Source organism: Chelonia mydas, chromosome 11 (genome assembly GCF_015237465.2).
Source record: "Chelonia mydas isolate rCheMyd1 chromosome 11, rCheMyd1.pri.v2, whole genome shotgun sequence".
Taxonomy (NCBI): Eukaryota; Metazoa; Chordata; order Testudines; family Cheloniidae; genus Chelonia; species Chelonia mydas.
The window spans coordinates 29,606,535-29,678,623 of NC_051251.2; positions in this window are offsets into that span (position 1 = coordinate 29,606,535).

Consider the following 72,089-nt stretch of genomic DNA (forward strand, 5'->3'; position numbering starts at 1 on the left):
GAAGTAAATATAAAATCACTGCCGATCAAATTTGCACATGATACTGAGGATAGGGCAGTCGCAGAGTGATCTGGATCACGTGGGAACCTGGGCCCATTGTTGAAACAAAATGTGTTTCAATACAGCCAAATGCAAAGTTATACATCAGTGATGAAGGAATGCAGGCAATATCCACAGAATGGGTGATAGGTCCTGGAAGACAGAGACTCTGGAAAGGATATAGGGGTCATAAGTGGACAAGCAACTCAATGCTGAGGTACCAGTGCAAAAAGGGCTAGTGTAATCCTTGGATATGTAAACAGAAGAGTAGTGAGCAGGAGCAGGGAATAGTGTTGACATGTTGTACTCCATATGTTTATGGAAATATGCTTATGAGTGTGAATATAATGTAACTGGAATATGCTTTATGCAAAAGGTCTCTTGTAAGGTATTATTACAAAGCTTATAATCTACTGAGTCTGTTCATCCTATTTGTATGAATGTATCATTCATGTATATGAAGCAAGAAATATGAAATATTACTCTGAAGTCCCATTGTAATTATGCAAAGTGTGGGCCACTAATAGTGGTTTAGAATCTTCATGGCTCCCATTGACTAGGACAATTGGTTGTAAATGGCTCTGTTTATTTGCAAGCCTTACTGCGTGAAGAATGGAGGCGTGGGGTCTCACAGCACATGTGACCATGTCACCTGGTACTGGAATCCATCTTAAACCTGGTGCTTTTCCATTTAGAAGGAGGGGTGGAAACCCAGAGAGACAAAAGATTCCTGCCTTGTGCCAAAGATATAAAAGGGGATGGAACAGAACAAAGGACGGCCAGTCATGAGAAATCCCCTAGTTACCACCTGAGCTGGAACTAACAAGAACTGTACCAGGGGAAAGGATTGGGCCCAGACTAGGAAGAAGTCTAGTCTGTGAAAGAAGCTTATTGGAACATCTCTAAAGATGACATTTACTTGTATTCAGTTTCTTAATGTATTAGGCTTAGACTTGCATGTTTTGTTTTATTTTGCTTGGTAACTTGCTTTGTTCTGTTTGTTATTACTTGAAACCACTTAAATCCTACTTTTTATACTTAATAAAATCACTTTTGTTTATTAATTAACCCAGAGTAAGTGATTAATACCTGAGGGAGCAAACAGCTGTGCATTTCTCTCTATCAGTGTTATAGAAGGCAAAAAACTTATGCGTTTACCCTGTATAAACTTTATACAGTAAAATGGATTTATTTGGGGTTTGGATCCCATTTGGAACTGAGTGTCTGGGTGCTGGAGACTGGAGTACTTGCTGAGCTGTTTTCAGTTAAGTTTGCAACTTTGGGGGCGTGGTTCAAACCCTGGGTCTGTGTTGCAGTAGGCTAGCATGTCTGGCTCAACAAGGCAAGGTTCTGGAGTCCCAGGGTGACAAAGAAAACACGCTCATAGGTAGTTTCAGCACATCAGGTGACAGTCCCAAGGGGGTCCCTGTGACTGAACCAGTCACAAGCGTGTACAGTTCTGGTGTTCACGTTTTAAAAAGGAGGTTCAAAAATTGGAGAAGGTGGAGAAAAGAGCCACAAAAATTATTTGAAGGCAGGAATAAATACTTTGCAGTGAGACACTTAGCACCATCTGTTCAGCTTATCAAAAAAAGAAAAAAAAGAAAGAAGATTGATTACACTTGTATAAGTACCTCACAGGGAAAAAAATGCCAGGTACTAAAGATTCTTTAATATAGCAGAGAAGGGCATACCAAGAACCACTGGCTGGAAGCTGAAACCAGACCAACACAAATCAGAAATGAGGCACAATTTTTTAACAGCGTTGGTAATTAACTGCTAAAACAGCTACCCAGTGAAGTGGTAGATTATCCATCACTTGATGTCTTCAAATCAACACTGGATTCCTTTCCGGAAGATATACTTCAGCCAAACACAAGATATGCTATAGTTAAGCACAAGTTATTGAGCTCAATGCAGGGCTGACTGGGTGAAATTTAACAGTCTGTGATACATAGGAGGTCAGACTAGATGACCTAATGGTCTCTTCTGGTCTTAAACTCTATGAATCAATGAATATAATTGCTGCTTTCTAGTGATTATCTTCCATTTAAGTAGAATTAAAACAAAAAACAGAAATACCAAACTAGTACTACCCAAGTGAATTGAATAGATGGGATGAACGGACTTATTCTTTTAGTCATGGTTTACCAATAACTGCACAGTCAATGAAAACAATTAAATAGCCAAAGCAAATTAAGTGATAATGAAATGCAGAATCAAATAGGATAGCATGTGGGACCAGATTTTTTAAAGGTCTTCAGGCACCTGAAAATCCAGTATGATTTTCAAAAGTGCCTAGGGGCCTAACACCTTGTCAGCAGTTTTGAAAATCTCAGTAGGCATCTTCAGGTAGCTAATTGTCTTTGAAATAGTGGTTCCTTGCTGTTAATTGTTCCATGCACAACAAGTGTACTAAAATAAAAATGGGCATTCACTGTTAGTGACCTGAATATATTCTGTCATATTTTAAACTATAAAAGATAGATTTTTTTAAAGAAAGGAAAAAAATAAGCACTGGTAACATAAAAATATTGGGCTACATTAAAATAATGTATTTCTTTACAGGAGAAAACTATAGACACACACAATTAGTATAATATACATGAGGACAGTTCTTATCACATAAAGTATTTATTTTTCCTGACAGTTTTGTCTTTTATTTTTAATATAAATAATAATCTCCCTGACTTTCCTCTCAAAACTCAAAAGGTGCAGTCCAAGAAGCCACAAAAAACGTTATCTTTATACATAAATCTGTGAAAGCAATAGTGGGATGTAATGTCAAATACAGCTTATGAGAGAGTTTTTATGACTTTGAGTAAAAGTCTCCAAACACTTTTTTTTAAAACTGCTTTGCTGCTGCTGCTAAGTGTCCAAATCCGTCCAGCAGGATGTATCTCCAGTGCTGCCAGACTTACTAGTTACCCCATTAATTTCAGGAGAACGATTAATCAAATAGTCATCACTACAGTGTAAGCAAAAGGTTTCTGGTGTTCCCTGAAACTCAGGAAATGGAAACACAGATCTTAAAGACTGCCCACCAGCAATCCTAATTTTAGAGGCTCTATTCAGATTGCACTCTGGATCACCAGTGAAGACGACCCTTCATAGGCCACCTCCCCCAAGGTCAGCTATCTCTGGCAATGAGGTCCTAGGACCTTGAATGCAGCAAAGATGATCCATTGCTGTCCAACTGACTTAGCAATGAAAACTCTGGAGCAGTAACCAAGTTTTGGTACACTGGGAGTTTCCGTTAACAAGAGGCATCAGTTATCCCAGTGGCTGATACTGCTCCCACTGAAATCAATGGCAAAACTCTTGCAATACCTTTGGTCTCCCACAGGAGTCCAACCCTGCAGTCTTTACTCAGGCACAACTACCATTGGCTTTAATGGGAATTTTATCTGATTTAGGTCTGCAGAATTGGACTCATTAGGAAAATTACACAAATGATTGAGAAATATTTCAACAGCTTTCTCAGATCCTAATAATAGCAGCACAGATCTCCCCCTCCCACAATAACACCTGCATGAGAAGATTTGGGGGGAAGCAAATCTCTGGAAAAGATGCCACCACATCTGTTAGGAGAAGAAGCAGGAAGCAGTGGGGGCAAAAGACACATCTGGCTTCAAGACTAAGCTTGATAAGTTTATGGAAGGGATGATATGATGGGATAGCCTAATTTTGGCAATTAATTGATCTTCAACTATTAGTGGTAGATATGCCCAGTGGCCTGTGATGGGATTTTAGATGGGGTGGGATCTGAGTTACTACAGAGAATTCTTTCCTGGTTGTCTGGCTGGTGAGTCTTGCCCACATGCTCAGGGTTTAGCTGACTGCCATATTTGGGGTCAGGAAGGAATTTTCCTCCAGGGCAGATTGGCAGAGGCCCTGGGAGTTTTTCGCCTTCCTCTGCAGAGTGGGGCAAGGGTCACTTGCTGGAGGATTCTCTGCACCTTGAAGTCTTTAAACCACAATTTGAGGACTTCAATAGGTCAGACATAGGTCAGGGATTTGTTACAGGACTGGGTGGGTGAGATTCTGTGGCCTGCATTGTGCAGGAGGTCAGACTAGATTATCATAATAGTACCTTCTGACCTTAAAGTCTATGATTCTATGTCCGAGAGGCGGATTTGAGTACGGGCTTCTTTATTGAGAGACTTGCTCCCCTCGACACAATTGTCGAGTAAGCACTGAATTAGTTACAGCACACTCCTTTTGTCTAAGTTAGTATGTACACATCTACATCCGTTACAACACCCCAAAAATCCTTAAGTAATAAAAACACCCATTCTGTTAGTAAACCCACTCCTATCTATTGTGCACAGCATTACGCATCTTACACAGGCATTTTTACCTTGAAAATACATTTCTTTGCAACAATCTGTTGCCACAAATCTCCCTGAATCAGTGATTCTCAGGAGAGGGAGGAAGGGGCATGACCCTTGTGTAGCTAGGAAAGAAGGGAGGGGGAGATAAAAAAAACCCTTTGTGTAAAAGAAGTGGGGGTTTTTTAGACAACTACATTTCTTATGCAGCTGCCTTATCAATTCTCAACAAGCAACAGGGAAGGGAAAAATATGGCAACTTATTTATTAAACAAAGAAATACTGCCTGGTAGTGACTTTCTTCCCTAATGCCATGTCAGCATACCAGCAGCTTCCTGGGTCTTTACTTAACCCTAACATATCCCAACAACATCCTTCTGTCAGTATGTCAGGGTTCCTCAACTGCACAGGAGCTTCTGCAGGAATGACGATGCAACCTGGGGCTGTATTGTTTGTTCTCTGTAACATCCACGGGGCTACAGGAGACATAAAATGCACTCTCTGTGACTTTAGGAGCCCCTTAATGCCCACTGTCAGAGGGCCCTCTATACTTGTAACTCATAACACACTAATGTCATAAAAGTCATCCAAAAGGTATCTTATAAGGTATCATATGTAAACTGGTGATGTGCTGGTCAGGAATATCATTGACTGATGTATGTACAAGTTATGTTTAAAGAATTGTATGTGTGTTCTGGAAATACATTCTTAAAATGTGTTTTGGAGGCAATGAACAAATCAAGTCTGCCCTAGACATAGCCCTGGTCTACACTAGGGGAGCGGGATCGATCTAAGTTACGCAACTTCAGCTACGTGAATAACATAGTTGAAGTCGACGTACTTAGATTGACTTACCGTGGTGTCTTCACTGTGGTGAGTCACCTGCTGCCACTCCCCCATCAACTCCATCTGTGCCTCTCGCAGCCCTGGAGTACATGAGTCGACAGGAGAGCGCTCAGGGGTCGATTTATCATGTCTAGACTAGATGTGATAAATCGATCCCAGCTGGATCGATCGCTACCCGCCAATTTGGCGGGTAGTGAAGACATACCCAAAGGAATGTGGATTTACCTGTCTAGTCAGCTTCATTTTAGGCAGAGAACAAAGAAAGTACATTTACATATAAGGTAAACAAAGCAATCAAGCTAAGGAGTGGCAAAGGAAATCATTTAGTGAGTGCAGTGCAGAATCTTCCTGGCTCTTGGGACAAAGATAATGAACCTTGGAAAATATAAGGGGGAGCAAAAAGACCTTCAAGTTATCCATCACTTAGGGAACAAAGGAGATAACACCCTCTGATTCTGTGAAAGTTGGATCCTCTGGCATGGATGACTGGAGATGCTGGTAATGATGTAAGTGAGAAAAGTATATAGGCAAACATTGTAACTAGCTAAAATTATGTTTTAATCACTAGGAAGTATGTTTTGTTTTGCTGTCTCTTGCTTAGTATCACTTAAATCTTGGTTCTTATTAATAAAACTTATTCTTAGTTTACTATAAATCATCTTAGTGCTGTTATATTGAAGTACAGAGTAAGTTCTTAGCTAACCTAACAGGATAATGTGTACACTGTCTCCTTGAAGGCAGGAAACTTAATAATTTCTGTGAGCGTCCAGTGAGAGGGACTGGAAGCTACAGAAAGATATGTCTGGGGAACTTGGGTTCACTGACTTACCTGCAATGCAGGTCTTGAGGAGTTTGCTGGCGAAGTGGACAGGCTGACGTGGCAGCGAGCTGACACGCAGTCTAAGCACCAGCAAAGCTTGCTCTTGCTAAGGAAGAGGAGTAACACAGTGGCTTACGGTTCTGGGCTTCCCTGAGGAGTGTCACACCATCTCTGCCCCAACCAGCCCCCCTCACCAACCATACCACTAGAGAGGACTATAAAGTGTCCAGAGAAAAGGGGTAATAGAGCTGTAGAAGTGCTTGAGCTGCCCTTCCACATGAAAGGGATAGATCCATACCCTGAGAACCATTTCTGCATGCTGGTTTTTGGGTGCAAAGTTCCCCCCACAAGCCCAGTCTTGCAAACTCTTACTCATACAAGTGATCCATATTCAAGTGAATTATACCACTGATTTAATACATTTTATGTGTATAGTTTTCTTGTAGAACTTTACATTAATTTATGCAATGGGCATGCCATATTCTGCATACCTTGTGCTTGAGAGGAATCCCACTGATTTCCATGGGATTACCTGTGTTAGATACAGATAGTAAGATCTGATCCTATATAGGCTACAGAGACATATAGAGATATTTCCATTTCTCATCAACAGTTTGAAAACAGTAAACAAACAAATAAAATATGAATTTCAAGCCAGTGATCCCTCGTCTCTTTTTCTTTAAATTCAATTTGGTGTGACTTATATGCCTCAGTTTTGACAGCAGTTTTCAGTTCCAAGCTTTATTAAATCATATGGTAGATATTATTTACTTCTGTCTCCATCAGTTCACATCTGGGAGGATTCACTGAGATTAAAATCAGGCACTGTCACAATCTTGTTTTTCTTATGAGCCTTGGCCCCAGGGTGATGAAAAGGTCCTGGCTGCGGGGGAGAACGGATTCACCGCTTGCCTGCTGAGCATTCTCCTCCTCTTCCTCATCCACAAAATCCTCCTCTGTGTTGCGTGAGGCTCCCCCCTTGCAGGTGTCCACGGACAGTGGTGGGGTAGTGGTAGGGTCCCCCCCTAGAATATACCATGTAGCTGATCACAGAAGTGGCATGTATGGGATTCTGACCCAGAAAGACGTTTGCCTCCTTTGTCTTTTTGTAGGCTTGCCTGAGCTCCTTGACTTTCACGCAGCACTGCTGTGTGTCCCTGTTGTAGCCTCTGTCCATCATGCCCTGTGCGATTTTGGTGTATATATTAGCATTTCTTCTTTTTGATCGGAGTTCAGCCTGCACAGATTCTTCTCCCCATACAGCAATCAGATCTAGTGTCTCCCGTTCACTCCATGCTGGAGCTCATTTGCGATTCAGGGGGGACTGTATGGTCACCTGTGCTGATCAGCTCGCCACGCCGATCAAACAGGAAATGAAATTCAAAAGTTCCCAGGGCTTTTACTGTGTACCTGGCTAGTGCATCGGAGTTGAAAGTGCTGTCCAGAGCAGTCACAATGGAGCACTCTGGGATAGCTCCTGGAGGCCAATAACGTCGATTTGTGTCCGCACTACTCCAAATTCGACCCAGCAAGGTCGATTTTAGTGCTACTTCCATCGCCGGGGAGGAGTACAGAAGTAGATTTTAAGAGCCCTTTAGGTCGATGGAACGAGGTTGCTTGAGTAGACTCATGCATTATAAAATCGACCTAATGCGGCTAAATTTGACCTAACCCTGTAGTGTAGATCAGGGCTAAGTAAAGCAATTGCCCGACACTCTCTTGACACAGTTGAGGAGCAGTTTGCAAGAATTACATGGTCCACCTCTGATCTAAAGGACAAAGCACTTAAAAAAAAACAACAACAAGAATTCATTTTAGTAATACCTGGGGCTTCTTTATATGTGAGAAGCAGCAGCCACTCAAATAATTTGATTATTCTTTGTTTTACTTTGGCTAGACAGTCTTTGAGGAGATTAAAGGTATATCTACACTGCAGTTGGGAATGTGCCTCGCAGCCTGTAAATAGATTTGTGCTCGCTGTGGTGGGGCTACCATGCTAAAAATAGCATATGGATGTTGCAGCATGGGCAGCAGCTTGAGCTAGCTACCTGAACTCAGACACTGGCAGTCAAGAGGGCTTGGACTCAGATAGCTAGCCTGAGCCACAGCCACAATATCCACATTGCAAATAGCTTGAGTCTGTCTTCCCAGGAAACATACCTTAGATGTCTCAGTGTTTGGGAATGGATTGTTAGAGACTTTCACCTCACAAGCCCCACAATGCAAGCTTTCTATGTGCACAACACTCACAGAAGTTGAAGGGAGTTACACACATGAAGGTCTGCAGGATATGGTCTTAGGTCACCAACCAATTTCTGTGCAAATCCTGCTCAGAAATATGTATTAGGCTGAGAGAAACCAAGCTCCTCTGGTAGGGAAAGGACTCACTCCCTCGAATTGCCTGACAGACAATTGAAGTGGGGATGAACTTTATGTACCATCTTTTCATGTCTTCTGTTAATGTACAAGAGGAACACTTCACTCAGCTGCAGACCATGCTGGGGAGTGGAATGGCACAATAGGGGTAGGGGAGGGGCTTCTAGCATTGGCTGTTTAATGAGGGGTCTATCTCCTACTTGTCCAGGTTGTTTGTTTTGTTGTCTGATTTTATGGGGAGGCCTTGGTCCGATTGGCTCCATTTCACTGTCTGAATCTCCTTTGTGCCTAAGGCCCCTTAAACTTCTTCCCTAACTGACTTTTTGTCAACCAAAATGAGAACTTGACATTTCATAGAAACATCAAGAGACCCACTGGACTTGAGGGGCAGATGCTCAGCTACACAGATTTATATGAGTTGAGGATTTGGCTGGAGAAAACAGAAGTAGTTCCAGAATACAGATGACTCCAAGAAACAAGATTTTCATGTTAGAGTAAGGAGTGGACTCAGCTTTCACAGAGCCCAAAAAGCCCATGGAGGTTTTGTGGGTCTGCAGAAACAAAACTAATTTTGCCTAGATTGGGCATGAAGAGTGACACACGATTCTGTGCAGAAACACCCGCACATGGTATTATGCAGTACTTAAGTCCCTCTTAAATCCTGTAATGAGTGATTCAGTGGCGCTTAAGTGATGTCCAGAGCAGGCCCTATTTTTTAGAAGGATATTTCATGCTCAACATCCTCAGCAAGGATTTTCTTACAGGTCTGTTGGTGACTGTGTGCAAAGAATATCAATGTGTGGTGAAGATTATGTTGTAATCTTTATTTTAATTATGTTGTAATCAAAATCTTACAATGATATGTTATCATTGGAATGGCAGTCGCGATGTTATTATGAGCTGGGTAAAACTGTGTTACAGGATGAGTTAAAACCCCATTGAGATTGATAGGTGTGAAGTTGTCCTTCAAATAGCATAACTGTAAGAATAAGCCCCACCTAAGACAAAAGGTGTGTGTAAAATCATGCAGGAGCTTTTGACTGAATATAGTTTTGGGTAAGAGAGTATATTAGAAGGGAAGAGAGAACACACAGAAACTGAGAACAGAGCACAGAGAGAGGCAGAGGCAAAAAAAAATTAGGCTTTGAGCAGGGGATTGGACTAGATGACCTCCTGAAGTCTCTTCCAACCCTAATATTTTATGATTCTATAATCAAGAAGCCAAGCCGTAGCTGGTGAGCACAATGTAACCCCTGAAAAAGAGAGAGCGAGGTTTTGGTTCCGTTGGCTAAAGAGGCTTGGAGCTGTCAGCTAACTGCTCCTTTTGCTTTTGGTTCCTTCTGCATTCAGAGAAACAGGACTTTGTACATAAACCAACCTACATCAGAGAAATACCTGACTATCACCAATTTCAACTCCCAGGTGGAACACCCCCATGACCCAGAAATTTGACTAGCAACTCAGGTTGAAAAGGAGCAACAATATAATCTATAATCTATATATCACACATTTGATATAGTAATTTGCTTGTGTATATTCATAGATATAGTTTTCATGTGTGTTTTGCTTTCATACATATATGCACATACAAGGTCTCTTTTATGTACCCTTTCCCTAACTCCCTTTTTCTTACTCCAAAATAAAATACATTTTGTAATTAAAAAAAAAAAAATAGAAAAAGAGTACTCCACACAATGAATTATTTATACGTGCAAAGAAACAACTGTAGAGAACTATAATTTCCAACAAACTGTGTGATTTCCATTCAATGTTTTGCCTTAAAATTTCCCCAGGATAAGTTGCAGCCCTTACACTTGCAGAATATATTATTGTAATTACAGTGGCTAAATGAGCTTTTTCCCACATGTTATTGTCATTTTTGGTTTATGTGATTTTAAATATTCTATTTTTATAAAGATCATTTTTGTACACAATAAAATTCCTAGCTCTTTTGAAATAACAGAACAAAGAATTCAATGTATATAAAATTTGCAACTTTTAAAAAAAAATTATGGAAATAGAAATCTCAAATAACTAAGCTAGCCTTTAGGATATATAATTTCCAGACAATTCTTTTAATTTTCTTTCCTTTTCAGTCTTTCTCTTGTTCTTTTTCTTGTACCTGTTTAAATAGCTTAAAATTATGGCACAAACTGCCACAATAAAGGTGATATACACAAATAGATGGTGGTAGATTGACACACAGTATGAAGCTGTCCTTTCAGCAGAATCTATTAACAGAACAGCATATCAAAAATGACAACCCTATTAGGCTTCCAGTTACCACAGGAAAGAACTCATAAAGTAAACCAGGAACCACAGGAAATTACTGTTCACTCATTATATTCAGTGACACTGATTTTTTAGTTTTACACAGTCTGAAGAGATACTGAAACAAATGTTCATCATTCAAAAATGGTTTCCGAAAACAGTTGTTTTGCAATAACACACATAATCAATGGATGTAATAAAATTTTTTAAAGCCATATTAACAAAACAGGAATGACAGGCCAAATTCTGATCTCACTGATGTAAATCTGGAGTAATTCCATTAATTTCAGTGGAGTTTTTATACCAGTGTAAATGAGATCAGAAATAGTCCAGTATGTATATATTTTGTTTCTATTAGTGATGCTAGAGAAAGCCTGCCTTCAGAATATTACTTTAAATGCATTCAGTTTTCACACACAATGAACCAGCAAACCACAAAAAGAGTTGAAAATCACTTACTCAAATAGCTTGTAATTGCTTCTTCCACCAAGTTATAAAATTCTGTTTTATGTTGCTAAAAATGAAAAGTTTTGTTATTGGATTGGATTTGGTGAAGATTACTTACAAGAGTAAGGACTCCTTCTATGAGAAAGGATTTACAGAGTCAGAGCTAAAATGTTTTCACTGATTTCAGTTTATAAATGTCCTTATGGCTCACAGGAGACTGAACATTACCTATGTGCAGTGGTGAGCTGGAGCCAGTTCGCACCGGTTTGCTAGAACCGGTTGTTAAATTTAGAAGCCCTTTTAGAACCGGTTGTTCCGCGAGGGACAGCTGGTTCTAAAAGGGCTTCTAAATTTAACCGGCCAAAAGTGGCACCTTAGGTGCCAACTCCATGGGTGCTCCAGCCCTGGAGCACCCAAAGGGAAAATTTGGTGGGTGCAGAGCACCCACCGGCAGCTCCCCGCCCCACCCCCAGCCCCAGCTCACCTCCGCTCTGCCTCCTCCCCTGAATGTGCCGCCCTGCTCTGCTTCTCTGCCCCCCACAGGCTTCCCGCAAATGAGCTGTTCGCGCAGGAAGCCGGGGCAGGCTGAGAAGCAGGCCACGGCTTCCCGCTCAGGCCCAGGGAGGCGGAGGTGAGCTCGGGCTGGGGGGGGGGGCAGGGGGCTGGATGGGGCAGGAGTCCTGGGGAGCAGGGGTGGGCAACGACCCCCTCTTGGGGTGAGGAGGGAACCCATTGTTAAGATTTTGGCAGCTCATCACTGCCTATGTGTAAGTTGTATTGGCAGTTTACCAGGAGATAACCCAACTAACTTACATGCAAAGGATTGCAGCTCCCCTCATCTTCAAGATGGACATACAGCTTGTGAAGACTACAGCATGTATTGTCTAATCTTGATCTAGCTAGTCCAGTATTTCAAGAGGGGATCTGCAGGATGACACCGTGTGAAGTCACTTTGCACAGCTCTAAATGAGGTGAAAATAAGGTCTTGCTTTGCCTTTCTCTGATTTTTCAGAAGTCAGTTATATCTCCTGATATACAGTTCCCAGTGGTTTCACTAGAGATGCTTTCGTATAACTAAAGGTAAAACTTAGAAGTTCTGCTATTTTTGTAATGACATGGATACTTGAATTTTTGAAACAGTAACGCAGCTAGAAAATGAAGATCTGTTTTTCCTGCAGGTAATTACAGTGCACACTAAAAGAAACCATTGGATGCCTGGGGAAGAAGCTATCACAACCCTCAGAATATATGGTGACCTGGATGCAAAGCAGCAGAAGTGGACACTGAATAAGTCAGGAACCTACAGGCAGCAAAATGTGATGGATCTGCAAAGCAGGGGACTACAACTCACAGGGCCATCCCTAGCGGGGTGCAGGGCCTGAGACATTAGAAACTCAGTGGCTATCTGCTGGTGGGGGTGCTCTGCCCAGGCCCCACCCCAACTCCACTCCTTCCCCCAAGGCCCCACCCCCACCCTGCCTCTTCCCCACCCAGTTCCACCCCCTCCCCCGAGCATGCTGCACCCATGCTCCTCCCCCTCAGCACCTCGTGACGCTGCAGAACATCTGATCCGTGGCAGGAGGTAGGTGCTGGGAGGGACGGGGAGGTGCAGATCGGCGAGGCCCACTGGTGGGCAAAGATGCTGGGGGGAGGAGGAGGTTCTGGTAGAGGGGCTCCTCCTTGTTCCCCCAGCCCATCTGCCACTCACCTCCCTTGTTCACCTGCTCACCCTGCACGCCCGCCTCACCTCCCCACCCATGGGGCCCCCCAAAGCGCGGGGCCCGAGGCAGTTGCCCCAATTCGCCGTACCCAAGAGACGGCTCTGACAACTCATCAGTCCCCTCCTGACCACATTTCCCTTTCTCCTGGCCAGGTAAGGGGAAAGGTCCTGAACCAGGCTCTCTTGGGGGGAGTGACAAGTTAACTGCATAGCTTTCGAGGAGCTGCTGGGAAGCTGAAGTAGTGGCTGCATGGCAAACAAAGAGCTGGAGGGAATGTGGAGGCAGGAACAGATACAGAGCCATGTGAGGAACAGGCTGTGACTGCCAGACATTACAGCTGGATGCAGGTGTGTGCGTGTGTATGTGATTTATGGGGAAGCACCAGTGGCTGACAGAGAGCAAGTTCAGAGGGCCCCAATGCAAGATACTAACTGAGCCTGGCCTGGAAACCTGAGTTCTCCTATTTGCTTGGATAGAGCCTGGACCGAAGTGGGCACTGCAGGCATTAGGGTTGAAGAACCCTGATTCTCAACTGGACTGCCCCAGGGACCCAAACATTTACCACAATTGTTCACCTTGAACTAACTGTTTAAGCCTCTGTACCTAGGGTATTTGCAACCTTTCCCTTCTCTTCCAGCCCTAGTAAAATAACCTTTCCCTTAGCCATGTCTGAATGGTTATTATGACCCACCAGGGCAAGTGCCTGCAAGGCCTAGATGCTTAAGCACCTACGGAGCTTGTCTCAGAGCATTGGTGCACTAGGCATGCTACTGGTACTCTAAGGATTTGCTGTACTCTGGGACTGAGCAGCAGCAATAATTACAAGAGTAAAGAGCCATTAAGTGACAAGTAAAGGAAAGGAGACCAAGTCTACACCTTTACATGACTGTGGTCAAACTTTTGAGAAGTGGTAACCCTTTTCCTGATTAGCCAGCACTCACTTCCCCTCCTCCTAACCCACAGTCAAGTCTCCCTGTGAGATGGCCAATTCTCCATCTCTTTTGGGGTGCTCCTTCCTTATCTTCCCCTCTTCCTCCCCCAACCAGATCCTTCTGGAGCAATATTTAAATGCCAGCAGGAGGCAAAGCTTCTTTCTGGATAGGAATTGGTGTACACTGCCCCTTCCTATTTTCAGTGAAGTCTATTTCATATTTCAGTTCATACACACAAGCTGCCAGCAGAGAAGCAAACTTTGCAAACTGGGTTTTATACTATATGACCAGCTCTGGCATAAAACCAGCTTTCTTTTGCCTCTCCACACTGTGATGTTTCAGCATGGTTCTCATGATTGATTTTGCAAACAATTTATTATGCTGTACATCTTTCCATCTACCCATTAGACACATATAGGTGCAGGGGGTGGAGGAGTGAGAGAGGGTGAGAAGGAACAGCATCATAATGTAAATCAAAATACATGTCAGAAGAGTCCTGCACTGGGGTAAGGCAGAAAGAAAATTCAGTAACCAACCATAGTGAAGAACAGTCAAGATAAGTAGTCAAAATGCCAAAGAGTAAGATGAAGAGAAACAATGGATCACTGAGTTTTAACAGAAATACGCAGCTGCATGCAAGTTACCAGCTGCCAACAGGAGCTCCCCTTCAGCATACATTTATAGATTTATTAGATTTTTGTAAAATCATGTTTGTAGATCAGTTTATTGTTGATTATACTAGCAGTACTTAAATTCCCTTATAAAGACTCCTAATTCCTTAAAAAAAAAGGCCTGGGAAGGATACACTATAAAATGATTTCACAATTCAACCACATTCTTCTAGGACAGCAAGTGCCAAGGCGAGATATGGGACCCAATTTTAAGTAAGAACACAACTTTTAGATGAAACAACAGATGAAGTCAGATCAATTCATCATTGAAGTTTAATTGGTTTCTTTGAAGCTGCATGCTTTGATCTTTTCTGGCTGATAAAAGTATTGTGCTCCTTAATGGATTATATGCTGGGCTAAACTCACATATGAAAAAAAAAAACCAAGCCAGAATGTTCCTAAGGATATAGGACACAGCCAATGTCAACTACCTTTTAAATTTATTCCGTCATGCACGAGTGACTGTGTTTGTGATATTATTAGGAAATGGGTTAGAAGCCTATGGGCACAATTCTTTTCCAAGTGAAGTCAATAAGAGTTTGGTCATTGAATACAATGGGAGCAGGACTTGGCCCTATATTTCTTACAGGTTGTGAGAATTAATGATACTGAGACATGCCTGAACTTTACAGACTATTTACTAAACTGTGCTGGGCACTACCTACACTCCATTTCCTTTGTGGACAGGATCGGTTATAGTTTTACTTCTAACTAAATTATAAGAAATTAGGTATATAGATATATGTAAAGTATGACATTAATCTATAGAGATTCATAAGTGAAAAGACTGGTTGAATGTTGACAGCCCGGGCTGAAAACAATTAAATCTAAATCTTTATGAAGATACCACACCACATCAACCCTTCATCAGAATATGAATAGTGGAAGCAACAGTGTGGACCTTCTGTAGCTCCCATGACCATTCCTGCTCCTGAACTCCTGGCTTGGACCTCAGTTTGATTTGGACTTTGCCTCCTGACCCGGACCCTGAAACCTGACTCGGACTCTGAACTTTGGTATTGACCCTGACCTGGAACCTGACTACAAACTCCTCTGCTACTCCTAGCCTCATGTTTGTCCCTTGGTCCTGACTGCCTTTGATGGGATCCTGACTGCTTGCCTGGACCACCCTAGCCTGTGGTGAAAGCCTACCCTGGGGGAACATGGAGGCAGCAGAGCACTCCCTGCCCAGAATGCCCCAGGGGGTACTGGAAATGTCTGAATGGGTTGACCACTTCCAGGAGGAGCTCCCCATGCTTCAAGCCCATGTATTGAAGCTGGCAAGACAGAAACAAGCTCTGTGAAGGCATCCACCCAGCTCCAGGATGAAAATGTGGCACTGCAGGCCAGCTGGCACAGCGTGCCACAGATAACCAGACGCTATGAGAGCAGGCAGCCAGGCTGAAGGATGAGACTGCTGCACTACAACGTTCACCGCAGATACATACCCAGACCCAGGCCTCCCAGCCTCCCTCCCAGAATGTTTTAATGAGGACCATCAAAAATTCGCAGGGGTTATTAACCAATGGCACCTGCTGTTTCTGCTCCACCTGCAGTCCTACACCACTGGCCAAACAAAAGTAGGATTCATTAGCAGCCTCCTGACAGGAGATGCATTGTATTGGGTTTGTGCCTCCTCAAACAAGCAAGCTGGAAGCTATCAAACTGGGATACCTTCCTCCAGGCATTCTCTGCCCTATTTGACAATCCCCACCATGCCTGCTCAACAGAGATTGCCTAGTGGTACTCTTACTCAGGTCTGGGGAGCTCTGTGTAGCTCTAAAGCTTGTCTCTCTCACCAACAGAAGTTGGTCCAATAAAAGACGTTACCTCACACACCTTGTCCCTCTAACATCCTGGGACCAACATGGCTACAACAGTACTGCATTCATCAACCTAACTGTATGCACTGACAATAGGTTCAAGGAATAATGTGAGGACAGGAAGGGGTCTGTGTTGTCACCCAGCCAGTGCCTGTTGGTAACTGTCTCCTATAGCCTGAATTAGCCCCAAGATAACGCCCCCGACTCCTCACTGAGGCATGCCCCAGGCATGGTGAGCAGCCCCCACATCTTAAAGTCTGTGTCTTCCTCAGTGTTCCGGGGAGACTTACCGAATTCCACCACAGTGGGCACTGGTGGATTCAGGGGCAACAGACAACTTCACAGATACTGATATGGCCCAAACCCTGGGTATTCCAGTTCAACCAAAGACTGTCCTGACCTTGTGGAAACCATAGATGGCTCACTCCTGTCATGGGAGCCAGTGACACAGGAGACTGTGCCTCTGGAAGTTGCCATTCGGGACTATTCGGGACCATCAGCAGGTCCTCCAGTTTGGAATGATCCGCTCAACACACTTCCTCATAATCCTTAGCAATTCATGTCTGGTGGCTCGTGATCCACACATCCTTTCGCATGAGCAGCAGGTTAGATTCTACTCCAAGTTCTGCCAGCAAGTCTGACAACATGCACTGATGAACCCCAGAACCACGACACACAACCCAGGCCCTGGCTGTGGGTCAGGTGAGATCACCGCCAGATTCCAGCACTACCCTCCTCCCCCATGTACAGTGACTGTGGTGACTCCTTTGAGAAGAAGAATGCTGACACCCTACCAACACAATAGGATTATGACTGGCCAACTGAACTGAAGCTGGGGGGCCAAGGTGCCGTTTAGCCATATCTACAGGATGTTGGAACCTGAGCAGGCTGCCCTGCATTCCTGGAGAATCTTGGCAAGGTTCCATACAGCCATCTACCTCTCCCACTAGGACTCAGTTCTGTTTGTTAAAAAGAAAGATGGACCCCCCATGCCTTTGCACAGATTACTAGCCCCTCCCTCAGGTTACCATCAGGGAATCAATACCCCCTTCCACATCACGAAGCTACTGGACCGTGCATGATCATCCCAGCTGTTCATGAAACTCAAACTGTGGAGGTGGGGGCCTACAACCTGGTTCAGCACTGAGCCGGGGATGAGTGGAAGATGGCTTTTAGAACCTGGTCCAGCTACTACAAATACCTGGTTATACTACTTGGCCTCAAAAATGCCCCTGCAACATTCCAGCGCTTCATAAACAATGTCTTTCAAACATCTATAGTTGTATGCAGTATTGTTGTAGCCTTGTTTGTCCCAGGATATTAGAGGAGGCATTAGAGATGATCATGTCCAGGGTTTGATTCTCTAACTGAAACAGTAATTAATGACTAGGTAGTCATTCCACCCTGTATTGTAAATATTTGAGACACAAGGTGGTGAGGTAATATCTTCTATTGGATCAATTTCAGTTGGTGAGAGAGACAACGTCACCTGAAGAAGAGCTCCGTGTAAGCTTGAAAGCTTGTCTCTCTCACCAACAGAAGTTGGTCAAATAAAAATTATTACCTCACCCACCTTGTGTCTCAAACATCTGCTGTACAGGGTGGAATGGCTATCTAGTCATTAACTACTGTTTCAGCTGGAGAGTCAAACCCTGGAGATGAACAAGTACCTATAGGCTTCCTGAAAAATCTCATCCTGTCCATCCCACCACCTATAAGGGTTGTTGGTCTAACAGTAGTAATGTGTCAGGCTAGTGGAAGCATAGACTTCAAATGAAAGTTTAAAGGTACAATAGTTAAGAGTACTGAAAGATTTATGACTGATCAGGGAAAGTAATACAATATTCCAGAGAATAACAGAGTGGTAGTGAAAACTGTAAATAGAAAATTCCCCAAAGAGTCCCTACCCAAAATCTACTGTCATTCTAGATCTAAGGTCATTGAGTAATTTTGGATTTACACCAGTATAACAGAGTAGAATTTTGTGTAAGGGGACACTATGCACAACTGGTAAGTCTGCAGGAGATAACTTTTGCTATCAGTTAGTAAAATAATAATATACATAAGAAGCTTGTGATCTTAGATAGCTCTGATTTTTTTTATTATTGTAGAAATTATTTTGCTTACCAGCAGTGGTATTGTATTGTGTTCACAGCTTTATTGAAAACTAATGAGTACATCAGGCGGGAGCTGATGCTTTGTCATTTCTATATATCATTATCTTGCAAAACCCTGAATACTAAGTATAAAATCTAGAGTATCACTTCACCTAAATGAAAAAATGTAAAGAGGTACTCTAGATTTTATATTTATTTTCAGTCATGATTTTTTGTCGTATTCTTATCTGCTTAAAATATTGGAGACTAATATAAGCTGGTTAGGGTGGACACATTTTCTTCTATTCAAAACAGAATACAAATACAAAAGTGGGATTGCAACTAATCTCTAGGTAGCTTCCTGAAAATGAATTGAGCATGAATATTTAATCAAGGTAGGAGCAAAGCTGTGCAACAAAGACCCTTAGGTAATTCTGGTGGAAGCTGACTTTTTCATTCAGGTGTGCACCCAGAATGCATTCACCCCCAAATCAAACTTTAGGTGTAGATGTGAGTCTGGGAAATTTACTGGCTAATCCTCAGAGGCGCATAGTACTTCCTACAAGATGCCAAGCACCCACAACTTCCATTCACTCAGAACCTGATCCTGCATCGTTAGTTGGAGTTTTGGTCCCAGTTCATGACAGAACTTTTACATCCGTCCCCGGTCAGGACAGCACTTAAGAATGCATTAAAGTTTCTTTGAAGAGAATAGCACTTCAGCAACATACTTAACTGCTATCCTGAATAAGGATGTTTTCCTGAATTGAGGTCTTTAACAGGAGCATGATTGGACCAATCGTAAGGAGTTGAGGACACTCAGAACTATATAGTTGATGCTCAGAATCTTGTAAGATTGGATTGCTATATTTTAGCTATTGACATTTGTACTGGTATAAAACAGGTGCAGGTAAAAATATTTTACAATATCACAGATTTTTTATCTAATTCTCATTCTTAGTAAAGTAATAATCTGAATTTCCCTGCTCATGTTTCTTGTGAGCTACCACTAGAGGCAACCAGATGGTGCCTTATTACAAAGTGAATTATGGAAGGGAAAGATGAGCTGCATAATTAAGATAATAAATTCTTAGAAAGAGGATATAATAATAGTGACTTGTTTAGAGTTTGGTACTATTACTATACACCTTTTGTATAAGGGTAGCTGTGAGTTGGAGCCCTGAGTGTCCTCCTCTTCTACCTCATGAAAATGGGTGCTAGAATTCTCTCCGAATAAGTTTCTAACTTGAGCAATGCCATTCCATTTTAACGCCCAATTGAAGATCCAGATCTTATCTGTTCTGTGATATACCTCTTGCTATATACACTGTAAATAGTAGTTTAAGCATAGCATTTCCTCACTAATTCTTTCTTTGTTGCTCATTGCAAATAAAACCCTAAGATGTTGTTTGACTTCTGTGTAAATAGCAAATGGTTCTTTTACAAATTCTTTTTCAATATTTATTTTTTCTGTGTGCTGTTGAAACGTTCTAGGTTGACAGCTCTTGAAATGGAAGTTGCTTTCACTATCGACTGGAAGGCAAAGATTCAGGGAGTGGCAATTCTAATTCCCTCATATAGTGCCCGGCCAACGTGCAGCAACCCTGAGCTAGGATGACCACTGTCAGGGATGGAGAGGGTAGCTCAGACTCAGTATCTGTCTAATCCTTGACTTCTGTACTAAGTCTTTCATGCATTCCTAATGTGATAGGTGGGAGCCTTCCAAACCTCAGATCTTCTGTTTGGGCATATTAGCTCTCATTGGCCCTAGGCTGCAATACCTCAGGGTGATATCCAGATGGACCCAATTGAAGGCCTGCAGCAATTCTTACCAACTCATGTGAAAGGAACTCTGTAAAAAGGAAGAAGGAATGGAGCAGAGGAAAACTGTCCAAGTTAGCTTTAAAAAAGTTAAAGAATTGACAAAATTTAAAATATAGAGTGAAAGAAATAGGCAGAATGAAAGAGAAGGCAACTAGATAATATGTAAACAGCTATGTTTACATGTTCTCCTTACAATAGGTTTGCCCTAGTTATTGGAACACAGGACTGGAAGCCAGAGAGTCCAGTAATCCTGGTTTTGACATTGAATAACTCCTTTGTGCAAATACATTAACTTCTCTGCCTTTTTCCTCTTGTGTAAAAATGGGGATAACAACTTATGTTACAGATGTGAGAAATAAATTAGTAACTATATGGCCAAAATTTTCAAAATTTACTCGTGATTTTGAGTGTCCAACTTGAGATGCCTTAACTGGGCTTGATATTTTTAGAGGGTAGATAGATGCTCAACACTTTCTGAAAATCAAGCCCCTTTAAATTGTCTCAAGGTGGGCATCCAAAAAACTGAGGTACCCTAAATCATTAGAGTCACTTCTGAAAATCTTGGCTTATGTGCTAAGTAATGTTCCTATTACAGCAGTAATGACCTTGGCACAGAGCAGTTCCCAGGGCTGAATAGCCCAAGGAGCAGCTGAGGATCATCAATCCCTCTCAACCAGTCATTAAACCTTAAGTAAATGCTTTGTGCCTCTATCATTACTGCTTAATCAATTACAGTATTATAGCTCTAGTATTACTAAGTCCCAAAACCATGCATTGCTGCTAATGGGTTTTTGGTTAGTCATGAAGACACTCAAATCTACTCTTTCCCCTCATTTCTGCCTATGACAAAGTTCATTATCACTTAAAGGTTTAAATTAAAAAATTCAAGTACTACACAGAAAATAGTAGCCTACCCCTCAGTAATACAGTTATTAAAAGGTACCATCCACAAGTCAACACAGTGGACTTACAGCTAACCCATATTCTGAAAGACATGGAGGCAGTTGAATCCGAGGTAACTTTTAAATGATGATTACTATACGCAAGTGTGTGGAGTCTCCACAGTGGAGGGATGTTCTGCGACTCAGAACATGGGTTCATGTCCTAGGTCTGTCACTGGTCTGCTGGGTGACCTTGGGCAAGTCATTTCCCTCCATATACCTCAGGCTACCCAGCTGTAAAATGTGCATATAATAAACATTCCTGCAATTGTGAGGAAAGTTATAATAAGCTATTATTGAAGTTATTTTTCTTGTTCGTTTCAAGAAAGTTGTTCCAGACTTTATATAAACTATTTTTTTTTTCATTCAGGGATACAGTATCCTCTGTTGTGATCATTAGACTCAGACAAGAGTCTTCTGTTACGTGCCTGTAGCCTCACTTGGGGCACTTCTGTAGCTGATAGTTCCTCAATAGTTAGAGCCCAAAATCAGCCCTGGGTTGCTCCCAGAAGCCCCAGGAAGAACAGACATTATTTATTTGACTATAGTTTTCAAGAATCCAAGCAGGGTTTGGCAGAAACACTATGCCTGCAATATAAGATTCAATATACCTGGATAAGCTTGTCTACATCTGCCCCGGCATCTCTATAGAGAGCTCTGATTGGCATTTCTGCCCCACTACGGTCATATTTCTACCCCAAATCAGCATTTTTTTTTATTTTAACTAACTCAAAGATTTGTTTCCCATTCATAATGAATATAGGATTGATTTCAAGGGAGTCATTACAGGTCCAGTTACTGCTAACTTTCTTCATACTTCCCTTTTTCCTATGAGTTTTCCCTCTTCATTTAACAGTTTTTGACTTGGGGGCATTAGTACATGGATAGAATGGAATAGGAATTCTGATTATTTTGTGAGTCACACCCAAGATCCGAAGATATAAATTAGGATTGGATTCTGTTGGCTGAAATTCAATCTACTTGATACAAGAATATTGATGCATCGAACATAAATGTATGTTCTTTGTTCTGATTACAGGGTTCACTAGCATTTTCCTTGCATAAAGTAATTACATCTGTTGCATGATTTTAAGGACTATCAGATTCAGCACCAACAGCTGATTTTATGGGAAGAATTTGTGCACAGGTTCCATAATAGATCATATCAGAAGGCAGTATTTAAAGGATACAGAAGTTCTTTGGATCGTGAAGTTTGTGACTGTTAAAGCTTTGGTGTAGACACCTTAGGGGTTGGAATCCTGAACTTTTTCTGAACTAGCATATTTTGGGGTCCATGTTAACTTTGTAGAAGATCACTGTGTACATGGGTATTATGACTAATTTGTTAGTGTAACTTTTTTTAATGATCAAATAAATGTTGATAGCCCTTCCATGATGTATGCTTTTAATTATCCTATGTCATGTTATGGTCATCTTTTTCATGAGGCAGAATGTTTGTGAGGCATCTCTCTCTAGTAGAGGATTATCGCAAATTTCATTTCTAATCATGGGCACACCACATTCAACTTACATTAGTAGATTAATGGGATGGGCAGGGCTTTCACGTGAGTAGTTTCAGCAAGGTGAGTGTCTGCATTCATGTGTTTTGGGGAGAATGGCTTTCTATTATTGTTATTAATGGAGCTGATCTTAGCACAATATTTCTGTTTCATGGCAATGTCCAAGGTTTTCTTCTGCACTGGAATGAAACCAAAACCTTTCAAATGTTTTGCAAAAACAGAATTGTTTCAAAATGTTCATTTTCAGATCAAAACTTGAGCTTTTCTGTTCAGGAAAAGAGAGAAATTTAGTGGTTAAGCCACTCATTTGTGATATGGGAGAATCAGGTTCAAATCCTTGCTCTGCCAGATTCAGAGCAGAGTTTTTCACCCCCAGATCACTGGGAATTGGACCGAAGAGGGACCTGAACATGGGTCTCCCACATCCCAAGCCAGGGCCTTAAGCACCAATTGGTGTGCATGTGCATGCAGGCACATGTGTGTGTGGGGTTTTCTTTTCTTTTTTCATGGAATATTTAGGGGGTGGAACTGCCACCAACAATAGGGAGGAATGCTGCACTCTATTAATGTGTTGGCTTGGGCTGGAGCTGTTTTTGCCTTTGGTGGGGGAATGTTCTAAGCCTTTCACTATAATTTGGATTTCTGTTGTACCTCTTCAACAGCTGAGCCCTCATTAGCAGACAATCCTAGAATATTGATAAGACACAGATCACTGTTAGGAGAAAACTGTGCTTTTTAGTGTTTGATAAGAAAGTTCCATGTCAAATGAGGCTCCAGAGGAGGGGGAAAAATCAAATTCCAAGTAAGGCAGGGTGTGAGGTATGCTTCTCTCATATTTTTGACCAGGAAGGTTTGGACTGTGTTGTAACAAGTGTCCAGGAACTGGGGTATGACAATGATTCCATGTACAAATCTCTAGCATGGCCAAGAGTATGAGTAGAAACACAAACAGGTGGAATTTGTAGTTACAATAACTGGTAAATGACTGTTTCCCTTCATTTACAGGTTGCTGTGCATATTAATATTATGATCCCCTATTTTTACTTAGATTCTGAACTCCCTGGTGCCCTGCTTGCTATTGGTTTGTACAGTGCCTAGTACTATGGGGACTCAATCCTTTATGGGGAGGCGGGTCTATGCATTACAGTAGAAATAATAAAAATTTACTCGTAGTAATAAAAGGCATTTACCCATTTAATAGATGAAGGCCTATTAAGGGAGGAAATTTTAATTCTATCCATCCCAAAGGCTTCCAGGAAGTAAAGCTGGCAATAATTAGTCTCTTGACAAATAGTGAATTTGTTGAAATATTCAGAAAACTTTGAATCTGGTAGATCCATGGCATCACTAAAGGTCCCATAACTCATTTCTGCCCTTATCAGTCCTTTCCCTCCATTCTCTGTCTGTTCCAACTTATGAGCAGTACCAACGGTATGTAATAGCTTTGTAAAGTGTTTTCAAATACCTTGAAAATAACATATATGAAACCAAAGCCTTCCTATTCTAATTTCAAGCTCTATTAGAAACACAGTGGAAAGAATTTCATATTTGCTGCAGGGAAAGAAATGTTATTTCACAAATTCTAACAGAGCCTGCAAATAATGGAGAGTAAAACTTAATAGCATCCTTGTAACTGTACAAATGGAACGATGCACAACAGAGAAGGGGAAAGTCCAACTTGTACATGAGGTGAGGAAAATATATAATGTGAATTACAGTAGGTTAATAATTCTGTTAGTTTAAGAAAAACAGGAGGGTTTGAAATTATATCAGCATACTTAAATGCTTAGATTTAGAACCCAATCCTCCCCTCATTGATGTAGATAGCAAAAGCCATATTAGGAGCAGAATCAGTCCCTTAATATTTTACAGTTCACGCCAAAAATTCAAAAATATCCAAATACATTTATTTTGCTGTATTTGGCTGCGAGCTCCTGCTGCTCTGAGCAGCATGGTAAGGGGGCGGCGGTGACGCGCGTGCGGCGGTGAAGGGGTTGGGTAGGGAGTTCCAGGGGGGCAGTTAGGGGACAGGGAGCAGTTGGATGGGGCGGAAGTTCTAGGGCAGGGCGGTCAGGGAACAGGGGGGGTTGGATAGGGCGTGGGAGTCCTGGGGGGCCTGTCGGGGGGCAGGAGGGTGGATAGGGGGTGGGATCCTGGGGGGGCCAGTTTGGGGCGGTGGGTCCTGGGAGGGGGCAGTCAGGGGACAAGGAGCAGGGGGGGTTGGATGGGTCAGGGGTTCTGACGGGGGCAGTCAGGGGGCGGGAAGTGGGAGGGGGCAGATAAGGGGCGGGAGCCAGGATGTTTGGGGGGCACAGCCTTCCCTACCCTGCCCTCCATACAGTTTCGCACCCTGATGTGGCCCTCGGGCCAACAAGTTTGCTCACCCCTGGCCTAGATGATGTCATTGTTTGTTAAGTCCTTAAATTTCTACCAATTTAAGGGGGAAATCTGCGTATCTAGCACTTCTGCCAAGTAGAGAGAACACAAAATCTTAGAATCCCTCTGAGTTGGGGGAAAGTACACAGGGATTCATCTTTGATTTAAAATGTTCTTCCTTCCTCCCCCCTCCCCCTGAGGGAGTTCCACGGGCAACAAGGAGGTAAGGCAGCCACTGCCCATGGGCTGCTACATGGAAGGAGGTGGCTTCTGTATCAAAGTCTCTTTCTTCCAACCAACCACCCTGGTAATCTATGGGTTTGAGGGAGTAGAACTACACCCCCACCATCCCAATGGGGGAAGAGCTCCACAAATTAAAGACTCATGGAGTTTTCTATCCTCTCCATGGGTTATTCTTGCACAGGGGGAAATGGAAACCTGGGTGAAGAACTCATTATTTGGGCCTTTATTCAGTATCTAGAACGATTATCCACATAGCATGGGCAAGGATACTGTAAGTATCTCTTTCCTACTCCCTTTTCATCCTAGCTGCCCCAGTGACTCAGCCACAGCCAATGGGAGGAGGACCTAAGAGAAGGAAAAGATAGTTCAGAGTAACAAACACTATTAAAACAAAAAAATATGGTTACTCAAGGAGCAGTAAAAAGCCAATGTGAACACCCAATAATTTCTCATAAATGCTTATTACTTTTAATGAAAGAGACAATGTCTTACCATCTCCAGTGTTACTATGACATTCAAACCTTTCATGCTTTTTTTAGATTCTGAACAGTCTACATATTATTTGTATTACCAGAGCTCCTGAGAGCCCTAGGACCAGGCCCTGTACAAACACAGACAATATAATAATCCAGGAAAATTTCATTTCTTTCACTGCTTGTGACAAATGTGTGCTGAAGCACTACTGCAGTCTAATGGTCTGAGCATAGACTGGGGCCCAGAAATCCAGAGTTCTAATAGTGTCAGAGCCAGACTCCCCTACAGCATCAGGTAAGGAACTTTGACCAAGATTTTCATAGTTGCATGCCTAACATTGGCACTTAAATTCATATTTAATAATTTAAGACTCAATCCTGAACCTACTAACACAGATGGCAAAATTCCCCTTGGCTTCTCTGATGGAGGGTCAGGCCCATAATCAGTGGCTTTAATGTCAATATTAGTTGTGGGTGCTCAGCACCTGTGAAACTAGTCTCTTTTTATAGATGTCTCGATATTGCCTTAACAGTCAAACCTGGGCCTCAGAGTTTGAAGATGTTAAGCTTAATCTTGCTGTGCCTCAGTTTTTCTGTTACAAGGGAATATAACGGTAATCATTTTCCATTTTAATAGTATTTTGGGGATTAGTTAATGTTTGTAAAGTGCTTTACAAACTAAAAGTGCTTTACAAGAACAAACCTATGATTGGATCATTCACTGAGGACCTTAATGGGAAATTGACAAGAGGCTTGATTTTTCAGAGCTGCCAAGCACTCAGAAGACACTATAAATTGGATACTGTAAATGCCACATACAGTGTATTTCACACTTATCCAGCCTTTTGTGGATTAGTATAATTAAATGTTATGCTAAGACACCTGAATGTTTCATTAGTTTCCAGAAAATGTGGCTAATTGAAGTAAGCTGTGTGTGTTACGAATAACTATCAAAAGTATTTATCATCACAATAATTTACCCATTTTGCATTACATGGTACATATCCAGTCTTGTAATGTAGGATCTTATACAGACTTAGCACACTGAACATGGTGGGCAAGCCTCATAGGCTACAGGGGCTATGACCATTGTCTCTGTGCCACTACTGGTGTTTCACTACATAAAAAGTACTTCTAAGGTCTTAGTTTTCCCTAGGACCATGGATGGATGACCTCTCTTGGTCCCTTAGAAGCTGTTACCTGAGACCCTTGTGGTTATAGGTGTTTGAGCACCCACAGGTCCAGAACCCTCCCCCTAAAATGCACAGATTTGTGGAAACAAAGGAGAAACATTTGAACTAAATACTAAAGAAATTAAGTAATAAAGCAAGAAAGTAGTAAAAGTAATAGCTCCTGGGAAGCAGCGGACACAGAGTTGCTCTGTCTCAAGCTGCAGATCCACTCTTCCTTATTTGCCCTCATTCTGAAGTGTAGCACACAGGCATCAACCCGCGGTCACTGCTAATTCAAATCTCTGGTCGAGAGCACAAGGACATGCACACGTCCCACAGTGGAGCCCCACAGGACATATACTCAAAGATGATGTAATTTTCAATTCAAGTAGACATACCCATGCTAGCTCTAATGGAGCTAGCATGCTAAAAAGAGAAACGTAGCTGTGGCAGCGCAAGCAGTGGGAGGGGCTAGCTGCCCGAGTACATACCTTGTGTACCAGACAGGATTGTACTTGGGGTGGATAGCTCCACCCACCACTCATGCTGCAGTGGCTGCACTTCTATTTTTAAGCACGCTGATTCAATCAGAGCTAGTGCAGGTATGTGTATTTGACCTGAAAATTACACTTTCCAGATCCAGTGTAATAATATCATCATCACCACCACCTCTCTCTCTTACACTTATAAGTAGATCCACAGTCTTTAATGTTTTATCCTCACAACACTACTATGAGGTAGGGAAGTATTGTTATCCCTATTTTACAGATCGGAAACTGAGGCACAGAGAATGAAGTGACTTACCCAAGGTCACACAGGACGTCTGTGCAGAAAAAGTGTTTTTTTTAACCCACAAAAGCTTATGCCAAAAGAAATAGTATTTTTCAATTCACCTCATACAAGTACTGGAGTAGATCTCTTTGTCGTGAAAGTGCAACCTACAAATGTAGATTTTTTTTTGTTACATACTACAAGTTCACTCGGTCCTATTTCTTGTTCAGCCAATCACTAAGACAAAAAGTTTGTTTACATTAACAGGAGATAATGCTGCCCTCTTCTTATTTACAACGTCACCAGAAAGTGAGAACAGGCATTTGCATGGCACTTTTGTAGCTGACATTGCAAGGTATTTACATGCCAGATATCCTAAACATTCATATGCCTCTTCGTGCTTCGGCCACCATTACAGATGCTTCCATGCTGATAATGCATTATTTTTTTAACAAGCATTAATTAAATTTGTGACTGAACTCCTTGGGGGAAAACTGTATGTCTCCTGCTCTGTGTTTTACCCGCATTCTGCCATATATTTCATGTTAGAGCAGTCTTGGATGATGAGAAAACACATGTTGTTCATTTTAAGAACACTTTCACTACAGATTTGACAAAATGCAATAAAGGTACCAATGTGAGATTTCTAAAGATAGCTACAGCACTCGACCCAAGGTTTAAGAATATGAAGTGCCTTCCAAAATCTGAGAGGGATGAGGTGCAGCACATGCTTTTTTAAGACTTCTGAAAGCAGCACTCCAATGCAGAAACTACAGAACCCAAACCACCAAAAAAGAAAATCAACCTTCTACTGGTGGCATCTGACTCAGATAATGAAAATGAACATGCATCGGTCCGCACTGCTTTGGATTGTTATCGAGCAGAACCCGTCATCAGCATGGACGCATGGTTGCCTGGAATGGTGGTTGAAGCATGAAGGGACATATGAATCTTTGGCACATCTGGCATGTAAAATATCTTGTGATGCTGGCTACAACAGTGCCAGGCAAATGCCTGTTCTTACTTTCAGGTGACATTGTCAACACAAAGCAGGCAGCAAATGTAAACAAACTTGTTTGTCTGAGCAATTGGCTGAACAAGAAGTAGGACTAAGTGGACTTGTAGGTTCTAAAATTTTACATTGTTTTATTTTTGAATGCAGGTTTTTTTGTACATAATTCTACATTTGTAAGTTCAACTTTCATGATAGAGAGATTGTATCACAGTACTTGTCTTAGGTGAATTGAAAAATACTATTTCTTTTGGTTTTTTACAGTGCAAATATTTGTAATCAAAAATAAATATAAAGTGAGCACTGTACACTTTGTATTCTGTGTTGAAATTGAAATAAATATATTTGAAAATGTAGAAAACATCTAAAAATATTTAAATGATATTCTATTATTGTTTAACAGTGTGATTAATCACGATTAATTTTTTAATCATTTGATAGTCCTAGTTATTTCCCACGATACAGAATAAAGATCACATGATAGATTTTTCCTGTTGACAAGCTAGAAATAGCAAGTGGAAATGACATTATCTAGGTAAAACAAGGAACTTCAGTTACAATGAACCAACAAAATATATCATAAAAATTGGATGTCAAATTGTGGTGCCAAAGACGACAACATGTGCCACTTCTGAATAGCCAAATGCGTCCTCATTATTTTTCTGAATGTGTGCACATTTATTCTGTTGACTCCCTATAGACAAACTCTGTTCAAGATGTCAGGCTTAGTATTTAACATTCTAAACAGTATATTTCACATAGTTTATAAAGCTGGAAATTTGTCTTTTTCATAGCATCCAAAACACTTGTTCATTTGGGATCCTGTTCAGTTCCATAGCTGTAACCAAATTCCAGGTTGACTAGAGTCTGGCTAGACTTAGCAGGCCAATTTTTCAACTTGTTATATCATAGGAGAGGACTTTCCCTGAATTCAGGAATCTGCACATGGGAAGTGAAAGTTCCTGGGTGGGAAGGAATAATTCATGCCTCAAAACACCATGCAGAACATGCACAAATGGGCCACAGCCAAAAGGGAACCTTTGTATTCTGCGCAATCCACCTTCCTGGGATTCCCATTGGCTGCCAGCAGAATAGGTTTGCTTAGCAGCATAAAGATGTGGATGATCATGGATCTTAGGTTTTCATTCAAAACACAAGAAGATCTCGATGGATCTGAATCCTGGGGACCAGACATGATTCTTCCATGTGAACAGTGGAGGTGGGAACCCAGCCCTAGAAGGAAAGAAGCTGGAGGAAACACCATAAGGGGAACACTATAGAATTTCCTCCTCTGAAGGACCTTAGTTCTTCTGGCAGGAATTCTTGTGAATAAGTGTGATCTGGGCTGGTACTAACATCACTCAAATATAATTGAGGGCCTTGTTTGTAGTATAAAACATTGGCACAGGATAATGATCTCCTGCTGCTATATAAATGCAGACGCATTTATGGAAATTGTGACAATGAAATTACTGTTATACCAAATGAGTGATGTAAATTTAATCATGTTATTAGATGGATGATGGCGCACTAGAGTAACAGTTACTCACTACATTATTATTGACTTGCTGAGTTATAGCTGCATTTGAGACCAGACCTACTGGGACAAATTCATCCGTGCAAAAACTCTATTGACTTCAATGAAGTTAGTGGCGGGGATGAATCTGGCCCATGTATCTGGCCCTAGTAAACCAGAGATCTGATACATGGAATTGGGGTTTTTAATCAAGTGTATGCCAATTTTATAAATATGTATTACAAATTAAAATAATTAAAAACACAAGACATAATATAGACATGTCTGGATAAGAAAAATGTAAGTTGCCAACATGTATTAGAAACCTTATGGCAGTATATGCATATCTCCAGTTAGCCATAGAGCGAAGTAAGAGCTATTTTATTCATCAATGGAAGGAGAAATAAGCTTTTCTAACACTGAATATTGAGTGGGTTAAGGGAGTGGGATATAGACAGGAAGAGCCAGGACTTCTCCTATCTGTCAATATCTTACAAGACCCGGTCTGATAAAATATAATTTAAAAAAGGTTGTAAAAAATTGGAAAGGGTTCAGAAAAGAGCTATGAGAATGATTCAAGGTCTAGGAAACCTGCCTTGCAGTGAGAAATTTAAGAAGCTCAATATATTCAGTTTATCCAAGAGAAAGTTAAGAATTTCACCATGATCTATAAATACCTGCATGGGGAAAAGTTTTCTGATGGTAGAGGACTTGTCAGTCTAGCAGCTAAACCATAATGAGACCCAACAGCTGGAAGCTGAAGCTAGACAAATTCAGGCTAGAAGTAAAGGAGCACATTTTTAAACAGTGCAGGTAAATAACTATTGGAACAACTTACCATGGGATATGCTGGATTCTCCATCAGTAGATGCCTTTAAATCAAGACTAGAAGCCTTTCTAAAAAGCTTAATCAAAATTTATGGTCTTGATGCAGGAATTACTGGGAGAAATTTTAGGCCAGTATTATGTAAATGGTCAGATTGATCATAATTAGAGCTGTGTTACTAGCTGATTTAAGTTCACTTGCCATACCCCATCCTGCCAAAAGAAATCTTGTTTTGGGACAAACATCTGTGCCATTTGCTCCAAAGCCATTTTTTTTTAAATAGAAGTGAAGTAAATTTCAAAACAGAGGCATTTAAAATTGAAACATTTTATTTCATTTTATTAATGTTTTGGTTTTCATCCAAAACAATTCAGCAAATTTGACATGAATTTGCAAAAAGTGTTTTGGTCACCCTAAATCTGCATTTTTCAGTAAAACAAAGTTTCAGATGAAACATTTTGCCTAGTTGTAATCATAATGGCCTCTCTTCTGGACTTAAAAACCTATGAATCTATCAATCTACATTTTATAGGAGGCATGTTCTTCCAGAGATCTATCATCTGGGATTTCAGTAGGAAAAACAACGCTCTGATTCAGCTATCCAGCTAACTATCAGTTAAATATTCTTTGCTCACCATCTGTTCCACACATTACTGATATCAATTCTTTATTTTGCAATAAAATCTTAAATTGAGGAAGACACTTCAAACTTAATACTGTAGGATCAGACTCTCTGGCACGTGCTTAGATTCTTGATTAGTTTGTTTGTTTTTCAAATTAGCCTTCTGTCCTGTCTAGAAATTCCAAGCGCTAATTTTTCAAGCAGGCACTCTGAATGCTAATATTTTGAATTGGTTTACAGTGGGTTTGAATGGGTTTACAATGGAATATCTTCCCAACAATTTCCTTTCTTGCCAAAAATTAATATTTGCATCTCTATTTGCTTTCTCCTTTCTCTGTATAGCTGACATTTTCGTTGTTGCTGACTGGCTTACCTCACCATAATTGTTTTTTACTTTAGGAAAAGGTGGTATTGCGGCAGCATTTCTAGACTGCCTTTATTTAGTAGAGCCGAAAAAAAGAATGCCAGTGAATTGAGACATTGAAAGATATTAAACCTTAAATCGAAGAGACAATAAAAATGTTATTCTAGTTTTGTTTTAATACTAGAATTAGTAACCCCCCTCCTTTATTCAGATCACTGAGCAAAAGCAGTACTGAAGCATAGGCCAAGTCACAAATAAAGCACTCAGCAGCTCTTTGAAGCTATCTATGGTATTTTATGGCCCCATCTCCATGACATGTGAGCATGTATTTAGTCTCATAATACTCCTGTGAGGTAGGGAAGTATGATTATCCCCATTTTATAGATGGGACCAAGTGATTTGCCTGAAGTTCACACAGGAAGCCAGGATTTGCCAGGAAGTTCACACAGGCACACGAGGGAACCGAACCTGGGTCTTGCAAGTGTTAGGTTAGTTCCTAACCACTGCACTCCCTTTTCTGAACTTTCAAAGTGGCACATGCTTAAACATATGCCGTAACTTGCTAGAAATATTGTAACTTTCTCCTTACTCCATTATTGCTTAAAACTGGCATTACCAAAGAAACCTACAAGAGATTAGATGCCCAATGCCTACTGAGATACAATAGGAATTGGGTGTCTAACTATTAGTTTCCTTTGAAAACCCCCAGGCTATGTGAGATTACAGTAAAATGAAATATGGGGCAGAGAGATATGCCCATCCTTTTAGTGTTCTGGCATCTGAGGGCCATATTATTCTCTCTCCTTTATGGGGCAGAAATTGATTGCATGGTCCCCAAACTCTAGGAGAGAGGAACCAATGATCTCATACTTTCTGATTCTGTAGTAGCCCCTCTGAGCAAGTGTTGCAAGTTTGGGGTTCTGTAGGGTATTTTTTGAAGGACCACATAGCCATAGGTAGGCAGAGCCAATGAACAACCACTATACATGGCCTTGTTGCTGCTGAATTCACTTGTGGAATTTCTAGCAAGATTTTTGAATAATTAACTTCTGCTCTGTCCCTTCTGCACCACTTTGATGATGAGAAGAAGGTGCAGGCAGGGAGTCAATGACAATATAGCTCCTGAATGAACCATATTGCTGAGGGGAAAAGGTGGACCAGAGAAAAGTAGAAAGGAAGGTGATTGTACAGTTCCCCCTGAGCAATACAAAGGGGCAGACAAAATTCCCTCTGGTTCCTAAAGCTACATGCATTTAGGAGACCTAATGCCAACCCACAAATTATTCCCTTCTTAGAGGGTGATAAATGTGAACGGAGTTCCCCTACTACATTTTTCCTTCCTATGTGTTTAATATAGGAGGTGATGACTGAACCCCAACTAGGGAGCAATTATGAGTCTCGACCATCCTCTCTTCTTACCCAGTGGTCAAAATTACAACTTGTGATATTCAACCTCTACTCTTCTTATCGTTATGCTTTTGAATTATACCATAGATATTTCAGGAGTATTATGAAAATAATACATAATGAGATGATAAACTACAGTATAAGAGTTTCCTTTGTTCTTCACCAGAATTTCAGATGAATAGCTGTGCATATGATCTCTTTGACATCCATGCATATTTTAGTCAAGTAAAAGCTGTGCACCTGTTTTTGGTGAATGCCTAAGTTACATTTGCCAGATCTCAAGTTGGTATACATTTTTCTAGGTGACCTATCTTATGAGGATATCCAAATTACATCACATTTTAAAACTTGTGTTTTAAGAGCTATTTGCATTTATCATGAACTATGACAGGCAAAGTAGTCACCTGCCACCAAGAAACTCACAGAAGGACCACAACAGCCAGGAAACTCAGAATGGAGTTTCTGAGTTCCATGACTATATGGAGCTCCAGCATGTCATCTCATTTACTTGTAGTTTACATATCATCATAATCATTAAGAAAGATTCTGCAGGCCCAATAATGCCTACAGTTATACCTAGTCAACCCACTGAAGACTTATATGGTTGCTCAAGGGTAACTAAAGGCATAATTTGAAGAAAATTGGATTGCACAGAGGTAACTCAGAGTAGAATTAGGCCACAGATTTTTTTTTAATTGGTATACATGAGTTGAAAGAACTCAGCTTGACTTTCAGATCCTTGGCTGAGTTAGCATGCTATCAACTAGAAGAAAAAAGCTCTCTTTATAAGTAAGCAAAAAAAAGTTAAGTAATAATTTATATTCAACAAGCATGGAGCCTCACAAAGCTATTTTTACATAGGCCAAGCTTTCCAAAGTGACTATGCCTCAATGTTTCAGAGACCAACTTAAGAGATCTTAAATGGGCCTGATTTTCAGAGGGTGAGAACTCAATGCGTCCTGAAAATTAAGCCCCTTTACAGTGTCTCAAGTTCAGTACCCAAAAGTCACTGGTGACTTTTGAAAGTCCTTGGCCAGAGATGCTCTTCAAAGCACACCCACACCATGTTGCATATCACTTATTTTGCTTCTATATATGCAATATATAATATCATAAACTAAAAACAAAGATTTGTTCTATATTTTAGTATAGTTGTGGAATCCCTTGCTCAGAGATGGAAAACTCTGTGGAAGAATTTTAATTGAAAAGGCTTCATTTATGAGAATCTGGGCCCTATTTATTTTGTGCTGCTTTTGTAGCACCAAACAGAACTGATTGCTTTTAATATGTCAATTAAAATAGACCCCCACACAGCACAACTCCAAGATGAAAAATAAACCAGTTTGTACAACAACCTCTGTATAATTGCAGAAAATATTTACCAAATATAATTTTATTTTAAGTTCTATTGTTAATTAATTTTAAAAGCAGATCTAGAAGATCCACTCTTGTTTTCTGATTAAATGATAATACATTGAATAGGTAGATATATTTATAACAAAAAGTTAGTCATCTATTTGCAGTAATAAAAATGGCTTATTTTTAATTTAACTTCTTATCATGCTGTTACAGTTACTGCTGCTCCTTCTCTAAACCAACTGCCCACGCAACACCTGCCACTTTAATAACTGGTGGGGTGCATACAATAATTTAGTCATGGCATTTTCAAAATGTTAGACACTACAACCATTTATTAGAAATAATATTTTTTATTGCAGCTCTGAAGGCATGTACTGAAAATGATTAAACCTAAATTTAGTGGAGTTGGTCTTTCAAAGAATTTTCTAGTAACTTAGATGAAAAGAAATGCACACTCTCATGTCATCTGACCATAAAGGTCCTATAAATACTGCGCACAATGCTATCAGCTACTGTCAAGTTAGCTAAAAGCTTTCATGAAATTACAGTTGCTAGCTGGAAATGGTGGGCCAGATCAACTTTTCCATTTTTTGCCAGAAAAAGACACAAAATAAGCAGAAAAATTGCCCAGTTGACAAGAAGTCCATTGAAGAAAAGAGTGGTGCATTAAAGTGGCATCATGCCCCCCACCCTGATATCAACATTAAATCCTACAGAGTCCTACTGTGCACCTGCCCTCTGAGAAAGGTTTGTTCTAGCACTGGTCCAGGGATTGAAGCAATGGCCGCTGGTAGCCACGTGCGACATTTTTACTATGGACATAGGAGACCAGAGGAATACTACAGAGTTTCTGGTCAGGACCTGTGCTCAATGGCCTTCACTTACATGCAACATAGTATTTATTTTGTCACCCTAGAAAAGCTAAAACTGATGCCTTAGGACATCTTCAGGGTTGACAGGCCACGCTCTGCTTCCACAGGGTGAAATTCACCTGGTGTAGAGGGGCAGCATGAGGCATGTGCAGGACTGAAGTCCCACTTAAGTCCTTGAGTGAGGGCCTGTGTGGGACTTAACTGGTGCAGAGGCTTTGAGCTCACCCTTTGCACAGGCATGTATTTCGTCCTCAGTGAATTGCCAAATCCTGACTCCCTGGGGGGATGATGCAGTAGGAAACCTATAGTCTTCAAGTCAAAGAGTTTCCCACCCACCGGAGGTCTGTCTGTGACTATATACATTGGGAAGTATGTCTTTAAGAGTTTATTTTGCATGTGGTATGTGCAGGTTTAAATTTCATTCAATAACATACATTTGATATACATTTTCCATGTTTTTGTAAAAACAGAAACACTCCCCTTTCCCCTCAAATACACACACACTTTAGGTAAAAAAAGGCCATTTTTCTTCTTAAGCAGTTTATAGGACACATTGTTTACATATCGCCCACAGTAATGTTGAAAGGGATGTTACACAAAGGCCCAGAAAGACTAAACACTCAACTGCAACACATTTGTGTAAATGCTCAAATGTACCAGCCAAAATAGCCCTGAAGTATAAAATACAATTAACATTAGTATTTCTAAAAGAAAAAGGTGAATTAGAAATAAATTCAACCATGGCACTTAATGGGGATTCAATAGATAGAGTTCTGTGGAAGTTGCTCAAAGCAAGCTAAATTACACAAAAATAAAGAATAATGAATTGAATGAAGGAAACATTGGGCCCTATTCTGTTCATCTACAGAAACAGCCAGCAGAGGGGAGATTAAATAGAGTTTCAAATAGAGCTGGTCAAAAAATGAGATTTTTTCCCCTCGTCACAAGAATCATAGAATATCAGGGTTGGAAGGGACCTCAGGAAGTCATCCAGTCCAACCCCCTGCTCAAAGCAGGACCAATCCCCAATTTTGCCCCAGATCCCTAAATGGCCCCCTCACAACCCTGGGTTTAGCTGGCCAATGCTTAAACCACTGAGCTATCCCTCCCCCTACCAGAAATTCCTACTATTTTGTTGCAATTAAAATTTAAAAAAATTTCAAACCTCTCTCTAGTTGGTTGAAAAATGTGAAGAATATATCCCGTTTTTCATCAAAAATTTAACTGATGAAAACTTTTGAAAAAAATCAAAATTCAAAAAAAGTTTCACTAGCTCTAATTTCCACTGATAGAGTTCTCTCTACATTCTTTTTTTAGAGGTGGAGACAGTCCATAAACCCATAACTGCTCCGAACCAATTTCCCCATCCTTTGTGCACTCACAGTGGGCTAGGTGCTAATTAACCCTAATTTTGGCATTTATTAATTCATCTGTTAACAAATGTCTTGACAGGAATTAAAAACACCCCACTGTTCTTGAAAATAGTAGTCAGTAATGTTTCACTGAACTATTCGTGAAAAAATAAAGGACAAATCAGCAGGATGATGAGCAGCATTAAATATTCAAGGTACCTTTAATTCAAAGTTTTTGCAATTAGAGTAGCCTAATTACTGAAGAATAAGTGTTTCCCACCTGAAAAAGATAAAATCTTAAATTTTTAGTAAGGAGTAGTTTAATCATAAATGCTTCCTGCTGTTTCTTTGTCATGGAATGTGAGGTTCACTTAAATGGAAAAATCCTAGCTTCTCCATTAATATTCCAAGTGATATAATATGCCCAGTTTTAAACTCAAAGAGATGCACAAGCTGTGATCACTAATTAAAATACATTTTTACAAAGAACTTCTACAACTAGAATTAAAACACATCTCACACACAGTTCTATCTTTGCCCCAACGTAATTTATCCATGCTTTAACTGTAGCAAAGAATCTGAGCCCTGGTCTAAACTAGGAGTTGAGGTCAAATTTAGCAGAGTTAAATCGATTTAACCCTGCACCCGTCCACATGACGAAGCCCTTTTTTCCAACTTAAAGGGCTCTTAAAAATCAATTTCCTTACTCCACCCCCGACAAGGGGATTAGCGCTGAAATCGGCCTTGCCAGGTCGAATTTGGGGTAGTGTGGACGCAATTAGATGGTATTGGCCTCTGGGAGCTATCCCAGAGTGCACCATTGTAACCTCTCTGGACAGCGCTCTCAACTCAGATGCACTGGCCAGGTAGACAGGAAAAGGCCTGCGAACTTTTGAATTTCATTTCCTGTTTGGCCAGCGTGGCAAGCTGCAAGTGAGTGCAGAGCTCATCAGCAGAGGTGACCATGAATCACAAAAGAGCTCCAGCATGAAAGGGAGGTACGGGATCTGATCGCTGTATGGGGAGAGGAATCCGTGCTATCAGAACTCCCTTCCAGTTTTCGAAATGTCAAAACCTTTGTCAAAATCTCCCAGGGCATGAAGGACAGAGACCTTAACAGGGACCCGAAGCAGTGCCGCGTGAAACTTAAGGAGCTGAGGCAAGCCTATCAGAAAACCAGAGACGCAAACGGCTGCTCTGGGTCACAGCCCAAAACATGCCGCTTCTATGATGAGCTGCATGCCATTTTAGGGGGTTCAGCCACCACTACCCCAACCATGTTGTTTGACTCCTTCAATGGAGATGGAGGCAACACAGAAGCAGGTTTTGGGGATGAGGATGAGGATGATGAGGTTGTAGATAGCTCACAGCAAGCAAGCGGAGAAACCGGTTTTCCTGACAGCCAGGAACTGTTTCTCACCCTGGACCTGGACCAAGTACCCCCCGAACCCACCCAAGGCTGCCTCCCGGACCTGCAGGCAGAGAAGGGACCTCTGGTGAGTGTACCTTTTTAAATAGTATACATGGTTTAAAAGCAGCGTGTTTTATGATTAATTTGGCCTGGCATTCGTGACTCTCCTGGATGTACTCCCAAAGCCTTTGCAAAAGGTTTCCGGGGAGGGCAGCCTCATTCCATCCACCACGGTAGGACACTTTACTACATCAGGCCAGTAGCACGTAGTCAGGAATCATTGTAGAACAAAGCATTGCAGTGTATGTTTGCTGGTGTTCAAACAACATCCGTTCTTTATCTCTCTGTGTTATCCTCAGGAGAGTGATATTCATGGTCACCTGGTTGAAATAGGGTGCTTTTCTTAAGGGGACATTTAGAGGTGCCCATTCCTGCTGGGCTGTTTGCCTGTGGCTGAACAGAAATGTTCCCCGCTGTTAGCCACGGGGAGGGGGGAGGAATGAGGGGCTAGCCACGCGGTGGGGGGAGGCAAAATGCTACCTTGTAACAAAAGCACATGTGCTATGTATGTAATGTTAACAGCAAGGTTTACTGTGAAAGAGCGTACCCATTGTGCTACAAAATGTGTCTTTTTAAATACCACTGTCCCTTTTTTTTTCCTCCACCAGCTGCATATGTTTCAAGGATCACAAGATCTTCTCCTTCCCAGAGGCTAGTGAAGATTAGAAGGCAAAAAAAATGCACTTGCGATTAAATGTTCTCTGAGCTCATGCTGTCCTCTCACACTGACAGACCAGTCTGCGTGGAGGCAGACAATGTCAGAGTACAGGAAAGCACAAAATGACCGGGAGGAGAGGTGGCGGGCTGAAGAGAGGGCTGAAGCTGAAAGGTGGTGGCAGCGTGATGAGAGGAGGCAGGATTCAATGCTGAGGCTGTGGAGGATCAAACTAATATGCTCCAGCGTATGGTTGAGCTGAAGGAAAGGCAGCAGGAGCACAGACCACCGCTACAGCCCCTGTGTAACCAACCACTCTCTTCCCTACGTTCCATTGCCTCCTCACCCAGACGCCCAAGAACGCGGTGGAGGGCCTCCGGCCACCCAGCCACTCCACCCCAGAGGATTGCCCAAGCAACAGAAGGCTGGCATTCAATAAGTTTTAAAGTTTTAAATTTTTAAAGTGCTATGTAGCCTTGTCCTTTCCTCCTCCACCATCCCTCCCGGGCTACCTTGGCAGTTATCCCCCTGTCTGTGTGATGAATTAATAAAGAATGCATGAATGTGAAGAAACAATGACTTTATTGCCTCTGCAAGTGGTGATCGAAGGGAGGAGGGGAGGGTGGTTAGCTTATAGGGAAGTAGAGTGAAGTGAAGGGGGGGGGGTTCATCAAGGAGAAACAAACAGAACTTTCACGTAGCCTGGCCAGTCATGAAACTGGTTTTCAAAGCTTCTCTGATGCGCACCGCGCCCTCCTGTGCTCTTCTAACCGCCCTGGTGTCTGGCTGCACGTAACCAGCAAACAGGCGATTTGTCTCAACCTCTCACCCTGCCATAAACATCTCCCCCTTACTCTCACAGATATTGTGGAGCGCACAGCAAGCAGTAATAACAGTGGGAATATTGGTTTCGCTGAGGTCTAACCGAGTTAGTAAACTGCGCCAGCGCGCTTTTAAACATCCAAATGCACATTCTACCACCATTCTGCACTTGCTCAGCCTGTAGTTGAACAGCTCCTGACTACTGTCCAGGCTGCCTGTGTATGGCTTCATGAGCCATGGCATTAAGGGGTAGGCTGGGTCCCCAAGGATAACTATAAGCATTTCAACATCCCCAATGGTTATTTTCTCATCTGGGAATAAAGTCCCTTCCTGCAGCTTTTGAAACAGACCAGAGTTCCTGGAGATGCGAGCGTCATGTACCTTTCCTGGCCATCCCACGTTGATGTTGGTGAAACGTCCCTTGTGATCCACCAGTGCTTGCAGCACTATTGAAAAGTACCACTTGTGGTTTATGTACTCGCCAGCTTGGTACTCCGGTGCCAAGATAGGGATATGGGTTCCATCTATGGCCCCACCACAGTTAGGGAATCCCATTGCAGCAAATCCATCCACTATGACCTGCACCTATCCCCAGGGTCACTACCCTTGATATCAGCAGATCTTTGATTGTGTTGGCTACTTGCATCACAGTCGCCCCCACAGTAGATTTCCCCACTCCAAATTGATTCCTGACTGACCGGAAGCTATCTGGCATTGCAAGCTTCCACAGGGCTATTGCCACTCGCTTCTCAACTGTGAGGGCTGCTCTCATCTTGGTATTCTTGTGCCTTAGGGCAGGGGAAAGCAAGTCACAACGTTCCATGAAAGTGCCCTTACGCATGCAAAAGTTTCGCAGCCACTGGGAATCATCCCAGACCTGCAACACTATGCGGTCCCACCACTCTGTGCTCGTTTCCTGGGCCCAGAATCTGTGTTCCAGCACATGAACCTGCCCCATTAGCACCATGATGCCCACAGTGCCAGGGCCCGTGCCTGTGTCCATGCCCTCATCACTCTCGTCATGGCGCTGACGTCGCCAACTCGCCAGGTTTCGCTTTGGCAGGTTCTGGTGCTGCATATATTGCTGGATAACGCACGTGGTGTTTAATGTGCTCCTAATTGCCAAAGTGATCTGAGCGGGCTCCATGCTTGCCGTGGTATGGCGTCTGCACAGAAAAAAGGCGCGGAACGATTGTCTGCCATTGCTCTGATGGCAGGAGGGGCAACTGACGACATGGCTTACAGGGTTGGCTTACAAGGAATTAAAATCAACAAAGGGGGTGGCTTTACATCAAGGAGAAACAAAAACAACTGTCACACAGAATGGCCCCCTCAAGGATTGAACTCAAAATCCTGGGTTTAGCAGGCCAATGCTCAACCCACTGAGCTAGCCCTCCCCCCAGTATTTCAGGCAGGACTGAATCTCCATTAAACTTTTCAAGGTGCCCCTGACAGACCTCACCGAAACAATTGTCGGCCGTTGATTTCACGAAGGGAGGGAGGGGGGAGGAAATGAATACAAAACAAATCTGGTCTATTTCTTGTTTTGATCCACTCCATTTATCTTTTACATCTTTGGTTGGCAGCAGACGGTGCAGTAGGACTGCTAGCTATCCACATCTCCTGGCAGCTCAGCAGAAGATGGTACAATTGGACTGCCAGCAGGACTAAAGAGAATGACCTGGCTGAGTCACTCCTAATTTAGTTCCTGCACCCATGTCTGCCCAGGCGCTCCTGACTGACCTTACCGAGGCAGCCAGGAGTACCTCGGAAATGACGACGATGGTCATCAGGCCTATTGCACCGTCTGCTGCCACAAGGCATTGAGTTGCTTCTGCTTTGTAGCAATGCAGTACCATGTCTGTCAGCACCCAGGAGATGTACGGTGACAGTGAGCTGAGTGGGCTCCATGCTTGCCATGATATGGCATCTGCACAGGTAACTCAGGAAAAAAGACGCAAAATGATTGCCAGCCATTGCTTTCACGGAGGGAGGGAGGGCCTGACGACATGTACCCAGAACCACCTGCGACAATGTTTTTTGCTCCATCAGGCATTGGGATCTCAACTCAGAATTCCAATGGGCGGCGGAGACTGCAGGAACTGTGGGATAGCTACCCACAGTGCAACACTCTGGAAGTCAACGCTAGCCTCAGTACTGTGGAAGCACTCCACTGAGTTAATGCACTTAGAGCATTTTGTGTGGGGACACACACAATTGACTAGATAAAAACAGTTTCTAAAAAACAGACTTCTATAAATTCGACTTAATTTTGTAGTGTAGACATACCCTGAGGTGTAAAAAAAAAAAAGGGGGGGGTGAATTTAAAGGCATCTTTTCACCTTTCCAATATGCTTTGCAAAAAGCTTGCTGCTACATCAAGTTATTTAGTCATGACGTTTTAAAAGACATTTTAGACATTACAACCATTTATTTGAATTTGTAATAGATCACAGATCAAAGATTATTATGAACATTAGGGAGGATTTTCTGTTACAAAATATCTCCTTTGCACCACTTCAGTGACACAACAAGGCGTGAAGCTACCTATCTTAACCAGCTACCTGAACAGCCGGCATAATGATTTCATGCTAATCATATCACAGTCTGAATGTAGGAGTGGCTATGGAAAGAGGGGTATAGTCAGAGCACCCAGTATTCTAGCTGTTCCTGGCTGCTGGAATGGCGCCTTGCAGCTATAGGCAGCAAGGCATAGATTACAGCAGCCTTGAGACTGCTCTAATTTACCGGGCTGGCCTCATAATCGGGGAACTACAAAAGTTGGCAAAGCCATGTTTTTCCCAACCCCTTTAGGTCCTGCAGTAAGGCACAGCAAGGCTGAATCCAAGAACTGCAGAGATTATGCATTACTGCATTCTGAGAGATGAGTACTATTATTTTGCATATTGGCAAACCAAAGCACTGAAAATTTAAGTGACTTACCACCCTAGCTCACACAGAGTCAGTGGTGGAGCCAAATATAAAAATCTAGAACCCTTGACTACCAATCTTCCATTTTAACTTTCAGACTATGCTCCCTCACCAGGGCATGGAATTTTTATTAGACTAGCAAAGTATGATCGCATGTAATACACAAGTGGAACAACTATTATAATGCCTAGTGTCTACCCTAAACACTATATACTCTATTCTAGAGCCAACATAGTGCCTAAATGGCCATAAAAGATGTCCCCTGTGATGAAGATCCTCCCAGCAAAATGTTGAAGCCAGCTGACAGAAGTCAGGACAGACGCTTGTACACTTCCAAACCTGATACACTTGTGCATTTGGTGTAAAAAGAACCCCAAAAAACAAAAACCAACCCTCACAAAACTCCAACAACTATCAGACCCACTTAGCACGGTTTCCATAATGCAAGTTAATGTGGACTTATAGTGCAAAAGTCCTCTTCATGTGGAATAAAAGAAAATGAACCCCCATTTTATTTTGTATGAAAACATTCCCGACACAGGAGCAAAATCTGGTATCGCTTGCATGGATGTAAATTGGGAATGACTATTGACATCAGGATAGAAGTGAGAGCAGAATTTGGCCTCCTGTGTGGCAGTGAAGTTTAAGTACACAGGGCCAGACTTTTAAAGGTATTTAGGTGCCTAAAGATGCAGATAAGTGCCTAGTGGGATTTTCAAAACTGCATAGGCATTTTAAATGACAGGTCTTTAGGGCTTCCCCCTCCAATTGTGCTCCAGAGCATGAGAACTGTCCCTCCCCACAAAACCCATTAATTGTATAAGGAGGAAAAGGTATTTTTGGATCAAGGGGTGCAGCTCAAGAAGAAACAAATTTGAAAGGAAGCGTAGGGAGGCCAAGAAAGGAGATTACTTGCCCTGCCACAGCATCCTATAAAGTAATAGCTCCGTGGATAGGGAGTGGGTGGGGTCAGGGTCAAGGGCCCTTTCATTTAGGCATATTGAGACAAACATAAACCTAGAAACAAGTTTGGAATCAAGTCAGGGAACAATGTTTAGAACAGCTCTTATTTTGCCCCAAATGGTTCACCCAATCCTAACAATGACTCAGTTGTTTCGAGAAACAGGAAGACTAACTGCTGATTCAAGGAGAAAGGGCAGAAGATGCAGCATCCATTACAAATGCTGTTACACCTGCTGCTCTCTTTTTTTTGTGTGCTGCTATTTTAGGCATAATGTCATATATCTCACTAGCAATTGGAGTTACCTGTTTTAAAGTAGGCATTTTTGGGGTCTGGGAGGGAGCATTGGGAAGCTGGTAGAAGGATAAACTTTTCACTAAGAAACACATTGCAGGGATATATACTAACCCTTAAAGAAAGCAACAAGGACATCAGCTAAGAGTGGTAGAAGTGACAAAGATAAAACTCATTCCTTTGTAAGGTTATATATATCACTTTTAGAGAAGCCAGTTACACAGTTATAAAATATGCAGACTCTTTAAAGCTATGGAAAAGGAATACGTTGAATTGGTTTGATTGATTAAAATGTCCTCTAATACATCTATGGACTTTCTTTAAATTCATGTTAATATTTAATTATAGGCTTCATTCATGCTGACAAAAGAGTAATGGTAAATATAAAAATGGATATTTTTATTAATTTTTAAAATAGGAACAATTCTTCCATACATTTCCTATAAGTTTCTGTTGAGCAGATGAAATGGAAAAGGATGATACTGAAGAACCCATTAGAACTCTGATTTTTCCACAATGCAGGGTAAATGCCTGCTAGCCGCGTAGCTGAAGTTATGTATCTTAGGTTGACCCCCGCCATCCCAGTGTAGACCAGGGCTCAGTACCATGAATGGGATAGGATGGTGCCAGTAATGTCACAAAAGTGAATATTCAGTTAAGAGAGGAGATTAGAAAAGAGGACCACATTTAATGTACAGCTGCTACAAGAGTCTGTTTATTAGTTGTATACTATATAAAAACTACATTAAAAGGATGTTTGGTTGCACGATCAAGAGCTCAAAAGTTAGAAAATGCCAGTATTAAGGTTGCTTGTGCAAACAATTCAACCCCCTTGAACAGGCATTATGATACAGTCTTAAATTTCATGATTACGTACTACTTTTCCCACAAGACCCTCTCTTATTCAGGGAGGAACCAGGGTTGTATAGTTAATAAGCTCTTGTCTATAGGAACCCTGCCTGTAGAAAAGACCCTAGCATAGCACTGTACAACGTGGCTACGTCTACACTTGAAAAGCTACAGTAGCCCAGCTGCAGCACTGTAGCTGTGCCACCTCAGTGTAGACACTTACTACAATGACAGGAAGTTAATCCACTTCCTGAGAGGCGGCAGCTCTGTTGACGGAAGAATTCTTCCATGGACCTAGCACTGTCTACACTGGGAATTCAATTGGTTTAACTGCATCTCTCAGAGGTGCAGATTTTTCATGGCCCTGAGACACATAGCTGTACTGATGTAACTTTTCATGGTCCCCAGACACAGAGACAGTCCCCACTTACAATCGAAATAGCAAAAAAAGACAAAAGGGTGAGAGAAAGGAATAGTCAAGGGTGAGAGAAAGGAATATCACAGATGAAAACTGAGGCACAGAGATGTAAAAGTCACTTGCCCACCCAATATTACACAGAAAGTCTATGGCAGAGCCAGGAATTGAACCCAGATCTCTTCAGCCCAAGTCCAATACCTTCACCACAATGCTTCCTTATTAATAATATTGCACTATTAACCTTAGTTAAATAATTATAACAATAATAAAGGAATTCATTTCATTGATTTGCTAACTATATGTAACATTTTAAAATGGAATCTCCAGGCATTTATAATACATAGGATAGCTACCTTCAAATCACATGTACTGTGAAAGTATTAATGACATACCAAAAAAGCAATAAAATCTCTTCTACACTTCAAAGATTTAGAGGTAAGGAATTTTTAGTATAATGATTCAATGATAAGTAATTGCTAAAGGACTAGAGCTTAAAAGGCTTCAAATATAGCTAGTGCAAAAATGATAATTTCCTATTGCTATATAACCCTGAGCATTATACATTTATTGAAGTTCAAAAGGTTGTCACAGTTGTCTATATTGTAGATGGAAGAGACAGATGAGATAATAAACTACATAGTACCCATTAAAAGGCAAAAAAAAGGTCCTCATGATGCTCAGACATGAAAATGATAAATCTTACATTGCTTTAGACCCTTCAGCATTACTGGTACCATAGCTGTGTTTTAATAAGGCAAATAATATTACGTGAAAGTTATCGTTCAAATTATCAGGATTTGTAGGAAGGCTTATTTAAGTAAATATATCCTTAAATAGAATTTCAATGTTTGAATGCCTGTGGATCAAAAAACTAATACTTTAAAGTTAGTTTTAATTAAGAAAAAAAAATAGAGAGTTGCATATGCTGGGACCTAATCATTAGAACTGAGGAGATAATTCACAATGAATATTTCATTTGACCAATTTTCTCTTTATATATTTTTGTAAATTGTTTATGAACAGATTTTGAAAATTTTGGATTCATTACCCTGAATTATAAGTGAATTTCTCCAGTGAACAAGTCTTAATCTAGAGGTTGCTCACAAGCAGTTCATTATGAATCCTCACAATTAAAACTGCATAGGTTAACATAGAGTCACGTGGTATGTCTTCAGTTCAGATAACTTTTATATAGTTAACCAACACTGAGTGAATGACTGATGCCATCTTAGTATAATCTTTGCTATGACTCAGAAGTGTGACAATAGGATTCCATAGTCATCCTATCAAAACCTGAGGGGAGGCCAGAAACCTAAGTACAAAGATGTGTCCCCCTTGGCCATGCCTAGGAGGGAGATCATCCATCAGTGGGAACTGTGTCCTGTTGGCTGACCTGACTGAGACTATTGGCATTACCCAAGTGTTGTGGGAAGTCCCTTGCAAATGCCTCAGTTAAGTTAGATACCTAGTGGTAGTTAAACAGTCAGTTGCATCAAGCAAGGGTAACCGAAGTACCATCGGATTATAGTGTGCTTCATGGGGGTAGTAGAGTTCTATGGTAATTCTATATCTAGTTTTTTTTTTTAATTAAAATGTTGTCTGGTACCAACTCAAACACCTTACAGAAGTCTAAGTATATTATATCAACACTTACTTTTATCAACCAAACTTGAAGTCTCATAAAAAAAAAGATATCAAGTTTGACAGAATTTGTTTGCACTAAATACATTACCTTCCTTTATTAATCAAGTCCCATATAAGCCACTGTATTGCCCAGGATAAATGTCAGGCCGGCATGCCTGTAATTACCCAGGTCATCCTGTATACCTTTCTTAAAAAATTGGCACAACTTTAGCTTCCTTTCAGTCTCTTGGAACTTCCCCAGTGCTCCAAGACAAATTGAAAATCAACATTAATGCACCAGTTTTTAAAAAAAACTCTTGGATGAAAGTTATCTGGACTTGCTGATTTAAACAGAAGCTACTAAAGTTAGACATTTTAAACATCCTCAAACAGTAGTGGAATGGAAAGGGTAATATAATTAGACTGCATCTGTTTTTTCCCAAAATTTAGCAGAAGTATTTACTGAACAGTTCTACCGTCTGTATTATTACTGGTTTCAGAGTAGCAGCCATGTTAGTGTGTATTCGCAAAAAGAAAAGGAGAACTTGTGGCACCTTGGAGACGAACAAATTTATTTGAGCATAAGCTTTCGTGAACTACAGCTCACTTCATCGGATGCATTCAGTGGAAAATACAGTGGGGAGATTATATAAATAGAGAACATGAAACAATGGGTGTTACTATACACACTGTAATGAGAGTGATCAGGTAAGGTGAGATATTACCAGCAGGAGAGCGGGGGGTGGGGGAACCTTTTGTAGTGATAATCAAGGTGGGCCATTTCCAGCAGTTGACAAGAACATCTGAGGAACAGTGGGGGGGTGGAATAAACATGGGGAAATAGTTTTACTTTGTGTAATGACCATCCACTCCCAGTCTCTATTCAAGCCTAAGTTAATTGTATCCAGTTTGCAAATTAATTCCAATTCAGCAGTCTCTCGTTGGAGTCTGTTTTTGAAGTCTTTTTGTTGAAGAATTGCAACTTTTAGATCTGTAATCGAGTGACCAAAGAGATTGAAGTGTTCTCCAACTGGTTTTTGAATGTTATAATTCTTGACGTCTGACTTGTGTCCATTTATTCTTTTACGTAGAGACTGTCCAGTTTGACCAACGTACATGGCAGAGGGGCACTGCTGGCACATGATGGCATATATCACATTGGTAGATGTTCAGGTGAATGAGCCTCTGATAGCGTGGCTGATGTTATTAGGCCCTGTGATGGTGTCCCCTGAATAGATATGTGGGCACAGTTGGCAACGGGCTTTGTTGCAAGGATAGGGTCCTGGGTTAGTGGTTCTGGTGTGTGGTGTGTGGTTGCTGGTGAGTATTTGCTTCAGTTGGGGGGCTGTCTGTAAGCAAGGACTGGCCTGTCTCCCAAGATCTGAGAGAGTGATGGGTCGTCCTTCAGGATCGGTTGTAGATCCTTGATGATGCATTGGAGAGGTTTTAGTTGGGGGCTGAAGGTGATGGCTAGTGGCATTCTGTTATTTTCTTTGTTGGGCCTGCCCTGTAGTAGGTGACTTCTGGGTACTCTTCTGGCTCTGTCCATCTGTTTCTTCACTTCAGCAGGTAGGTATTGTAATTGTAAGAACGCTTGATAGAGATCTTGTAGGTGTTTGTCTCTGTCTGAGGGGTTGGAACAAATGCGGTTGTATCGTAGAGCTTGGCTGTAGACAATGGATCGTGTGGTGTGGTCTGGATGAAAGCTGGAGGCATGTTGGTAGGAATAGCGGTCAGTAGGTTTCCAGTATAGGGTGGTGTTTATGTGACCATCGCTTATTAGCACCGTAATGTCCAGGAAGTGGATCTCTTGTGTGGACTGGTCCAGGCTGAGGTTGATGGTGGGATGGAAATTGTTGAAATCATAGCAGTGCCGCTGATTTGAAGGTTTACATTGTCCCCAAATGTGAAATAGTTATGGGGGGGAGGGATAGCTCAGTGGTTTGAGCATTGGCCTGCTAAACCTAGGGTTGTGAGTCAATCCTTGAGGGGGCCATTTAGGGATCTGGGGAAAAAATAGGGGATTGGTCCTGCTTTGAGCAGGGGATTGGACTACATGACCTCCTGAGGTCCCTTCCAACCCTGATATTCTATGATTCTAGGATAAAGTCACAAAGTTCAGCCACCAGGTTTGCAGTGACATTATCGGGGATACTGTTCCCGACAGCTTGTAGTCCATCTTTGTGTGCAATGTTGGTGTAGAGGGCTTCTACATCCATAATGGCCAGGATGGTGTTTTCAGGAAGATCACCGATGGATTGTAGTTTCCTCAGGAAGTCAGTGGTGTCTCGAAGATAGCTGAGAGTGCTGGTAGCGAAGGGCCTGAGGAGGGAGTCTACATAGCCAGACAATCCTGCTGTCAGGGTGCCAATGCCTGAGATGATGGGGGCATCCAGGATTTCCAGGTTTATGGATCTTGGGTAGCAGATATAATACCCCAGGTCGAGGTTCCAGGGGTGTGTCTGTGCGGATTTGTTCTTGTGCTTTTTCAGGGAGTTTCTTGAGCAAATGCTGTAGTTTCTTTTGGTAACCCTCAGTGGGATCAGAGGGTTATGGCTTGTAGAAAGTGGTGTTGGAGAGCTGCCTAGCAGCCTCTTGTTCATATTCCGACCTATTCATGATGACGACAGCACCTCCTTTGTCAGCCTTTTTGATTATGATGTCAGAGTTGTTTCCGAGGCTGTGGATGGCATTGTGTTCTGCACGGCTGAGGTTATGGGGCAAGTGATGCTGCTTTTCCACAATTTCGGCCCGTGCACGTCGGCGGAAGCACTCTATGTAGAAGTCCAGTCTGTTGTTTCAACCTTCAGGAGGAGTCCACCCAGAATCCTTCTTTTTGTAGTCTTGGTAGGAAGGTCTCTGTGGGTTAGTATGTTGTTCAGAGGTATGTTGGAAATATTCCTTGAGTCAGAGACGTCGAAAATAGGATTCTAGGTCACCACAGAACTGTATCATGTTCGTGGGGGTGGAGGGGCAGAAGGAGAGGCCCCGAGATAGGACAGATTCTTCTGCTGGGCTAAGAGTATAGTTGGATAGATTAACAATATTGCTAGGTGGGTTAAGGGAACCACTGTTGTGGCCCCTTGTGGCATGTAGTAGTTTAGATAGTTTAGTGTCCTTTTTCTTTTGTGGAGAAGCAAAGTGTGTGTTGTAAATGGCTTGTCTAGTTTTTGTGAAGTCCAGCCATGAGGAATTTTGTGTGGAAGGTTGTTTTTTATGAGAGTATCCAGTTTTGCGAGCTCATTCTTAATCTTTCCCTGTTTGCTGTAGAGGATGTTGATCAGGTGGTTCCGCAGTTTCTTTGAGAGAGTGTGGCACAAGCTGTCAGCATAGTCTGTATGGTATGTAGATTGTAATGGATTTTTTACCTTCAGTCCTTTTGGTACAATGTCCATCTGTTTGCATTTGGAAAGAAAGATGATGTCTGTCTGTATCTGTACGAGTTTTTTCATGAAATTGATAGATTTCCCCTCCATACGGCTAAATTCAGTGCCTTGCATAATGACAGGTTTCAGACTTGCAGCCGTGTTAGTCTGTATTCGCAAAAAGTAAAGGAGTACTTGTGGCACCTTAGAGACTAATAAATTTATTTGAGCATAAGCTTTCGTGAGCTACAGCTCACTTCATCTGATGCATTCAGTGGAAAATACAGTGGGGAGATTTATATTCATAGAGAACATGAAACAATGGGTGTTACCATACACACTGTAATGAGAGTGATCACTTAAGGTGAGATATTACCAGCAGGAGAGTGGGGGAGAAACCTTTGTAGTGATAATCAAGGTGGGCCACTTCCAGCAGTTGACAAGTTATTACTGTTAATTCTATCATTTCCATCTAGTAATGGACCAATTCCATTGTTGGGATTCTTTTTTCTCTTAATATATTTTTAAAACTCCTTATTGTCCTTTGCTAGCCATAGATTTATTCTTATGCCCTTCTGCTTCCCTTATCAATTTTCTACAATTTCTAATTTCTGATTAATATTAATCATCAACTTCCAGTTGTTCCATTTGTTATTTTTTTAAAAATTACCTTCACTTTCTACCAAACCACTTTTTTTTTTAATCAACATGGCCTTCTTCGATTGTGGCTTTTGGGACATCTAGTAAAGTGTTCTTAAACAATTGCCTATCATTTACAATTTTCAGATTTTTTCCCCTCCCAGCTGATTTGGCTCATAATTGTTTTCAATTGTTTTGTGAAATTGGCTCTATCAAAGCACCAAGCATATATAGTACTGATCTGGACTTTATTCTGCTTGCACATGATAAATTAGATGAAGTCATGATTACTTGTACCTAAGCAACCATTAATTTTTAGTTCTGCGATCAGTTCATCTTTATCAGTTAAGACAAGGTGTAATAAAGAAATCCCTCCTGTTGGCTGCAACACTTTGAGTTAGAAAATGTCCCTTCTTAATTTTGTTATTGACCTGGCCAATGTGAAGGTTGCTCTCAGGTGCCCCTTGAACAGGAAATGAGCAATAACTTAAATACTTTAATCTTTGGGCATTAGACCACTTAAATCTGAACTTTGTCATTTCATGGTATTCAGCCAAGATGAGATAATGCAAAAATGAAGATAATGCAATTCTATGCATCAGCTCACATGGCAAATCTACAAGAAATCTCTGCCACCTTGGAAGATGAAGTACTTGGCTGAATGACTAGCATAGGATTTTAAATAATCTGCATGCAGATATTTTTTAAGAATATTTGGGATCAGTAAGGTTCTTTTTGCTGAGGTTATTCCCAGCCATTTGTCCATCATATTTCCATCTACAGATAACAGCAAAGCATATATTAGTTAATTTTATAGAACAGTAGCTAAAGATCTCAAATGACCAACGGTAACTCTTTTGAACCTTGTTGACAGTGCAGTAGCCCCCTCCTGCCCCCATTGCAACCCCTTCCCCAAAGTCCCTGCCCCAACTCCACCCCCTCCCTGCCCCTATTCCAACCCCTGCCCCAAAGTCCCGCCTCAACTCCACCCCCTCCCACCCCCTTTCCAACCCCCTTCCCGGCCCTGCCTCTTCCCCTGAGCACACCACATTCCCGCTCCTCCCACCTCCCTTCAGGAGCTTCCTACAGCTGTTTGGCAGTGGCAAGCGCTGGGAGGTAGGCAGAGGAGCGGGGACGCAGTGTGCTCAGGGGAGGAGGCGGAGGAGGTGGTGGTGAGGCAGGGTGGGGCGCTTGGCTGCTGGTGGGTGCAGAGCACCCACAAATTTTCCCCCATGGGTGCTCCAGCCCCAGAGCACCCACGGAGGCACCACCTATGCCAGGCTCGATTTGAAAAGCAGCTGTTGCCTGGTGAGCCATGAGCTTTAGAGAAGTCAGATGCAGAGAGAAATCCCTAGGAACAGTGTATGGAGCTAGATGTGGAACAGGCTGTGACTGCCAGATGTTACAGCTGGGAGCAGGTCTGTGTGGGAGAACAGAAGGAGCTGGGGAGAGAGTTGGTGTAGATGGAGAGTTGGTGTAAGCCTGCCTTAGCCCCGCTGTGCTGCCGGTGGCAGCCAGGGGCCCGGGCCCTTTTAAATCACCCAGGCCCCTGGGCAATTGCCCCTTTTGCCCCACCATGTCAGCCGGCCTGCCTGTCAGGGTTGCTTTAAGTTTACTTGGTTATGCCTCAGTTCAGGGAGTTGACTTGATGACTTTGAGACCCCTTTCAGCCCTGCATTTCTATGATTCTGTGATTCCATAAATGCACAGGATAGGTTTTCCACTGATTTTTCAGAGGAGGATGAACAGGACCTGCCAATTTCTCCCTGCATTCCCATTTGTTAGGACGGGTTCTTAATGCAAGCCAAAACTTGTAGACTTCTCAGTTTTTTTCTTGAAAAGGTGTGATTTGTAGGTATAGATATTGTACTTTGAGTGGTTTTAATATCTCAAGTTAACTTTTCAATCCAGTTCAATATAGGACCTCTCATTTTCTACCATGTCAATCATATCCAAAAACTCGTCATCTCCTTCATTTGCACCACAGACTACTCCAAAGATCATTTGTTCCAGATCTTACCAATGGCTGTTTCTCTATAGATTCTGTTTGAATGCCCAGTTAGCGACTCTTTCAAAATTCAGTCTCCTCAGGATATTCTTGACATTTAATGTTCTGTTGCTGTGATTGCATGGAATCTGCAGAAAATTGGTAACTATCTTAAACTCATCCTGAAACGGCAACAAAATAGCCTCATTTCTTTTTGTGGAACAACATGCATCTGATTGTGCAGCTGGAAACCTTTCTTCTACATCAACCTTTATGAAACAGTGTTTTAAGGTTGCATGGTGGTCAAACAATGCACTGCTAGGAAAGATTTTACTCTGTTGATTATTATTTATATAGTTCAAAATTCACGCATATACAGAGAGTCAGTGCAAGGCCTGTGAGCCACCTAAGCCCTCAAATTCATATAAGTATTCATTGAGTAAAATGGAGGGTTGGGCCCTAAATGTAGTAACTAAAGGCCTGATCCAAATCATATTGAACTCAGTAGGAACTGGATTAGGCCCAAATACAGACTGAACACTACTACTCATTAACTTAATCCCTGAAGCATTGTGGTGTGGTGGCGGATACCATACTGCCATCTATAAAATCATGCTCCTAAAAATAAAGATTCAGTGCTAAAGAATATATGCTATTGACAAAGTAAAGTGAAGGTGCTGAAGCAAGTTCTTATTTATCTGAGCTGAAAAAAGCCTCAGGTCATTAAATATTCAGCTCAGTGAACCACACACATTAGTAACAGGGAAGCTTGCACAGTCTGAAAAAAAGAAAGCACTAGAGTTTGCGTGCATAGTTCTTTAGTATCTCAGAAATACAGTGCAACTACTGGGCCCACTTCAATTTAGCTTTGTTTAGGTAATTAATCATTCTGTGATTCGGAAATGTGGCCAAGTGTGGGTTTTCGGAAGAGTTGTGAGAAGTATTTTAGGCATAATTATAGTTCTATATTTTTCTTAATTGGGCATCAGCACATCATTTTTTAGCAAACCTGACACCTACTACTTAAAATCTCATTAGAAACATTTGTATTGCACAGGTTAAAATAGTTAAAATTGCTAAAATTGTAGTATTTGTGGAGTATTGGGAATACATTTCACATTTCCAGTCCTCTGAGACTTACAGTACATCTGACATAGGAAAATGCAGAACAAAGAACAAGCAACATAAAACTGCAGAGTTCTCCCCATCAACAATTTAAATGCAGTATTTTTGCATATCCAGTTTCTCAGTAAGATTCAAAGCCTGCTCAACCTTCCACAGGTGCATCGAGACCTGGGCACTATAGAACTGTGCAGAGAGTAGGATTCTGGGAGTCTGCACAGATGTCTGCACTCCATGCATACTATAGAGCTATGTTCTTAGGGACTTTCTACATCCCAGTACATAGGGGAGATTTAGAGAGGCTGGTGGGAGGGGGAAGTGGCTCAGCAGCTATAAGATCATTTTCCCATGGCTGGAGGTCGGGTGGGGTGGAATGGGAGTCCAACTGCTCTAGATGTCAAACAGCATAGCCACTTGTTCATGCTGCATACTGGAAACAGGATTTGTCATTAAATGTAATTTAACCCTTGTACATTCAATTGCACTGAGCTCTAATGCAATAAGCTGGTCTGTGTGGAAAAGTAGAATTATTTTTCTAGCTGTTCATAGAATTGTGAAAATCATTTACAATTTGCATTTGCTATTCTACTGACAAAGAACACTGTGTTTCCATACTTAAGATTTGTTTTTATTTGTTTTAAGATTTATCTATACTCTTCATGTCCTGATAGGGTTGCCAAACCTCCTGGAATGGCCAGGAGTCTCCCAGAATCAATCTCCCGGTGGCTATTGAAAGCAATCCGGAAGATTTTAATAGGCCGGTCGGCGGCGCAGCAGGGCTAAGGCAGGATCCCTATCTTCCCTGGCTCCATGCAGCTCCCAGAAGCAACTGGTATGTCCCTCTAGCAACTAGGCACAGGAGTGGCCAGGGGGTCTCTGCGTGCTGCCCCCGCCCAAGCACCGATTCCGCAGATCCCATTCACCAGGAGCTGTGACCAATGGGAGATGCAGGGGCGGTGCCTGGCTGCCCCTGAGCCTAGATGCCAGACATGCTGGTCACTTCCAGGAGCCGCCCGATGTAAGCACCATCTGGCTGGACCCTACACCCCCTCCAACACCCCAACTCCTGCCCCAGCCCTGAGCTCCCTCCTGCCTCCAAACTCCCTCCCAGAGCCTACACCCCTGCCCCAAGCTCAGCCCAGAGCCCCTTCTCACACTCAAAACCCCTCAGCCCTACCTCCAAGACTAGAGCCTGTACCCCATCCTGCACCCCAACCCCCTGCCCCAGCCCAGTGAAAGTGAATGAGAGTGGGGGGAGAGCGAGGGATGGAGGGAGGGGAGGATGGAGTGAGAGGGGCCTCAGGGAAGGGGCGGGTTTAGGGTGGTTGGCTTTGTGCGATTAGACAGTTGGCTGAGGAAGACAGACTTGTTTTGGGGAGAATTATAACATACCTGTAATGCTTTAACCCTTATGTTATCAATATGTATTCAACTGTAACTACAACTTAATGTAGCATTTTGTTTTGGGACTATAAGGAGTTTTGGGTACAGAACATCATCTGCAGATAGACAAAGGGAATAGAAGTGGCAAGGGTAACAAAGGCACGAGCTCATATTGTTTGGAGGGGAGGCCATGTAGGAGTAGTATCATGGACCAGTGGTTAAAGCAGGGAAACTTGGGTTGTATTCCTGACTGTCAGTTCCTTGCTCTGATCTTGGAAAAGTTTTAAAGTAAAATAGTACAAAGGGATTTATCACTCCTCAGTGGTAGTAGGGCACAGAATACTCCTCTTTCTGGTCATTCGGTTTCAAGATGAGTAGGAAAGTCCCAGAGACATTTTACCTGTCTCTAGAATATTAAAGTACCACCAGAATGATTAAACCTGCCCCAGCCCTTCTTTTCATGGAATGACCCAGGGCTCTCATTAGCCACATGTCCTAGTATCTTCTATTTTCTTATTATGCTAGTTGCTGCAGAAAGCATATCTGGAATTTACACAGTGTATTTACAATTTAATTCCATTTGCTTTCTGGAGAGCACAGACAGAAGAGCTGATCTACCATGAGGTGTGGAATGTAATCTTGTAAGGGAAAGCAGTCATTAATATTATCTACAGCTAAAAGGCCATTTTTCTGGGAGTCATATCCTCCCTAACATTGCCTGCCAGCGATGAAGATGTGATGATTTGATGAGGTGAGTACTTGTCAACTGAGATCCACATCCCTGCCAAATCTCTACCTCAATCTTGGAGTTGACTGAAGAGCTCAGAAGAGAGAGAACCCACCAAGGATCCTATAAATAAGAGTCTCATGACCTGCTGGAGACCAGCAGTTTCTACAAGTCCCTCACCAGCATCACATCTAGAAAATCCAGCTCATGTTATGGAAATGATGAACTCAGAACCGCTGAGATTTCCATGATGGTATGGAAGAGAGCCTGGAGCTCACTCTGGGTCCTGGAGGATAAGGAAAGTGAAGGCACATCTATCTTTGGAAAGGCATCATCCATCTTGCAAACAAACACATCAAGTCACCTCCTCCCCTAGCCTCCACTGTGGAGGTGACCACAAGGTGGCTGAGTGAGGAGTTCTCTTTAAAAAGGCCAGCTCATCCCTGTGAGAGACGACAGCTTCAAAGCAGGATCTGGCCAGAATAATCTTCAGTTCTTTGCTGGGGCTAATTTATGCAGCAAGAGCCATAGGAAGAATCATCCTAATGGTTACTGGAGAGTTCACACAGAACTACAGTAAATTAAAGACTTTAAAGACAGCATAGTCTTTTATAATTGATGTGCAGAGAAAACGGAAGTCAGAGTCTGAGAAGTTATGTGTAAAGTTCATTTTTTGGGGTCTTCTACTTGATTCTGTTCTTATATAAAGATCTGATATCAATGTGACAAAGACTCATTCAAAATTAATGTTCTTATTAAAATGAACCGGCTAGACCAAGGATATTGTAGCAAACCCACATTCTCTCAAACTTCACAAAATAATTTTAAAAAATATGAACATTTTTACCCTAACATTCATGCAAACACCTCAGTAATGAAAATAATAAAAATATTTTACCACTTCTTGGTATTGAGAACACACACTTATTTCTACAGATTGTGAGAACAAAAAGCAAGCATCTGCAGTCATGCTGGCTAGGTCTATTAGCTCTACATTTTGGGGGTAATCCAATCAGTGAAACAGATGTTGGGCTTTCACATTTGCCACCTATTGATCAGGACATGCATGAGGATTGGACAGACAGGGGGATTGATTTTAAAGTAGAGGGCTGCAACTTTATTAATGTCACTTTATTGGAGTGACCAATTCTCCCCCACAGAAACCAGGCATTTATTTGGGTCAAGTGCAGTGTTAAATGGCCTGCGTGCCAAATAACCAGTACTCAAGTTTGGCTCCTTCAGCGTAACTCCTAGAATTCAGCCCCACCTTTGCATTCTTTGGCCTTTGGAGCGGGGACGGACCGGGGAGAAGGAAGAGGAGAGACATACAGACAACATTTTAAGTGAATGAGTGAAGTTTTCACTTCTTTTGATATATTAACTACATCCTCCCTGTGCCTATGCTGGTGCACAGGGTGGAAACCAGTTTCTCACTCGCTGCTGTTTCCATTTGTGCTGAAATCAGTTATTCTTCTCTCATTACTAGGGGTTCTTCTGAATGTTTCCCTTGGACACCCTTTTTTCCAGATACCAGTTGGTATCTACTTCACAGCTTCATGTGCGAGTCTGTGTTGGCATCCTGAGTACTTGCCCCAAATCCATCAGATTCAGAAGGCAGTTTTGAATGTAAGTGAGCTGCTGGTTGGTGATTTCTTGGGTCTTTTAATCAGCGATTAAGACTGTCCATCTGAAGCCCAGAATCTTTTGTAGGTGCTTATTTATGAAGGCATCCAGTTTTCTGTCTAACATCACCAGCTTTAGTGGCCATATGTTAGCACCAAAATTACATTTGAACTGAAAATTCTCAGTTTTGTTCTGGTGCTGTATAATTTTGATTTCCAGACATTGCTCAGATTAGTAAATGCTATGGATACCATTCCTATTCTTAATTCACTTCCTTCTTGAGGTCTCCATTGGCTAATACAGTGCTGCTCAGATAGGTGAGCTATTCTACTTTATTGATATTTTTGCTTCTACTTTATTGATAGTTTTGTAGTGTTACTGCTTGATGTCTGGGTTTCAAGGATGCTTTGTTCAGCACAACTAATTTTGAGTCCCACTTGATCTATTTGTCAGGTTGCAGCCCTGTTTCACACCATTGTCACATCAGTCTACTATCTGGTTGTTCACACGTCAGATCTCTGTACATGGCCTTGATGATGCTGATGATTTTAGTTAGCATTCCATCGAATGGAAGAGTATTCCACAATGTATGTTTGTGCAGGCTGTCAAATGCGTTTTTAAAGAATCAGTGAAATTGATTAAGAAGGGATCTTGCCATTCTATACATTCTTTTATAATGGTCCTTAGTGTGACCACGTGGTCAACATAGGCTCCCTTGGGTCTGAATCCAGTCTCTTCTTCTCTAAGCTTTGCAACCACTGTCTTTCATACTCTGTAGAAGAACACTGCAGAAGCCTTTCCCTACAACAGAGACTACCCTAATTCCTCTCCAGGTGTTACAATCAGTAGTATCAACTGAGTATTCTGACAAGGATTCCATGTTTCCACTGGCCAGGAGGGTCTCTTCTCCTCAAAATTCATTGAACAGCTCTGTTAGTTTTATTAGGATGGGGTTATCTACTTTTAGCATTTCTGCTGTGATCTGATCATTTCCTACTGCTTTGTTATTTTTTCAGTGTTTTGATTGCAGCCTGTACTTCTGACATCTCTATTGGACTGATGTTAATATCAAGTTGATCAGGTCCACATGATTCATCAATATTTGGTGCTGACTTTGAGAGACTTCTTTTAAATGTTCTGCTCATCTGTTTTACTGTTCTACCTCCATTGAAAGCATTTTTCCATCTTTGCTTTTCATTAGCCCATGTTCTGTTCTGAAGTTTCCACACAGGTTTTAATCAGTCAGTAAATGGCTCTATGGCTTCCTATCATAGCTTCAGCTTCTAGGTCTTCAACATATCTGTTTATGTTTCCTTGTACTGCTTTTCACTGCTCTGCCTGCTTTCTTATGCTCCTCCTTTAGTATTTTTAATGTTTTGTTGGCCTTAGCATTCAGGAGTTCTCTTTTCAGTACTTTTCTTTCCTTCATCAGAAACCACATCTCTTGGCTTATCCAGTTCTTGCTCTGTCTCCGTTGACAGGCTAGAATCACACTGTTTGAGCTTTGCTCATTTTTCTTCATATTCAGTCCGTGTCTCACCTTCCTCTGGCTCTGGCGGTGCCGCAAATCTGTTCCTTAGTTCAAGTTGGAATTTCTTACGCTACTCTTGTTTTCAGTTTTGTACTGCTGATTTTCTTTACTGCTTTCTGTTTAAAGTCCCACAATTTCAGTTTAACCGATTGTGGTCATTGTTAACATCTACAGCTCAATTTGCCCTTATGTCTTGGAGAGATGACTGGAATCACGAGCTAATACAGATGTGGCCGATCTGATTTTTTGTTTTGCAATCTGGTGAATTTCATGTTTCTTTGTGTATGTCTATACAAGGGAACACAGTATTTGCAAGAACTGCGTTGGACAACAAGCACAATGGAATGAGTCCCAATTTTGGTCGATGATTCCCAACCCAATTTCCCCCCCTTCCATTCATCAGTTGTTACATCCTACTTTAGCATTAAAGTCATCATCACAGAGAGCAAACCGCGTTTAGGTATTCTGTCAGTCACACTTTGGAGACAATTGTAGAACTCATTGCCATGACCATCTGTCGGGGCATAGCACTGTATGGTTGACACCTTTAGGAATATGGTTTGGAATCTAGCATATATGATACATCAGTTAATAGGTTTGCAGTTTGAGTGACTTTTCCCATGGAATCTGTCATTATGAACGCTATTCCCTCTGAGTGTTTGTTGGCACTCCAACCAAGTAAATGTGTGTGTGGGGGGGGTACGTCTTTACACTGCAAAAAGAAGCTCATGGCAACAAGTTTCAGAGCCTGGGCCTACAGCACTAAAAATAGCAGTGGAGATGTTCCCACTTGGGCTGGAGCTCAGGCTTTGAGATGCACCCCAGTTGGGCTTCAGAGCCAGAGCAGGAACATCTACACTGCAGTACTGCAAGCCTGAGTCTTTAGATGCTGACTCTGAGATTCACTGCTGTTTTGTTTGGGGTTTTTTGTTTTTTTGTTTTTGCGCAGTATAGATCAGGGGTCTCCAAACTTTTTGAGATGAGGGCCATATTAGATTTTTGAAGGGGCTTCGCGGGCCAAAGCGACTGTGAAAAAAATTAAATATATGCAAAATCGTTAAAAAAAGAATTATTATTTTAGGATTAGTGAGAAGTATGGTACTGATGTTTTTCTGACAAAATTGCATTTAGCTGTGGTTCAAAGTTAGTGTTCCCTATCATCAAAATTGATTGTACATGTTCATCAGACAAGGTCGACCTGTAGTTGGATTTCACATATTTCATCATTGAAAATGTTTTTTCACAAACATAACTAATGCCAAACACTGACATTAATCCACGGACAAAGTTTTTTACATGAGCATATTGATCACTTGGCAGGCATTTATAGAACTCTACCAAATTTCCTTCCTTATATTTGTCCTTCATCAAGTCATTGGATTGCAGGTCAATCACTTCCATTTGAAGTTCCGGTGGCAGTTTTTTTCGAGATCACAATCAAATGGGTTTTGGAAGATCTGTATTTCTCCTGCATTCACATCAAGGTCAGAGAAACGCTCCTGGAACTGTAGTTTCAGATCAGAAATGATTTCTTGTGCAAACCTAGTTTGGAATCGTGATTCAGTTTCTTGGTTGAACTTTTCATAAACATGTAAAATGAGCAAAGCAGTCCCGCATCAGTTGGGACTCAAAAAGAACAAGTTTTTGCCTGAATGCTTTTACTTGGATGTACATGTCACAGATAAGCCCATTTTCCCCTTGTAGTCTAAGATTGAAGTCATTCATGTGCTTGGTCAAGTCTATGAAAAAAGCTAATTTCCAAAGCCATTCACTGTTTGAGAGTAAAGGTAGATTTTTTTTTTTTTTTTTTTTATTTAAGAACATTTCAATTTCAGTTCTAAGCTCGAAAAATCGTGACAAAACCTTTCCACAGCTAAGCCATCGAACTGAAGTGTGGTAGGGCAAATAGTTACATTCTGATTCTATTTCCACCAGAAATGCTTGGAACTGACAATGGTTAAGTCCATGCGAGCGAATGAAATTCATGGTTGAAACTACAGGTTCCATAACACATGACAAATCCAAATATTTCCCACACAATGCTTGCTGATGAAGAATGCAATGAAGACTCATAGGTTTGGGACAGCCCGCACTTTCACAAGCTTTGTAGATTTGTCCAACCAAACCTTTTTTTGAACCGCACACTTCAGTTGTTGCCATTGCAGGTTGTATTGAGAAAGTGACTTTTCAACTTCTTTGAAAATCTCTTCACCTGTGGTTGTTCCATGCATACTATGCACAGAAGCTAGTTCTTCCATAACTTCAAAATTACTGCCAACACCGCGAGCAGCTGCGAAATATTGGAAACATCGGTTGACTCGTCAAGTGTGAGGGAAAACCACTCAAACTTCTTAGCTTTTTCATTCAGCTGGAAATTATATTACTGCCAATGTCCTCGATTCTGCGAGCAACTGTGTTCGCCAAAACACTAACTGTCTTAAATAAATCTACTTTTTCTGGGCATATTTCTTCAGCTGCTTGAATCATACATATTTTAACTAGCTCACCATCAGTAAATAGTTTTCCTCGTTTTGCTAATAGGTGTGCCATTCAGAAGCTGGCTCTTGTTGCAGCTTCGTTCTCGGTTTACTTCTTCTTAAATATAAACTGTTGTGACGATAAGCCACGTTTCTTGGATTCTAATTTAACTGAACGTAGCTTTCCCGTAAATTGAGAGTAGTTTGACAAGTGCTTGGATGCATAATGTCTACGAATGTTGTATTCTTTTAGCACTGCGATAGTTTAGTTACATATTAAACGCAATGCTTTACCTGATTCGATAACGAAATAGTCCACATTCCATTGTTCTTTAAACACATGACATTCAGAATCAACCTTTCTCTTCTGTCCTTTTCCCGACATAATCGCCCCAATAGCAACAGACGTAAACACAACGAATATACGTTTGTCACTAGTCTGACAAGCACCAAGGCAAAAACAGAGGGAAACAACAATGACTCATCACACATCCGGTTCCTTCTGCCACTACTAACCTACCTACTGCGTGCTCATTGGCTCTGCGACCCTGGCAAGAATGCAGTGACATCATGAAGTTCTGCCATCGCTTTGGGGTTTCCGCTGCTGGCCCCTTGCCAGCCTGGATCCCGCAGCTGGCCCCACCCAGCACCCGCTGCTGGCTTGGGTAAAGGAACCCAGGCTGGCAGCGGGCTGAGACCCCGGCTGGCAGAAGCCCACGGCAGGAACCCCAGAGCAGCGGTGGGCTAAGCTGCTCAGCCCGCCACTGCTCTGGGATTCCCACCACAGGCTCCTGCCAGCTGGGGTCTTGCCGCCCGATGCAATGTTGGTTGGCGGGGCTGGACAAATCAAACCTGCAGGCCACAGTTTGGAGACCCCTGGTGTAGATCATAGAATCATAGGACTGGAAGGAATTTTGAGAGGTCATCTAGTCCAGTCCCCTGCCTCATGGGACGACTAAGTATTATCTAGACCATTCATGACAGGTGTTTGTCTAACCTGCTCTTAAAAATCTCCAATGACGGAGATTCCACAACCTCCTTAGGCAATTTATTCCAGTGCTTAACCACCCTGACAGTTAGGAAGTTTTTCCTAACGTCCAACCTAAACCTCCCGTGCTGCAATTTAAGCCCATTGCGTCTTGTCCTATCCTGAGGTTAAGAAAAACAATTTTTCTCCTTGCTCCTTTTAACAACCTTTTAAGTACTTGAAAACTTATGTCCCCCCTCAGTCTTCTCTTTTCCAGACTAAACAAACCCAGTTTTTTCAATCTTCCCTCATAGGCCATGTTTTCTAGACCTTTAATCATTTTTGTCACTTTCCCCTGAATTTTCTCCAATTTGTCCACATCCTTCTTGAAATGTGGCTCCCAGAACTGGACACAATACTCCAGTTGAGGCCTAATCAGCACAGAGTACAGCGGAAGAATTACTTCTCGTGTCTTGCTTACAACACTCCTGCTAATACATCCCAGAATGATGTTGGCTTTTTTTGCAACAGTGTTACACTGTGGATTCATATTTAGCTTGATCCCCTCAGATTCCTTTCCACAGTCCTCCTTCCTAGGCAGTTATTTCCCATTTTGTATGTATGCAACTGATTGTTCCTTTCTAAATTGAGTACTCTGCATTTGTCCTTATTAAATTTCATCCTATTTACTTCAGGCCATATACCCAAGATGATTTGCCTTTTTGCTCGATGTGCTTCTTATCTGCATTTATCTATCTGTTCTTATTGATGTCCAAGATTGAGTCTACAGTCATCCATCTCCTTCATGAACTGAGAGATATTTGTTTGACACATTGTTCTCACATTCCAATAACCAACTCTGAAGTTGTTTTTTTCCTGGAGCTCAGGCTCAGCAGCAGCAGCAGCAAACTTTTCAGGGTTCTGGCTTCCACAGACTGGCTTTCACCACAAGACTGCACATAGCATGAAGGGTCGGCAGTGTTCACGTTGACCAGTTATAGAAACAGACTACCAAGGAGGTTGTGTTCTTGTTTCATTTTTTTAAACAAGGCTAGCTCATTAGCCTTGCATTCAACTCTCCCCACTTTATCTGGGATTGGAACAGGCAGCCACACAAGGTGCAGCAGGGTTTTTGATACACTTAGGCTACAGCTACTGGTACAGATACATCCTCTATGTAAATCCATTGGTGAAACTCAAAGATTAATCTAAGGGCCCAGTCCTGCATGAGAGTCACTTTACATACATGAGCAGTCCCACTGTGCTCATCTGCATAAAGTGACTCACTTACATAACCATTTGCAAGTCTGGGCCTGAGTCTAAACTGATGAAATTAAAACCTTCCTGTAGCCCTTTCAGAAGGTAAGAGTGAGCTATACCAGATCATCAGTGCCTAACTATTATTAAACCTTTGCATAATAGTAACATGCTTTAATTGTGTTTTCAACTGGAGAAATTGTAATGCTACTAAGATATCTTGCCACACAGTTATGTGACCCAACATGATTAGTTCTTATGATACTGTCCCAAACTCTTGAGAGAAACCACATGATGTAACAGTTAGGTTAACCTCTGTATGCATTTTGTATTTGAACAGGACTTCCAGCTGTGTGTTCCTTTTCCTTGTGAGCTAGCACTTCATAAGCTGAAAAATATAATGGATTTTAAATTATTCATTTCATATATTTGGAAGTCCCTTGCAAGATGATTTAATCCTTGCAACAAAATAGATATATGCCCCCAAAATGCAATAAAGCAGATGTGAAAGAACATGTTAAATCATATTCATGTCCAGTTAAATGAAAGCAGTCATGTGTTTCTGAGGATGAGCTCCCACTTTTTTGTGTGGATATTTATGGTACTAGAATTTACATAACCCACATTAGCCATAGTCTTAAAACGTGCTCTGTCTCAGCAATTAGAATGCAGACTATAAAACTCAGATTCCAATCAATTAATTGGCAATTTTATCCCATGGGTTCATTTCCATGCAGCATAATCCCCACTGTTCTCAGGGATTGAGAAAGCCTTCATTCAAAAGCTTTAGCAATATAAATCATCACTGTCTGAACTACATCAAATCATTACAATTCTGTCACCATTTTAAGCACTAACAAGCTCCCATCCTTCTAACACACTTCTGGATCAAAATCTTCAGGCTTACTGATACTCTTTCATTCAGTGAGGAAACAAAATATTCTTGTTAAGCAAAAACATTCAGGCAGCTTTTCTTTTGTCCTCAGTATACTAGACATCATATTACATGATACTGGGAAGACTTTTTGAAAGCCCTGATGTCTACGTACTTTACTTCAAAAAATCAATATATCTGGAAACCTAGCTGTTGCAAAATTTAGCTGGATTAATTTATTGATACCAAATATGTTGCTACAGCTACAACTGTGTACCCCATTTCATAACTTAATATTCAAGGGCCTCCATCCAGAGGACTGGCTAAGCTACCAAAAAGAGTTTACTCCCTACACTTACTAACAGGAATATACTTTAGTTCTTTTTAGTCTATTTGAATTATTACATTATTTGCTTTAGAAATATTAACAGACCCCTTGATTCCTCTACCTATTCTTAAATTACAAGAATCAAAAAGGATAGAGAATTGTTGTAATTTACAACTTTGTTGCTGCATTTTAAAAAAAACACGCAAAGCTAGAATGGATATTAGTAGTTCTTTAGAAGCAGAGTATTTGAGGTCAAAATCAATTTTGTAAGAGCACAATACTCATTTAATAATATTGCTTAGTGCTTCCACAGTGCTTTTAATCTTCAGATCATTTTGAAAACATTAGCTAATTAAACCCAATATAGTTTGCAGCTCAACTGGAAAATATTAACTAATAGATTTTAAGACAGCCATGAAAAATTAAATCAAGATACTTTAAGAATGTTTCAAACATGGTTAAACTTTGAAAAGTGACTTTCAGACTTGCACTATAGATTTAGACATTGACTATCTGTCATTGGTTCAATTTCAGGTTAGTTTATAAGTAAAATTGTATTTAATTGACATCCTTGCAAACTAATCCTGGCCTCTGAAAATAAAAGAGTTCTTTTTGAATGACATCTTCTGTAATAAAGATGTGTGATTGGATCCGATAACAATTTTGATTGAGTGTGCTAGAATAAAATCCAGCTCCCTACTGCTTGTTTGTGTTGACTCTGCCATGCTGGTTAAAGTAGATCTTTGCCCTAATAGGCACCAATTCAGCAAGAGCTGACTAGGAAATAAAGTTTCCAGTTTGTGGAAAATTTGAAGATTTTGGAAAATTTGTGTCTCCATTCAGGACAAAAACATAATGGTGACATTTTTTGTGGGTTGAACCAAAACAGAATTTGTTGGCTTTCCAGCTGCCTAGCTGGAAGAATCTTATCAGTTTCATCTTCCCTCTCCAGGAGAGTTTTCCAGGCTTTCGAAATCAATAGGAAGATTCCCCTTGATTTCTATGGCTTTGGATCAAACCTAAGTCACTTATAATAATGCAGTTACATACAAGGCGAACCTAGCTGTTGTGAATACGTATGTGAATGCACATACGTATTCACCAAGGGGTGGGACTATTATTCGTGTAAATAATTCCCCTACACACAAAGGGAAGATTTACAAGATATTTTACAGCATATAAAATATCTCCTCCATATCTTTACACCTTTCTAGTCTTTGAACATTTAACTTTTCATAGGGAACCTCTAAAAAAGGTCCAATAAGACTTCAGATTGTATTCTTGTCTCCTTTCAGTCCAATGGATATCTATTATCTGCACTTTGGGTCAAATTGAGATTTGGTAATAGCAGGTACAGCTCCTAATAGACTCCTTACACCAAAACTGCATTTGGAGTGTTTTGTCTTGCATTATTTGTTTTACTTCCTGCACCAGGTAACAAATGGAAATGCAGGGACAAGTAAAAATGTGAAACAATAAAACCAAGAGTCTCCTAAACTTTTAGTATTCTCAGAGAAAACCCAGGTTCAGCCAGACAAAGATCTGAGTTTATCTTTTATCCAAACCAATTTGATCAGCTGGAAGCTGTGGTGTAGAAGCAGCCAAGCTGTGCAATGGCTCCTTTCCCTGCCCTCAAGGGTAGGGATCTAATTCTTGCTTTCCTCCCAACATCCACCAAGTTCCCCAGTGCAAAGCCATTTTGCTTGGCCTCTGCACTGGAGCCCATCTCTCATCAATAATGATTTTTTCTTAAAGTAAAGTTTGTGTCCACTTTTACTAGGGTCATTCATGCAGGCACCATACAAGTGGGTTTCAGTGCTTTTATATAGTGTTCATGATGCCAATCTTCCACTTTACTAGAAAACATGGCATTATTATAATGTGCTGCCACTTTTTAAGGAAAGGTGCCAATGAACATTTCCCTCAGAAAGACCCAGTGCCGACATTTAAAAGCAAATCACCCATTGAAACCAATGAGGGAGTTGCTTGAAAACAGAGTGAAGAATCAGATCCTGATAATGAAATGGCAGTACCATAAAGGCTGTCTGAATGATTTGCTACAGTGGAAGGAACTGAAATCTCTATTACAGCAGCTTAATTGCATTGCTGAAGCGCAGCTTCATTTTACCAGAAGTTGTAGCTTCTGTCCTCTCTTTGGCACAAGGCAGTCGGTGAGGGGCATGGAGCTGAAGAAGTCGGGCAGAGCTGGATAGCTGCAGAGAGAATGCCTTTGGGAGTGCTAGGGAACAGCTCACTCTAGTGCTAGTTATAAAATATTTTTAAAGGAGCACTGGAGAGCCCATCACCTACTGATATATGCTAGCAGGAGCACAGAAGTTGCAGTATCCTGGATGTGTTTCCAACCTGAGCATGGAATGTCATTGCATAGGCTCAGTGTCACCACATCCTAATGTATGAGAGGATGCCAGTCCTGTACTGGGACCAACACCTATGTCACCACATCAGTCAAATCCCTTTTCCCACTTCCCAGTGAAGGGGCAGCAAGTATTTTGTACATAGTAGCGAGAGATAAAAACCAAAAAGAATGAATGTCATGCAAAGCGGATAAAGCATTTGAATCTACAATCAGATCTGTGCAATAAAAATATAGTTTTCCAATCAGGATGTCTCATACTTACTTTTTATTTCATATTTATCATGTTGGGCTCTGCAGTGAGTTCAATGTCTGTCTGTATTTCAGAATGTCTTTTGTATTTTAATAAGTTAATTTTTCTGTACGAGAGTATATTATGGAGCAAAATGAGAGATGCAGAGAAATAAACTATTACTGAAGCAACAAATGACCACAGAGTTTGACAACCTAGAAGTACTTAACCTTCATTCCTCACTGTGACCTTTTAAATTTGAGTTGCAGACATGACTTCAGTCAAAAAAGAGCACTACCATTATTGTAAGTGCAGAAACATTCCACACCAATGCTTGCAAGCAATAGAGCACTACACCACTATCAAAGCACACCAAAGGCATAACACACAAAGATCTTCATTGCAAAATTGAAAAGATATGCATTGGCAATTATATGCTTTGTTTACTTGTGCAGGTACCATGACTGTACATGCAACGCTATCTAGGTATTTATCACACAACGTCTTACCATCTTGATTGCATGAATAAAGGAACAGTGATGTGACTTGAAAAGAAAAGGAGTACTTGTGGCACCTTAGAGACTAACCGGTGCCACAAGTACTCCTTTTCTTTTTGCGAATACAGACTAACATGGCTGCTACTCTGAAACCTGATGTGACTTACTGGCCTTTTGTATATAATTATCTGTTCTGTTGTGGAATTGCACCACTTACTTGAATAATAAATTAGAAAAATCACACATGTTGTTGCATATACAAATCCTTGAAGTGTCTCACACAAACTTTTAATTAGATAAGAAACAACACTTGTTTCCTTATACATATATCAGAGCTGGCTCTAGGGGCTCTGTTGCCATAGGAGAACCAGCAAATGTCTGCCCTTAGATGCCCAGTGTCACCCATACCAACAGTTCATGGAATAACATCTTACTGCCCTAGGCAATCCCTCATTCTGCTGGGATATTCTAGTCAGACCTGATAGAGATCTGATCTTTCTACAGCTGACTGTTTATTTTTAAAGCCTGTTTTTTAAATAATATTACATTTTTATGCAGATACTCTCAAACCTCAGATCCATTGTTCAATGTGTTAATCAAAACATGCAGGCTGTTAGAATAGGTCTTCAAAAAGTACAAACTCCATATTTTCCCCCAGGAATGGAAAATAATTAGGAAACTTAAAGTAAGTGGTGAACCTGAATAGGAATGGAAGAGCCAGAAGGGAACCATCTAGTGCCAGCTGCACACTAGTTCATTTGCTCACTGACAAAGGCCTCCTTACGCTTAGCAACACAGACAGCACTGAATCCATTGTGGTTCTGGTGCAGGTGCATGGCAAAACATAGAGGATTTGGGATACAGAGAGAGAAATCCAAGGCCAACCTCAGCTTCCCCAATGGTTCTTTGCGAACTTACCCCTTAATGTGCCAGGATCTTCCAGAAGATCATGGGTAGAGTTGTTGGGGTTGGGGGGGAAAAAACAGGCTAGGTAACACCATTTGACCCTGTGAGATGCTCTGGCATTGGAGCCAACTCTGGATCCTTAAAGCAGACACAAGTGAAGATGTAAATTAAACAAATAACGCAAACATAATAAAATAAGTTCAAAAAACTTTCAGACTTATGTTTGCTAAAGTTAGGTTCCTAAATCCATATTCAACATTATTAGTATAACATTTCCACTGATGTCTAAATAGAGCCAAAAGTCACAAGAGCAGCAACAGCAAAGACAAAGTAAGATTCTAAGAAGGACCACTGTATATTACATTTGTATCCACGCTCTGTTAAACTCTCATCTTGCAAACAATAAAAATAAGTTTTAAAAACATGTCAGTTGATTTCTGTGACCAGAAATCCAGAAAGAAAAACAATCTGGCCAACCACAAACAGATTTGTTAACATCCGTTATTGGGTTCTGTCAGCATAACAGAAACTGCAGAGCCCAGGAGTCCCTCTGACTCGTCTGCAGCACAGGAATTGCTTCACAGTATAGGACATTTGCAATGATGAACAATTAAAAGGCTCTTTTTAGCAAAATTACATACTGTGAAACAAGTAATAGATGGGGAAGGGGTGGATTGATGGGAGATAGATGGAGGGGTTTTGAAGGGGAGGTAACATGCTCTGCTGTAAATTTTTGGCTGAGACACAGAATGGAAACTATTGGAAGATTGCCACTTTATCTGCTGTTCCCTAGGACAGATATGTGAAAATAAGTGTGTGTTTATGTACACTAGTTATATAAAAATAATCTGCAGAATCCTTTTAGACCTGTCAAATCTTCAGGAAGGAAAGTACTATGTTGCACTTGAGAAATATCAATGGAGCTGGTGGGTGTGACCACCACCATTCATTTAAGATAAATTTCATCCCTTTATATAATAAGGTGGCCTCCACCTGAAACAGGCACATTGCCTCCCAAAACAAAGGCACATGAGACTACTGAGGAATGAGCTATGTAGGAGAGGGACTTGGCTGGGTATTGTTTTTAGTGGGGTGGGGGGTGTTTGTATGTGTGAGAGTGGGACAGGAGAAACACCACAGAAAGAAGCAGACAGCTTGAACAAGCATTGAGATCATGGCCCTGAGAAAAGCACAGAGCGTGGGCTGAGTGCTGGCTGATAGAGGCTTGGAGCTGTGAGCAAAGGAATTCTTTTCTGTTTCATTCCTCCTGTGTTCAAAGATATAGGATTTTGTACACTCTTTGTAAATACACAAAAGACTACCTCAAAAGAGACCTGGCTCCATCATCAATTTCTCCTACCAGAAACAACCTGCAGAACCCCAGCTGACTACTCAGATGAAAAAGGGTACCACTTAACTTTGCCACTGCTTCAACTCAGTTATTTACAGTGTATCCTATAATATACTTAGTTATTCCCTCTGCTGAGGAATATTGCAAATATTGTGGTAACATTTTTTGGCTATCAATGACAAATGACATGTTTTTGAGTATGACCATATTAGTGTCCTAAGAGTACAGAAGCAGGAAGGGAGCGATAGCCCCCATCTGTCCAAAGATTGGGAATAGGGTTAAATTTTTCCCCCTTTCTTTGGAGGGGACAACACGAATTATCAAAATTTTGCTGGATCATGTTAAACTAATTACAACGATGTAGGCAACTGAAAATTAAATTATGATGTTAGCCTTGGAAAATACCATGGTAAAAGTACTGAACTATTTTCACATTGCACAAAATGCTGACTTGTCACTTTTAGTGGTCCATGTCTTTACAGTATTTTTTAAACTAGAAAACAAGTTTTGGTAGTTAAAGTTGCTTTGATATTGCAGCTATAAATAGCTTCTCCTGTATGAAACAAAATTAATAGATTTTCACTGATTTGTGGCCTTTGGAATGGGAAATAGCGAGTATGCCATTTGAAATTGCTGGTAAAAAAGACTAATATTTACTCCCTAGGCCCAATCATTTGGCATAGGTTACACGGTCATTGGCCTAGCTCTCATCCACTAACTGGATACCATACCACATACCACAATCATGATCACATCTAATACACAGCAACCACCTGTCTTGAATTCTAGCTAACTAAAACTCTGTGATAATGGGAGGTCAGTTAAGTTCCTTGGTATTGCACCCTCTGAAGCTCCACTCCAAGGGATCCGCTACATTCTGAAAATTGGAAATGCAGCTGTTTAATTCCAAGATGATTTAGCTTTTTAAGAAACAAGAAGCCCACTTTCCCTGTCACTCCAATTTTACACCAATGTAACTCCATTGACCTCTAAGTAGTTATGCTCAATTATTTCTCCAGTGTAAGAGAAGGAGAATCAGGGCCATGGCAACTGACTGAAAAAAAATCTCTATTTAGTAAGGCCTTGATTCAGTAAGGTACTTAAACATGTGCAGATTTGAGAGGTTGCATTGAAGTCAATGGGACTACTTGCCAGACTAGTCACACTGGTTCAAGTTACAACACATTAAGTACATTGCTGAATCAAGGCCTTAGAGTTGACCAAAAATGTGACTAAAACCAAGAGATACAAAATAACCCACGGGAATTTCTGAGGATCTGGACCTCTAAGCTTATTACTTATGAAGTATTTGATATAATTTAATTCACTCTTACATAAAGACATAAAGAATTTGAGTATTAGTTCATATATTATATACACCCACTTTATACAGAACCCTAGA